This window comes from Megascapheus bottae, chromosome 22 (assembly GCF_031878675.1).
Source record: "Megascapheus bottae isolate mThoBot1 chromosome 22, mThoBot2.hap1, whole genome shotgun sequence".
Taxonomy (NCBI): Eukaryota; Metazoa; Chordata; class Mammalia; order Rodentia; family Geomyidae; genus Megascapheus; species Megascapheus bottae.
Window position 1 is genome coordinate 12896347 of NC_143530.1, and position 69994 is coordinate 12966340.

Sequence of the window (69994 nt, forward strand, 5' to 3'; positions counted from 1 at the left end):
CCCCACACCTCAGTATCCTTGTCCCGTTCTAGAAAAGGAATCAGAAAACCAAGGCAGGGAGTTTTCTAGAAGCTTTGTTTCCATTTGCCTGGCACTGCATATGATGCTAGGTACATAGAGGAAGAAGACCCCAGCTGCCCTCCACAAGCTCGTGGACAGCAGGGCAGAGGACAGGATGAGGAGAAAACATACACAAAGTGGACCGTTACCAGAGTGTCTGTAGCCAGCACTGGGGAGCACAGCAGTCCCTCTGAGAGGGAGGGAAGGAGCAGCTTGGGGATAACCAGAAGAGTCCTGTCATAGAGTCCCACTCACTGCTCTATGGGCAAGTAGTCCAAGGCCTAGAGAGGACATGTGACTGTCTGAAGACCACACAGTGCTTTATGGTCAGGACCAAAATTAGAATTAGGCCTAGAACTTTGAAAAAAAAAAAAAGAGTTTTCCTACCAGATTCTGGTGGTTTCGGACTGTAATCTTAGATCCTCAGGAGACTGAAACCTGAGGATCACAGTTCAAAGCCAGCCAGGCATCAAAGTCTATGAGACTCTTTGCCCACTAGAAAACCAGAAGTGACACTGTGGCTCAAAGTGGTAGAGCACTAGCATTGAGCAAAAGAGCTCAGAAATAACACCCAGGCCCCGAGTTTAAGCTCCATCACCAAAATTTTTAAAAAGTATGCCTTCCTAAACCAGGCATGGTGGCACACGTCTACAATCCCAGAACTGGAGAAGCTGAAATAGAATGACATAGAGTTCAAGGTAAGCCTAGGCTATACATCCAAACTTTGCCTTGAAGAGAAAAAGAAAACGTGCCTCCCAGCTGAGCCACCAGTGGCTCACGCCTGTACTCCTGCCTACTCAGGAGGCTGAGATCTGAGGATTACAGTTCAAAGCCAGCCTGGGCATAACAGTTCATGGGACTCTTAGCTCCAATAAACCACTCAGAAAAAGTCAGAAGTGGCCCTCTAGCTCAAGTTGTAGATTGCTAACCTTGAGCACAAAGAGGTTCAAGGACAGTGTCCAGGCCCTGAGTTCAAGGCCCAGGAAGGGCAAACAACAACAACAAAACGTGGCTCCCAGGCTGAAAAAGACAAAAGCCCAGACGATGGGTAAAGCTCTCCTGGTGTCTAGACCTGCGCAGAGAACTGGTTCTTCCAGCGGTCATTTCCCATGGTGAGGTTGGCCTAGAATTCACCCAGTCTGTTTTCTTCCCCAGCCTTCCTTAGGTACACAGCCTGCTCCTGCCTCCACCAGCCTGCTCCTTCTACCTTATCATCTCGGGCTCTGGATCCTCCACCATTCCTCCCATACCAAGAATGGCCAAATTATGAGGCTCCTAGCATCCACTAGGGTTGTATACCGCCCACAGGAAACGAGTCTAAGCGCCTGTTCCAATGCAGACCCAGATCCCAGTCACAAGGCCTAACAAATCACCAGCTCCTTGAGTGGCCACAGGAGTCTGCACTGTTAAATAAGCTCTCTGAGGTTTTTGCAGAATCACAGTAGCAGGTATACAGATGCAGAAAAGCACAGAAGTCAGTACTTCTGTACTGACAAAAATGCATTGAGTTTTTGCAAATAATACATCTGTTTACATCTGGTCCAGAAATAGAATATAACAGGCCCTCACAACCCCCTCCACTTCCCAGCCTGCTTGCATCACAGGCTGTGCTGAGCTCAGGTTCAATAGATACCTCCAGACAATCTCCCCTGGCTGCTGTGCCAGCATGGAGCCCACAGACACTGTGCGCTTCATCATAGCTGTTCTGGTGGGAGTGGGGTACCATCCTGTGATGCTTCCAGGAGCATTTCCCTCGCAGCTAATGCTGTACAGCACTTTCCCCATTCAGTGCTTTTGCCAATTGTTAAATCATGCTGGATGTCTTTCCCTTATTGATTTATAGGTGTTCTTTATATATTCTGAATGCTATATTGCTCACATCTTCTTTAGCTTAGTGCCTTACCTTTTACGTGTATGTGAGTGTGAGTGTGTGTGTGTGTGTGTGTGTGTGTGTGTGTGTGTGTGTGTGTGTGTATGCATGGTATGCCTGTGCATGTAGGCCAGTACCGGGTCTTAAACTCAGGATCAGGGCACTGTTCTTTAACTTTTTCACTCAAGGCTAGTGCTCTGCCACTTGACCCACCTCCACAACTGCCTGGTTTTTTTTTTTTTCATGGTTAATTAGCAATAAGAGTTGCATGGTCTTTCTTGCCTGGGATGGCTTCAAACTAAGATCCTCATGTTTCAGCTTCCATAGATAGGATTACAGGTACAAGCCACCAGCTGTCAGCTCCTTTTTCATCTGAATGATAAACAGAAGTTTTAAATTTTAAAAAAATTCCTCCCTTTGGAGAGAATTTTTGTGCCCCATGTCCAAATGGCTTAGGCATATAGGAGTTTGAGGGACTTGAGGTATCTTAGTAAGGGGTAACAGTCCTCATTATTGTCAACTTCCTATTGTGTTTGTAGAGACAGACACAGACTTCTCTTAATTACATGGCTATACTTTCCTGTGTGGTTCACTTTAGGCACTTGATTATTTTAGGTCCCAACTGAGAATATTCCTGGAGTGGCTAGGAAGTGGTCCAAATTGGGTTGGCCACAGTTGATTGGAAAAGAGCAGATCCTTATCAGGCTGAGCTAATCAGGTACTCTCTCCTAGGCGCCCAGAATGTAAGTCTGGTGGAACAGAACTCACTCTGGAAAGAGGAAGCGTGAGCAAGTGCAGCTGTCATGTTCCATGTACATACGTGAAGATGCAATTAGGAAACTTGATGAGACAGGTGGGAATAGATAGTGGGGGAGGGGAGAATGGTAAAAGGGGTGACGGATCAAGATGTGCACATAAATGTCTTATAAAATTACTTGAAGATAATAAATAATAAGTGTTTGGTTCCTTAACCATCTTTAGGGACACTAATTCAAATGTAGATAGAAGTAGACATTACTATTGAGCTTCTCATGGCCTTTGATAGAACAGTACCCATCAGGAATCTGCAGAATGCTTGTATTTCCCTCACTCATTTGATCACTGAAGTCATTTACTTATTTGACTGTGATCAAAATGATTTTGGCCAAGACCCCATCTGTTGGGTTTTTTTTAAGAGAACGTGGATTTTTGGTGGTACTGAAGTTTGAATCCAAGACTTTGAGTTGCTAGGCATTTACTCTATCACCTGAGCCATGCTCCCAGACTTCTTTTGCTTTTATTTTTTATATACAGCCTTACATTTTTTTTACATCAGACTGAGATCCTCTACCTATGCATACCAAGTAACTGGCATCATGTGTCTTCATGTTTTCTTTTTTAATTTGTTGTTGAGATGGTGTCATTTTTGTTGTTGATGATGCTGGCTTCAAATCATTATCTTCCTGATATCTATCATCTGCATAGCTGCAATTACTAAGAGCCACCATGCCCAGCCTACAGAACCCATTTTGTGGAAAGCACTGGGTGAGAAGATGTTTTGTGACAAATACTATAAGCAATCATTTCTCCTTGCACCCGTGGGGGCATCTCCCTGAAAGGGAGATGGTCTTGAGACTGTGGAGAAAGGATCTGTTTCATAACCTTCTTTCCTGGGGATCTGACTGAGCTGAAGCAGTTCCCTGGGCCTGGGTACCCTGGATGAATCAACTCTAAGTGGATGGAAATGAACTGCCTGGGATTTTCTGTCCTGCCAGGTATCCATCAACTTAGGGCCTCCTGCCTAAGTCTCCACCAAGCCCACCTAGCAGGAGGAAGACCAGGAACAGGGAGAAGAGGAGGAAGGAACCTGGGAAGAAAAGGTAAAAGAGATAGAAAAGGACTGAGGAAGGAAGAGCAGAGGGGTGCCCTGGAACTGGGACAGAAGTCTAAAACAAGAAGCCATAGGGTGAGTGAATGATGGTGACTTAAAGAGTGCTCAAGATTCTAGAAAGGCAGCAAAGGTGCCCCCCCTGCCCCATGCCTGGGAGCCAGAAGCACTGAGAGTCCTGCCCACTGCAAGCCGGGGAGGAATGGGCCCAGCAGGCAGCCAGGCAGAGGCTGCCAAGACCTTTAATGACATCTCAGCAAGTCCAAATTCAAGAACAACCACCCACCAGGGTGTCCTTATGAGCCGGCCTCAATCAGAGCCCACAGAGTGGGGGCTGGAGAGGCAGGTATGGGGGGCAAGGAGGAATTAGGAGAAGCCTGTGAGAAGTGAGGGGAGGGAAGAAGCATCCTGACCAAGAGGGAGGACCTTGAAAGAAGTCTGAGGAGTGGGGAGCACACCCGAGGGTGGGGGAGCAGCTTTTCAGCCCATCTAGATGCAGGAGGGTTGATAGCACAGCCCCAGCCCCCAGATCTCTTAAGTCTTAGAACAGTCCATCCTGGGAAGCAAATATAGAGCCACAGAGAGCAGAGCTGGCTTTTCCCCAGCCACTATCTGCTCTCAGGGTCTGGCAGGCAGCGGCGCTCTGCTGAGATCAGCTAAGCCGCCCCTCTGATCGTTCCTTTACACAGCCTCAGCGCTGGAAGGTGGCAGCATAAATCAACACCAAGCAGAGGCAGCCTTGTTGAAATGCACCCGGAGAGCTCATGGCCGTGGGTCCTGGCGCCAGTACCTACTGAAGACAGCAGTTGTCCTGACTTGGTTCTGTAGACGTTGGCCCAGTAGAGTCCGCTCCCCCCGAGGAGTGGGCCAGTGGTCTGTAAGGTTTCATCACAGGGATGCTGGGCCTCCCGGAGAAGTGAGAAGCCCACTGTGACTCCAGGTTCCCTGTGGGCACTTCCCCAACCTACCCACAGCCCTCACTGGAGGGAGAGAAGTGCCTCAGCCTATCCCACAAATAGCCAATGGACACACGGACTCATGGAGACCACACAGCAACCCTCCCTTGGGAGTGCTCTGCCCTGTCAGTAAGGCCTGATGAGCCTCTTGTCACCAGCTCCTTCCCAGAGACTGGCTTGATGGGACAGTCCTCTTTTTTATTTCTAGCAGGAGCTGCTCTTCCGGCCAGATGAACCCAGGGACGTGGTAGAAGCCCTGGAAAAGTGATGTCTGAGGCCCGGACATCCCTCATGGCAGGAGCAGCGGATGTAGATCAAAGCCTGCTCTCCCTGCCTCTACATCATCATTAGCAGAGGGCAGGGGAGGGGAGGGTGGGCAGAACTGCAGGAGAGCGCCTTGCATCCCTAGAGTAAAGCTAGATAGGTGTTGCAGAGGCAGCCAGTGGAGGCAGGCTGGGGGCTGCTCTAATGCCCTCTGAGCCCAGGTGTGGTGGGGGCCCACAGGAGGCCTCAGGTTCAAGCCACATGCCAGGCCTGGCATCTTAGAGGAAGAGATACCACGACAGTACCTAAGTTATGCGTGAGTAAGCAAATTTCTGATTTCTAAACTGAATCTTCATTTGTGGGATACTTCAGAGAAGGCCAGCACACTTCCAGAAATCTAGAAATTCATTCACATGAATGAGTGAAACAATGAAAGGGTTTTCTGGAAGCAGTGAGCTTAAGCCCAGTTTTAAAGGAAGGAACAAGAAGGGTCGAGGCCCCAGCAGACCTCGGGTCTGGATTGGTCCTCTTCCAGCCGCTGTGTCAGTGTAAGGCTGTCTTCTCTAACTGTTCCACTGCTGTCTACTCACTCACTGTACATTGTATGCCATGGATTGAGCAAGCCATGTTTTGGGAATGAGTGGACATATAAATGAATGAATGAATGAATGATTGCTCTAGTCAGAACTCTCCCACCTTTGAGGTAGAGTGGTCAGTCACACCCTACTAGGGTATGGCCTAAAGACTTCTGAGCTCAGTGGAGCTGCAACAGCTGTGCCAGGCAGACAGGGCCTTGTGGCACTTGTTTCGGGGACGAAGCATACCTCAGCGGGGACTGGGATGGGGTGCGGGTTTGGCCTAGACATGAGTCATCTGGAATCAGCCAGAAGGTTGGGTGGGAAAGTGGGCGTAGGATGGAGCTGAACCTCTTTAATCTATGACCCAGGCCCACAGCCTCTCTCCCCAGCCTGGGGTCCTCCAGAAGCCCCTGGACTCCTGCCTCCTGTCTCTCCACAGCCACCTTGGTCTGAAGGTGCACAGTGATTTGTGGCCCTGACAAGGTGAATTGTGGGTAAAGCAGCAGTCCAAATTGAGAGCAAATTGGAACAACGGCTCTGGCTGGTACCATCCATCACAACTGGAAAGGCCATCAGTACCCAAAGCCCCGAACCGCCTGGTAGGTAAAGGAGCCTCCTCCCTCCTCCACCTGGGGTGCAGGGGATGGCAGGATAAGGAGGACTAAGAGGAGCCTGGCACTGGTGACTCACACCTATAATTCTAGCTACCCAGGAGGCTAAGACCTAAGGATCATAGTTCAAAGCCAGCTCAAGCCAAAAAGTCTGTGAGCCTCTTATCTCAAATATAAGCAAAAAGCTAGATGTAGAGGCATGGTTCAGGTGTTAGAGCAGCAACCTTGAGTAAAAAGGTCAAGCAAGAGTATAAGATCTTGAATCAAGCCCCGGTACCAGCACACACACACACACATACACACACACACACACACACACACACACACACACACACACACACACACACGGGAAGAAATGATAAGATAATATCTGTTTAAGGACAGATACTATCATGAGGGGAGAAAAAAATAGAAGCACTAGACACACCTCCATGAATCACAGCTCATCTAGATGGGAAGACACTGTGTTATCATTACAAACCACGTCTTCACACAATAAGGCAAGACATTAAAAATACATACAAATGCACATACACACACATTTGTAGCTTTATAGAGAGACCGATGATCCCCAATTACAAATAAATTTGCCTTAGACAGTTTTTTTAAAAAGCATCACACATACAGTTGAAATGTTTTGTATCGCCCCCCCCCCCCCAGCACACACACAATCCCTTAGGCAGGCCTCTCTCTCCCCAACAGTAACCACTCAGTATTATTCCCCTGTGTGCTTTTAAATATTTACTACCTGTGTCGGTCTCCATAAGTAATCCATAAGGTTATTTGTACATTTTTCCATTTTAATAAATAGTTGGAGGTTTTCTGCAATGAGCTTTTCTCAGCCAACAATGTTTGTGCATTTAATCCATCTTGATAACTCGTAACTCTAGTTCATTAATTTTAACTGCTGTCAAGAATTCCATTTCTGAATGGCCCACACTTTATCCTTCCTCTGGTTTATAAATGCTGAGATTATTGAGGCTGCAGCCCTTATGATCCCTTTTATACTCTGGGTTTGAACCCAGAGTTTTAAAAACCCAAGGCCTAACAGCAGGGTACCTCCTTATCACAGCCCTTAACTCCCACTAAGTAGAGATTGCTCTCCCACATCCATTGAGCAGAAAACTGTCTTGCAGTGAATTGCTATCCTTACTCCCTTGAGCTTAGCCTACTTGCTTCTTCTCTGTGAACCGCCTTTGCTATCCTCGATTGAGGAGTGTACCTTCTAAACGGAAACTAAAAGGGCGTGAACCACACCCACACGTCAACAGCGTTTCAACGCTCTATTTCCTCTTCTGAGTAGAACACTTCCTTTGGGGCAGTGGCCTTGTTTGACTGTCTGGGAATGCCCCTCTGGAAAACGCCACTGCCCAGATGCTCCCCATCCTCTACAGCGACAGTAGTTGGTCCAGGGTTAAGTATGTGACTCAAGTTAGGCCAATCAAAGCCCTTCCCTGGTGCTGTGGTTTGACGAGGGTGTGTCCCCTCTGAAACTCACATTAGATTGTCACCACCGTTGTGAGACCTTGAGAGGGTGGAAATTTGATGACGATGGCATTTGGAGGTGATTAACATAGGAGTGGGACCCCTGTGATTGAATCCTAGTGGCTTTATTAGGAAGAGTGAGAGTCAGGGCCCACACCCCCAATTCTGTCTTTTTCCCACATGGTGTCCTGCACATCCTCAGGCCTCTGCCAGCAAGAAAGCCATCCTCAGATGTGGCCCTTCAACTTTGGATCAAATTATGAACCCAAATAAACTTGTCTTCACAACTCTCCTGTTACTAGCAACAGAAAACGTTTAAGACACCTGGGGATTTTAAAACTCGATCTAGAAAAGGCTGTCCCTTTCCTCCTTCATGATGAAGGCCTGGGGACAAGGGGCCAAATTTCCATCTGGAAGCCTAGAAGCCTAAGACCATCTGGAAGCCGAAGACCAAGCAGCAATGATATGGGAGGTGGAGAAAAGGTAGAGAGAGACAGCAGACCTCAAGACTGACGGGTGCAGCTCTGACCTCTACTGCACTGCATGAACTTGAGGGGGGCAGGGAGCCCATCCAGAAATGGCTCCTAACATCGAGGGTAGGCAGCTTCCTGGGGCCTTAACCCTTAGGGCCAGGCCTAACTAGGGTCTGAGACCTTAACTTGATGTTTTAGATCCGGGGCCATTTGGTGATCCCAGAGCAGCAATACTCACAGGCCTGTACCTGCTAGCCTGCAGGGGGCAGGTAGTACTGCCTGGGGAGAGAGTGGCGTGGGGGGGCTGGAGAGAGGGAAGCAGCCTCCTCCCTCCCCCACGGTGTTTGTGACACCTCCCCTTCTCACTAAAACTCCGGGGAAACTTAAAATGAGAAGTGTGTTCCACGAGATGTAGCTTATAAGAAAACTTCAGCCAAATCAATTAATGATAAAGCCCTTGAGCAAACATAGCTCCTTTTATTATTTTAGAATGTTCTGATTTGAACAGCAAAAGAAATTAAATTAAAAACAAAGAGACTTGGGGTCAGAACCCTGGCTGCTCTTGTTGGTTTTTAATCTCCTATTAAGCGATATATCTTCTGATGGCTTTTGTCAGCTTGTTCAATGTAATGACCCAGAACATGTGGCCTGCTGACCTGCTCATTCCCTCCACGTGGCTGAGGAAAAGGTGCCTTGCCTCGAGCCGCCAGGCCATTCCACCAACTTAGGATAAGGATGGTCAGAGGAAGTGACCAGGGGCTCAAAGAGCCCCTACAGAGTAGACAGCAGTGACACTGCACGAAGGAAGTGTCCCAGGGTCAGCTGCTTAATTCTTGAATTAGAGATGAGCCACCTAAGGCTTGGAAAGTAAACATTTTTCAGTTCAGAACCAGGGACCCAGGTTTCAGATACCCATTTTAGGAAGAAGTCTGGTACTAGTGCCAGAAAGAAGTTCTGAAAGAGTTTAAGTTTGAGGCTTGCCTGAGCAAAAGAAGCAACACCATGTCTCTCCCCTCTTTGCCCCTGCCTCAAAAAAAAAAAAAAAAACAAACATTAAAAAAAGAACTAGGAGCCAGCCAGGAGCCAATGGCTCACTCTTGTGATCCTAGCTTCCCAGCAGGCTGAGATCTGAGGATCAGGGTTTGAAGCCAATCCAGACAAGAAAATCTGTTGAGATGCTAATCTCTAACTAACCATCAAAAAGCTGAAAGTGGAGGTGTGACTCAAGCTACAGAGAGATAGCTTTGAGTGAAAAAAAAAGAGGGACAATTTAAAAAACAAAACACTAAGGGACAGTACTCAGGTCCTAACTTCAAGCCCCCGTACTGAGTAATTAGAATAAAGTAGGGGTTATCATCTCTTTTGCTGTCCCTTGGTTATCTCATATTGTTACAGTATCTCACTTTGTTACCTGATTTATCGGATATATTTGTATTTGGTTATTTCAAATTGGATAGGGAAGGGGGGAAAACAAGATGGGGTTGGGGGGAGGGTAATGGGGACCAAGACATGTGAAAGGGTATCAATGTATGTGAATTAATGCATCTTCTATCTGGCAAATATCATGTAACCCTTCTATTAATTACAATAAAAAAAATTAAGAATAAAGTAGGGGTGTGATTCAAGTCATAGAGGGCATGCTTGAGGCCCTGGGCTTAATCTCCAAAGCTGAAACACACACACACACACACCTGGAAATATGTCTCAGTGGTACAGTGCCTATCTAATAAGCTCAAGGCTCTGAGTTCAAAACCCAGTACCTCCAAAAAAGACCAAAACCCACATGCCAGACCTGTACACACATTTACATGCATTGACTCACATTTGCCTGCTCTGTAAACACTGAGCTTTTCCGTGTGTGTGTGTGTGTGTGCGCGCGCACGCGCATACATCTGTTTCCATAAAGAACTCTGAGCTGGAGTTTCATGTCCAGGTCCCTAGGCAAAGCTTCTGAGAACACACTCAGGAGTAAGGGAGTCCAGGAGGCTGTCCTGGGCAGAGGGAGATCTGGGTAGTACAAGGGCCACCTCAGGGATGAGAGACTCAGCTTGACCCTCAATATGCCACAGCCAGAGAGCAGCACCTTGGGGTCCACTGAGATTCCGCTGCGTCCTACATAGGTCTCCCTGAGGCTTTCCTGCTGCAGCTGGGTGATCCTCTCTAGAGCTGTTAGTCCCTTGCCTTCTCCTTGCCCTTCTGTATCAGATCACTCCACCCTCCGGGCCTGACTTTTCCAGCTCTGGGTACAAGCTTCCGCTTCCCCCATTTTGCTCTGAGCTGAGAGGATAGACATGTGGCTTTGTTCATCATCAGTGGGCTCTGTGCGAAGCAGGTTGCCGCAGGATCCCTTCCCTGCTCACCTCCAGCCTCTGTGGACATCCCTGCAAACCATCCTCCCCTCATTCAGCCTGAGGAGAGCAGGGAGCCTGCTGCAGCATCCAGATTCCCAGCAAACCTCCACCTCCTGCTCCTCCAGGGAAGGCAGACCTCCCAGGGTGTGGGGAGGAAGGAGCTGCCCCCTGCACTGTGACCTTCCTGTCTTTCCAGAGACGTCATTTGTTTCCAAACCTAAATGTCCCTGGAATTGGGATCTGTCCAACAATGGACAGCATATCCTAGTTTAATTAGAAACATGTTCTCCTTCATGGTAACTGAAATAATGGATCCATTTGAAATCAATGCTATCTTAGATTAAATGCCATGGGCTCTTTGTGTCCCCATGGACGGTTCTGTTTTCTCTCCCCACTCCCCTCACCATCACTCCCACCCAAGCCAGCTACTCTGTCATCTCCTGCATCAGATTTGCCCTCTGTAGCTTTGGCTTCTAGAGTCAAACCAAAAATTACTTTCGGAGGCTCAGAGTACAGGTTTACCTCCAGAGTCCGAAGGCTTCTGCCTTTGCTTTGGAGACACATTAAACAAAATAATCATGTGGAATGACAATGGCATACTCTAGGTTCTTGCTGAGATTAGGTGTCCAATGACAGTGATGCTAAGTGCTATGGAGAAACAAACAACAGAATACAGTATTTGGTAGAATTAGCAAGGAAATGTTCCTGGGAGGATTTGATCAGACCTAAATAAAATGAGGTGCTGAGCCACAATGGTGTCTAAAGGTAGCATATTTCAGGCTCAGCGTGAAGCAGGCACAGAGGCCCCGGGACAACAGTGAACTTGGTCTGCTCCACAACTGATAAGAAGAGCAGCAGCTGAAGGGGGAGTGCAGGGAAAGGGGTGCTGGGAGAACAGCAAGGCTTCCGATGAAGCCATCTATCTCTCCACTTCCTCCTGTCAAAGGAGAGCCATTCCACAGGGAGGGGCTGACCCCCGCACCCCTTCAGCAGGAGAATTTATGGCTAAGCTGCCACGGGGTTTGATCAAAAAAGCTGTGGAGAGTGGCTCTGGGACTCTGGGCAGGGCCACCCCCAGCCTTAGCCTCCTCAGCCAGCTGTGTGCCCGCCCACACCCTTCCCCTTGCTGGGAAAGGCTGGCACCAGGAGACAGCTGTCCCTTCTAGCCCTGATGCACTAGTCTGGTGGCGGGGGCGGGCTTTCCTGGGGGTCCTCTCTCTTCCCAGGGGCTGATTTCATTGCCCCAGCAGAAGCACCCCAGGGAAAGCTCAGCTCTGGCCTTTCCCCTCTTCCCTGCCTCTGCCTCAGGCTAAGCTCAGCTGTGACCTTCTCCTGCCACAGCAGGCCTGGCAAGAGGCCAGAGCCACCCATGGTGGCCTACAATCAGGAAAGGGGTGGCCAGGCCCAGCCCACTAATGCCAGGTTGCAGTTTCCGGATGGCTCAGAGACTGTATTTATCAGAGCATAATTGCACATCAGCAGCCCAGAAGCAACAATCCAGTTCTTGCCCCTGCCACTCCAGTGTGCCAGCCAGTCTGGGTGGGGACTCGGGGCTCTCTTTCCACATGCGAAAGAAAAGAGAATGAGGTGGGATGGGTAGGGGCTGCCTGCGCTGCTTGTGGCTGTGAACACTCAGCTCGAGCCTGGCCTAGACCATGACGGGGCAGACACATCCCTGGAGACAAGACCAGCAGAATGTAAATCCCCACCCCAGAAACACAGCCTGGCACAAACATTCCTGGGAGATATAGGCAAAAGATGAAATCTGATTGAACAGTGTGTGGGGGGACCAGGTCTCTGCCTTCTAACCAGTTTCCAGGTCAAGATGCTGCTGGTCTAAAGCAGACCTGGGTCTTCTCAGGCCAACCCCCTGGTTGAGGGACCCATGAGCCCCTCACAGCACAGAGCACCATGAACCCCGTACCCCAAACACCTGGATTGCCACTGCCCAGAGCCAGGCTCCAGAGTCAGACTGCTCAGGTGTAATTGCTAAGTATCTGTGGAAAAGGTGTTTGTCTGGATCTCTGCTTGCTCATCTGCAAAATGAGGAGAGGCCTGGGAAGCAAAGAGAAGGAAGGCTTAGAGGAGAGTTTAAGGTGATGCTGTGCAGAAAACAGGGAGGATTGAATAGCAGAGAGGAGCTGAGAACCAGTGGCTCATGCGTGTAGTATTATATAACCCTAGACTTCTCATAAGGCTCAGATCAGAGGACTGCGGTTTGAACTGTGAGACTCTTATTTCCAATCAACTACCAAAAAGTTGGATGTGGAGCAGTGGCTCAAGTGGTAGAGCATCAACCTTGGGTAAAAAAAAAAAAAAAAAAAAGCTAAGGGATAGCACCCAGGCTCTGAGTTCAAGCCATAGGACTGGCACAAAAGACAGACAGACACATAGACAGACAGACGGACAGACAGACAGACACACACACACACACACACACACACACACACACACACACACACACACAAAGACAGATACACACACAGACAGGAAGAGAGAGAGAGAGAGAGGAGAAAAAGAGAAAGAGGAGGAAGGAAGGAAGGAAGGAAGGAAGGAAGGAAGGAAGGAAGGAAGGAAGGAAGGAAGGAAGGAAAATGAAAAGCAGAGAGGAGGCGGCAAGGGGGAGGGCAGAAGGGAGGAAGGTGGCAGTCAAGGAACCTGCAGGACAAAGGATCTAGCAAGAGTTGCAGTGGAAAGGTGGCACTGAGAGAAAGGAGCTGACAAAGGGTGAGATCTGAGGGCCTAGAGGGAGCTGGGTGTAAGAGGGAGGACGTGAGCAGGGGAGAGGGTATGGGGAGATGGACAAAGGGAGCCCAGCATCTTGCATCTCTTCTCTAGCTCCAAGGCCCTGAAGAGGAATGATATTCTGGCTGCAGCCCTCTGAGCCATGTCCTGCCTTTCCATTATAAGGAGTAAGTAGAAAAATGACTGTAGGAGGCACTGCTATTGTTTTTGTTTGTTTGTTTAAGCAATTGCAGCAAAAAAAAAATGTCACCACAGGAAGGTAAAGGGCCATCAGAGTGGGTAAGTAATGGCCTGGCTGCTGTCATCAGGCTCAGCCACCCACAAGCCTCCTGTTCCTGGTTTCTGGCTGTATTTTACCCAGGCTTGTGGCCAGACTTGCGTCTATAATCTCTAATGAGCTGCACAGATATGAAGCCCTGCAGTACTCATCTCTCTGGCAAGACTTTGATCACCCTGAGTAGTTACTCAGGAGATTGAGATCTGAGGATCAAGGTTCAAAGCCAGTGCAAGCAGAAAAGTCCATCAGACTCTTATCTCCAATTGACCATCAAGAAGCTGAAAGAACCAGACTCTTATCTCCAATTAACCATCAAGAAGCTTTGGCTCAAGTGATAAAGTGCCAGCCTTGAGCAAAACAGCTAAAGGACAGCACCCAGGCTCTGAGTTCAAACCCCAGCACTGGAAAAAAAAAAATAGCAGGAAGGAAGAAAGGGAGGGGGGAGAGAGGGAGGGAGGGAAGAAGAAATACATAAAAGAAAGGAAGAAAGGACTTTAATCCCCAATCCCAATTCTACAACTTAGTCCCAAGCAGGGAAATAGGAACTGGAATTAATTAATTAATTATTAATTATGCCCTTTACCACACCACTAAACCTGTTCATCTTCCCTGGCTTTCCCTGCTCACTTAGGGGCTGGAGTTGTGCTTGGGTTCATAGAACTAATACCTCAAGGATCCTAGAAGAAGATACGCACCTATCTGTGCCTTCTGGTGGCCACCTTCTCAACAAAATCCCCCTCTTGATTTCTGTCCCTATAGTGCTTTGACCAATCAGACTCCGGGGTGGAGGTGGGATGGAGGTCTTGAAGGAAACAGGAAAAATGGCAATGCCCTGCCCAAGGTAGAGGCTGGCATCGCAGACCTTTCAAAACGATGATGCGGTTTTGGCATAGATACGGACTCTGCCAGTGCCTGCCATACTGGAAACTGAGTGGAAGGGGTGGAACCAGGTCTGCCCCAAGAAGAGCAGCGCTGCCACACTCTAGCTCCCCTGACCCTTGGCCTGGGTGCCCTCTCCCTTCCAGGCAGTTGAACTGGCTCATCCTTCAGGGTCCCCTGTAGAGAACCTCCTCTAAGATGCCCATTTACAGCCTCCTATCTACTGCCTCCTGCCTGCCCACATTGGCCTAATTTTTTCTGAACACTGAGAAGCCCCCTAAATGCCTGGCCCCCCTCACGCCACTTCTGAGGGCCTCGGGGGAACTGGCCCTTCCTACCTCAGCAGGCTCCCGCCATGCCTGCCTCCTGGCCCTGAGCTCTCGGTCACGGCTTCCTTCCTCTCCCTGCCCTTGTCACTATATATTTTAGTTCCAGCTTTTATTGCCCATTTTTTTCCTGCGCAGAGTGTAAACTCCACCAGGGCGGCTGTTTTTGCTTGTTTTCTTCAACTGCTATATCCCAGCATTTGGAAGAGTGCCCGGCACCAAGCAGGTGCCCAGTGGGTGTTCGTTGAAAATTGGATTCTATATGAAGGGCTGAGTTGATTCCATTGAGCTTTTCCATGCGGATTCAGCAAGAGAGAGGAAGGGTTTGGTTCTAGAAAGTTCAAGGGAGAAGTGAGGCCTTTGTTGTCATTTGGAGGTCTCACTCCTTTCCTTTGAAAACTAGTGGTATCTCCCCTAAGATTTTTATTGTTCAGAGTGTGAGCCCTCAGGGAGCACAACCCATGGTGTGTGTGTGTGTGTGCACGTGTGTGTGCGTGTGTGTGTGTGCGCGTGCATGTGTGCATATGTACGCACCAATACTGAAGCTTGAACTCAGGACCTGGGAGTTGTCCCTTAGCTTTTCACCCAAGGCTAGCACTCTACCAGGAGTCACACCACCATTTCTGTGGGTTGGTTGGTTGGTTGGTTGGTTGGTTGGTGGTTAACTGGAGATAGGAGTTTTATAGACTTGTCTGCTCAGGGTGTCTTTGAACTTCCATCTAGCCTTTTTGAGAACAGAGAAAGACAGTGACCTAACACACACTCACACAGCAAGTCAGTGACCTGCCAGCATTCCCACCCCTCACGCCAAGAGCCCTGTCTGAGCTGGGGGCTTTGCGGTGCAGGCCTGGGCCTGGAGCTACTGTGAGAGCACAGACTCATGGACCCTCAAGAATGCCAGATTCAGCAGTGAGGGGTGGGATTCAGAAACTGCCTTTCTAACTTAGAATGACCCTGACTACCGCTGGCTGGAAGGGATGCACTTTAAGAACCACTGGCTCGGGGCCGGGAGTTTGGCCTAGTGGTTAAAGTGCTTGCCTAGCATGCATGAAGACCCAGGTTCGATTCCTCGGTACCACATACATAGAAAAAAAAAAAAAAGCCGGAAGTGGTGCTGAGGCTCAAGTGGTAGAGCTCTAACCTTGAGAAAGTCCAAGGACAGTGCTCAGGCCCTGAGCTCAAGCCCGTGACTGGCAAAAAAAAAAAAAAAAAAAAAAAAAAAAAGAACCACTGGCTCAGAGAAAGAAAAATTAAAAAAAAAAAAAAACAAAAAAAAAAAAACCTGCTCTGGCTAGAGAGTCAGAGAGAGGGGGAATGTGGGTGGAGGGGGGGGCATTAGCGCCTCACTTACTCACCAGGCTTTGTTAAGAACCTTTAAACCTGGTAGAGATTATTTTCCCAGTGATTTTTAAGGTTGTTTTTCTTTTCTTTTCTTTTTAAGAAAGTGAGCAATTCATGCATGCTGTGACTAGCAATTATTCATTCAGCCCTAGCCAGAGCTAGAGTTATTGTGTACCTACTGTGTGCAGGGCAAAATTTTAAACGACTCAGACTCTTAATGTCTGCATACTGAAGAACTCTGATAGAGAACAAATAAAATTGACAATTTAAAAAGAACCGAATTGATAGAAAGGAGGGGGCGGCACTGGGAGGTGTTTACAGGTACAATGGGAACACAGGTGGCAATTAATTCCACCTGAGGTGTTGGGAAAGGCAGCCAGAAGCCAGGCCGCTTTTCACTCAGCCTTGAAGGACCCCAGCCAAGGCGAGCAGCAGGAACAGAGCCGCAGAGAGGCCATACCTGCATTTTTAAGGAATTGGACCAAAAACCTATGGTGCAGTGGCCTGGGGGACGGGATTCAGGGTGGGAAAGCCCTGGAGGCAGGCCAGGAAAAGCAGGTGGCAGAGGCAGGTGGCCAACGTCCCTAAGTGATTGTGACTTGCATCAAGAGCCCTCAAAGTCCTAAAGCGGAAAAGGAGCCAGCCCCTCCTTGCGCCTGTCAGAAAGGCAGCTTGGGCTGAGCACAGCCACGCACCACTAGAGTCTCAGCACTCAGAAGCAGGTGGGTGGTGAAGTTGAGGTCAGCCTGACCTAGCAAGACCTTGTCTCAGAAAACCTAAAACAACAACAACAAATTCAGCAGCTTAGAGACTGTCCTAGACTGAGGGCAGTGAGGAAGCAAGCCAAGAGAACCAGAGCCAGACTGACGGAAGCCTGCCTGGCCTGCAGGAGAGGCAGGGAAGGCCCACATGTCTGTGGTCCAAGATTTCTTTTTCATTTTTCTTTTCTTCTTTCTGTTTTTGGGGTGTGTGTGTGTGTGAGAGAGAGAGAGAGAGAAAGAGAGAGAGAGAGAGAGAGAGAGAGAGAGAGAGAGAGAGAGAGAGAGAGAGAGAGAGAGGGAGGGAGGGAGGGGAGGGAGAGAGAGAGAGAGAGAGAGAGAGAGAGAGAGAGAGAGAGAGAGAGAGAGAGAGAGAGAGAAACTGAAGCTTAGACTAAAACAATCATGTTCTTAAAATGATCATATTCTTCTTTCAAGGGTAGGATGGTAGCCTTGAGCTAAAGAGCTCCGGGACAGCACCCAGGCCGAGTTCAAGCCCTATGACCCATAAAAAAAAACCCAAAAGTTAAAGTTTGGATATTTTGCTCAGAGCTGGCACTCTACCACTTGAGCCATGCCTCCACTTTGCACTCTGTGTGTGTGTGTGTGTGTGTGTGTGTGTAAGAGCCTGAGCATTGTCCCTTCATTTTTTTTTTCTTTCTTAAGATTGAGGGTCGCAGCTACACTTCTTTTTTTTCTGCTCATTAATTAAAGATAAGAATCTCACAGACTTCCTTGCAGGGGCTGGCTTTAAGCCTGGATCTTCAGATCTCAGCCTCCTGTGATTATAGGTGTTAGCCACTGGTGTCCAGCTTCCACTTTTGGCTTTTTTTTTTAATTTTTTACTGGTTAGTTGGAGATATGAATCTCTTCCCGTAGATCTCAACCTCCTTGATGGAAAATGACTTAAAGCACTCACCTTTGCCCCTGACAACCACAAAACTTCCCTTGCTGCACATTTCCCTGAACCTAAACCATCTTCTACCCCCTTCCCTCTCCCAAACATACCCTTTGGTTGTAAGAGATAACCTGTAACCTGTGAATTGAAGGCCCTACCATTTATTGAAAGCTCTGCTAAAAACAGATGCTTCCTTATAAGTCAAGATAAGATTTGTAGGTCACTGATAGCTCACACCTGGAATCATAGCTACTGTGAATCAAGGTTCAAAGCCAGCTCAGGCAGGAAAGTCCATGAGACTCTTATCTCTAATTAATCACCAGAAAATCAAAAGTGGAACTGTGGTTCACAGTGGAAATTGCTCAGGGACAGAGCTTCAGCCCTGTATTTCAAGCCCCATGAATGACAAAAAAAAAAAAAAAAAGATAAGATTTAATCTCTGCACAAAGCACTCCTTTCCCTGCTCCCATCCTGCCCTCTCTGTGACAAATTACCCCAGAATCCTGCCCCCTGCCCTGCCCTGCCCAACTTTATTCTCTCTGCCTAGTAAAAGAAAACCTCAGCTGAAAGACACCTTCTATAACTGGCCCCAAATCTGGGTGGAAGAGACTGGCTTCTTTCTCAGGCTTTTACTCAAAATAAGTCTGTTGATCTGTTGAGTTCATTTTCTGCCCTTTCTTTATCCTGATACCCTCATCACCATTTCCTAACACTCCTGAGTAGCTACAATTATACACTTGAGCCACCTGTGCCCACCCCGTCCCCTGCCCCTCCCCAAGCTGGTGCTAAGATTTTTATCAGTTGATTCTACTCCATTTCTCTGGCCACAGTGCATTGGTCCACATCCAGACATGTGATCAAATCTGGTGGGACTACCAGATGCACGGATCTGCTCTGGAGGATCTTTGCAAAACATGCATGACTAAAGGTTACCCCTTGACATCCAGTCCTTTAGCTCCTGCACAGAACTGGACACTAAACCTGGTATTCTAAGAAAAAGATGATGGGAAAGGTGAGTGCAGTCCAGGGACTTCCTGGCGAAGAGATAGAAGCATGGCAAAGCACAGGATCCAGCAAGTCCTTAAGGCTGTCACCTGTCTCCAGCTCTCTCAGAAAGATGAGCCCCATTCTCTCTGGGAAGGTTCTCCAGCTCCCCGTGCCTTACTCTTCTGGCCTCTGATCCCTGAATCAGCTCTGGCAAACAGTGTAGTCTTCTAGAAGATGAGGGAAGAGCCCAGGGAGAGCAGCATCTCACACAGATCACACTCAAACACACTCACACATGCAAACATGAATATCTAAACGTATGTACTCTCACAGACTTAAGCACACAAACGTAAGTATGATAAAACACAAGTATGCACACTCAAACACATAAACACTCACACATACTCATGCAAACATACTAAAGCATGAGTATGCACACACAAACACACTCACACCCAAGCACACTTGTGCATATTCATGCACACAATCCCAAATATGCTAAAGCATACTCCAGTACAAAATATGTGCACTCATGTACATATTCAAACACATGTATACAACTGAAGATCAATCATGTACACAAGCACACTTGCATACACCTACACACATTCATACATACACAAATATAAATGTACTAACAAAGCCGGGCGTGGTGGCTCACGCTGTAATCCCAGCTAGATCTAAGGATCTCAGTTCAAAGCCAGCCCAGGCACTACAAAGCCTTCAGACTCTTTTCTCCAATTAATCACTAGAAAAATGGGAAGTGGAGCTGTGGATGAAGAGCTCAGGGACAGCGCCCAGGCTCAGAGTTCAAGCCCCATGACAAATAAATAAATAAACAAACAAACTTGCTCAAGGGTATCTGTGCACATTCAAACACATTCATGCACACCCAAATACACTCATATACCCATACATGCAAACTTAAGCACTCAAGTCCACTTAAACACACACACTTATGGACTCAAATATAAACTTACTAAGTAAACTCATTCAGACACACACATGCACACTCTCGCATCCTCATTCCTCAGCAGTCTGAGTTTTGAGGGTCGTAGTTCAAAGCCAACTGGGACAGGGAAGTCTGTGAAAGCTATGGGATAGTGCCAAGGCCCTGAGTTCAAGCTCTAGTATTAGCACACATGCATACACAGTGCCAACAAACTCCTTTTCTGACCCAGAGGGGACAATCTAGTGAGAAGCATTTGATTGCGTGAATTTGGAAGGAGTGTGGCCTCTGTTTTTCTCTCCCCCTGCCCTGGAGAACAGGACTTGCACACTTAAGTTGCCTTCATTAAAGATATGAATAGCTCCTAAAGCAGATCCAACTTAAAGCAGGGGCTGCCTGCAGGAAGACTGGGGACACTACAAAGGAGCAGGGCCAGCAGACCCCTGGTATCAGACATTGCTGACAAGTTTTCTCTGCCCTGGATAAGCCCCGAGCCAAGCTTGCTTAAACCCCACATCTTGGTCCAAGCTAGAGTTTGTAAATGAAAGGAATTAGGCCTTAGTCCCAGCATGGAGGAGAGGGGTTTGAGGAAGAATGAATTAGCCTAAAAATGGCCCCAGTGGGGAGTTGACAGCCAGAGCCTGGGACAGCTGCCAACTGGAGTGAGATGCTGGCTGAGCCACCACCGTGGATTTGGGAGCTGTACAAGAATTCATTGGGGACCCCAGAACTGCTTTGGATGGGGACTGTAAAAGACTAGACTTCCCACACAGAGTGGTAAAGAAACACAGACTCTGAGATGAAAAGCTGGAGATGCCTGTGCTGCCACAGCTGAGGAAACCAAGGCAAGGGATCCGAGGCTTCCCAGAGCCCCTGCCCTCTGGCTGAGCAACAACCCATCTCTCAGAGCTGGGTGTTATGGCTCACACCTATAATCATGCCTAGTAGCCAAGAGCTGAGATCTGAGAATTGAGGTTCAAAGTCAGAGACTTTTCAATGAACCCCCAAAAGCCTGGAAGTGTAGTCAAAAAAAGAAAAAAATCTCAGGGACAGCGCCACAACCTGAGTTCAAGCCCAGGTAATGGCACTAAAATAACACAGCTCTCAAGCACATCCCTGGGCCAGGGTTTCCAGTCGGCTCAGCCTTGAGAAACCAGGCTTCACAACAGGAGGCAGCCCTCTGAGTTTTTCTGACTGACTGTTGCTTCCCTGACTGTCCAAGCAATAATTAGGATCCCCTTTTCCATAGTAAGCAGCTGCTGTCATCACAGCTTCACACTCTCCTGATCACCTATCTCCTCTTCCTGGCTGTCCTGCAGGCAGGTTTCTGACAAGTCTACCATTCCATTTCCCAACCCTGCAAAAAGGCAGCAGGGGTTGGAGAGGAGCCTGGAGGGAGTAGGGGGAGGGTGGTGTGAGGGGAGGGTGGCTTCATAGATTACAAACAAGGCAGGCCCAGCCAAGATGGAAGAGGAGGTCACAGCCTACAGCGGGGCCAGGAGAAGCCTGTATGGCCTGCAGTCCCCAAACTTACCTGTTCCCTCCTTTATCAGAGATGTAGCTGTGTGAATAGAGCTTTGAAAATTGAAGTGTTCCTGGAGAAAGGCTTCTGTAAACTCCTGTGGTGTTTCTGGGGACATCTGTGCTGACCCTCTGGGTGCTGGCCTGTCCCCTGCTCCGCTCCCATCACAGTGAGCTGCCCAGTGATCTGTGCCTCGGAAGCTCCTTGCCTGCTGGCTTCCTGTTATGTCCGCCTGTGATAGATCCTGGCTAGAGACTGGAAGAGGAGGGATAGAGAAGTAAGGCACTTTCCCCTCTGGCTTATGATAGCTATACCAGTAGCTGTTTTACTGGCCATCAGTTCCCACAGTGTCCTTGATATTCCCTTGAATCCTTGATATCTACTCACTGTCACCTCTGCCTTGGCCTGTCACCCCCTCCCACTCCCCTACCCCCTCTCTCCCCCTGCCACTGCCCTGCTTCTCTTCATCCCAGCACACAGAACAATCTCTTAAGGACATAGCTCAAGCTGGGTGCAGTGGTTCACACCTGTAATCCTAGCTACTCAGGAGGCTGTGATTTGAGGACGATGGTTCAAAGCCAGCCCAGGCACTAAAGTCCGTGAGACTCTTATCTCTAATTAAGCACCAGAAAACTGGAAGTGGTGCTGTGGCTCAAGGGGTAGGGCAGTAGCCTTGAGCTGAACTGCTCAGGGACAGTGCCCAGGACCAGAGTTCAAGTCCCACAACCGACTAAAAAAAACAAACAAACCTAGCTCAGCTCAGGTCCCTGATCTAATGCCCACTCAGTGGCAGTCCACTCACAGTCCTAACCAGGGTACCAGGATGTGTTCGATTTTGCAGAATCCCATCTGTATAAGAAAACAGCACTATGGAAGCATGGTGGGGCCTTCAGAACTGATGACAGGATACTCTAGATTTGAAGAACAGGCAGAAAGCATCTTTTCGTGGTATAGCATAGAGAGAATACACCCAGAGGGAATCACCAGTGAGAGGGAATCTGTCCTCTCTCCTTATCTTTAGAAAATTGAGGCACAGGACCGGGAGTTTGGCCTAGTGGTAGAGTGCTTGCCTAGCATGTACGAAGACCTGGGTTCGATTCCTCCATACCACATACATAGAAAAAAAAGCCAGAAGTGGTGCTGAGGCTCAAGTGGTGGAGCTCTAGCCTTGAGAAAGTCCAAGGACAGGGCTCATGCCCTGAGCTCAAGCCCAGGACTGGCAAAAAAAATTTAAGAAAAAATTTGAGGCACAAAGATCAGGGTAAGAATGAGCAGTTGTTAAATCAAACCATGCACCAGATAGAGAGAGAGAGAGAGAGAGAGAGAGAGAGAGAGAGAGAGAGAGAGAGAGAGAGAGAGAGAGAGAGAGAGAGAGAGAGAAAGTTAACTTCTGATAAAGTATGGTAAATGTCCACATGTGGCCCTCAGTCCCCCAGCTTCTCCAAGACATGCTGACCTGTGAGTTTCTAGAACATTCCCAAACTCTTTCCTGTCTCTAAGCCTCCGACATCATTGTCCCTGGCAAATGATTGGGTACCTGACCCTGGCTTCTCTCGCTCTGTTTCTCCTGCTGTGGGGGTGGCAGAGGCAGATTCAGTGTCTGGTAGGGGTCAGGCCATGACCCAGCTGTGGAGAGAACTCTGATGCAGCCCAGGGCCATCACACATGTGGACCCCAGTGACATCAGGGCAGTTTGGGTCCCAGTTGCTCCTGTAATACAGCATCCTCTGGTGCCAGCTGTGCCCTCCCCAGTCCAGGATCTTCATGGGGCTTCTCCCAGAGGCAAAGGTGAATCTGTCCCTCTCTGTCCCAACTCCCAAACTCTCCTCTCCCCCTTCCTGCATCTCCTTTACCACCAACAGCTGTAAAATTTCAGCTGAGAGCATAAAAGACAGGTGCTTGTCTTTGGCTTTCTTCTTTTGAGAAGAAAAACAATGAGGAGACAAACCCCAGGAAATCAAGTAGTGGGAAGAAACCAGCCCTGTGTTCTGAGGAAATGTTAGATCAGCGAATTGAAATGTGGAGACGAAAGCAGGAAGGCCAGGTGGAGCTTAGCACACCCCCTCTTTGACAATAACAGTATGGGGTGGGGGAGACACAGCCCAGCAGGAAGGAGACCTCAGCAAGCTAGGGGGAAGGGGGAAGGGGGTGTGGACTTGCCACCCCTGGCCAGCTGACCCCTGATTCCTTTCCCCCAAGACTTCCCGGTGCCTCTCCTCTGGTCCTGGGCTCTGTTGTCTCCCTCTAACCTAGGCAGAGCAATCTTGTCTCAGCCCCTCCCACCACCAAAGTATACTGAAGTAGGAAAGCCCTAAAGAAGGGCCCCAAGCTCTCAAGAAATAGCCACTTGGGGCGAGGAAGGGGTTCGCTCATCCTTCTCACTCCCAGCTGAGCTGTCAAGGAGGTAGATCAAAGTCACACTGGATCCTGACCTTGGACTGGATGGGTACAGGGGGATTCCAGGTATCAAGCAATCAAGGGATGGAACAGGAGAGAAAGATGGGAGATAAAGGTGGGAACTGGGTCTGGTGTTGCTACTCACATCTACTGAGATGAAGGAGGAAAAAAAATAATAAAGGACAGAACCTCAGAGAGGCATCTGGAAGGTGCGGTGGGCCTGGGTAAGGAGGAAGGCGAGGTGCCCTTGCAGTCAGAGCTGCTCCAGGTCTCAGGTCAGCAGGCCCCAGGGCTGGCATCTATGAGAGGAGGAGACGGGGTTAAGGAAAACCCTGTGCCATGCCATGATTCACATGTCCTCTAAAGAACTGTCTTCTTCCTGCAGCAGCTCTCTGGATGGATCTGTGTGGGGTCCATTCCTGTGGAGACCTGGCCCCACAACTCAGCTGGAGGCTCGTGTAGGGCAGAGCAAGGGCCAGCACAGGTGACTGGGCTGGCTACCATGAGCTCAAAGGAAAAATACTGGTGAACAAACGGGATCCTTTTGAAGACCTGACAGGCCTGTGGCTGAGGGAAGGAGAGCTTGGATCATTTTTTCCAGAAAGGTTCCCTGGAGAGCCATGTAGCAAGCCCCACCCACAGTCAGACTTCCCTCCTCCACTTTCCCAATTTCTCTGGCTTTTTAAACTATGCTTGAATAAGGGGCAATTATTCCATAGACTCAGCAGGGAATGTTTTCTTGCCCTTAGGGAAAAGAGAGATGTGTCCCAGTCTGTTTGTTTGAATTATTCAGCCCTTGGAGCTCCGAAGCACCACAGACTGCCACCGGGGTGGGGTGCGGGGGGGGGGGGGGGGGGGGGGGCGCGCGCAGGGCCTGTCAGCACCACGGACAGAGACAGAGTAACAAGCTGCTTAGTAAGGTGGTAAGGGGGACCTCAAAAAATGCAGGACCCCAGGTAGCTGTAAGCGGGAAGCTGGGGTAAAGGTGATTCTGCCAAGAAAACCCCAGTCTTGAGAGTCATGTCTGTTTCACTGCCACTGGAAGGGGCATCAGATAAGGAATGTCACCACTGGGCCCAGTTGCCTGGTAATCAACCATCCTCAGTGCCCTGCATGAAAAGGCAATTAAGGCAAGAATTAAAAAGCCATCGCATCATTTAAAATCCAATAACATGGCTGGCCTGAAAATTGTCCTCAGTCCCTAGGGAAGAGGGAGGTGGATGTGGGGAGGGGCAGAGGGCAGAGGGATATAACAAGGAGGGAGGAGAGTGGCAGAAAAGGAGAAGAGGGTGGCATGGGGAAGTTTCCTGAGGCTTCCAGGTCTCCTTGCCACATAGCCAATCTGTCTGTGCAGCCTCTCTGGAAGCCTGCTTGATGGCCTTTGCCTTAGAGATGATCCCTTCCCCAGTGTCCTCGGGATCTTGCTGCCCACTCCCAGTGCTCTCTTGTGGAAGCCAACATTGATTCCTAGCAGTTCATTTTTCCTTGTCAGCCAGCTCAAGTGCTCCTGCAGGGATCGACTGTGCCACCCTCATTATTGCCAGGATTACCAACACCCACACCAGAGCCCAGCATAGAGCCGACCACTGGGTACAGTAACTATTCATCAATGAGTTCAGTGGCTATATCTTTTGCCCACCAGCTAGAATGAAATAGCGTCTGCTCTTGCCCTGTACCCACTTTCTCACTATCCAAAAAGAACAATACAGCACATATCCCTGAGATCCTGTCTATATTCCACACGAAGCCTGTGTGACCATTTGCCCTTGTATTTTCAGGGTCTAAAGAGGATTTGAGTACATTCCTTCATGTTCAAGCTCTGAGTTTGTTTCACACTCTTAAGTGAGCCAGAAAATGTCTAATCGACTAAGATGACGTTAACCCTTTTCACATCAAATGAAATCCTCCTGCAGGTAATCTTCCTGTCACAAGCTGACTGCCTTGATGTCACTTGGAAGTGAGAGGGGATACTCAGCTTTCTTTTATTTTCCATTCTCCTTAGCAAAATCCTAAACCAGTCGGATTCAAGTTTGATGGGAGCTGTTCTTGCAGTTTATGCCTCCTTGCCCCTTGGGAGGGACTTACACGTGTCTATTTTAAACAAATTCCCCCTTTTTTCTCTCCTTTTTTCCCCTTCCTTACAAAGAACTGCAAATCTTCTGTGAGGAGAGCTTTTCATTGGGATGGAATTCAGTTCTGACAGTCAAACTTTCAGGAGATGAGGCTCTGGTGGATAATGATTAAATGAATTATCTCTCTGTGATGGATCTTACCTGAGAGCTGGGGATGCACTTGCAAAGTCGTGCAGTGAATTGGGGGCAGTTTCCCTATAATTTGGTTGCTGTTTCAAGAAAGTCTTATTCTAAGAGGTGGGGAAAAGAAAGCAATGGATGCTGCTCATGGAGGGGAGGGTAAATGGTGAACTCCAGGGCCCCTGGCCTCTGCCCCCGGGTAGCTCTCTCTCGTTTCAGATCCAGGTGGAAGAAAAGCCATCCTGCCTGCATCCTGCCCTGCGTACACAGGGCCCCACCTCTGCTTCCCTTCTGTTCTCCCTGAGAGTTTGGGTCTCTCCTACACAAATTTAGTTGGCTATGACATGAATAACTACAGGATCTGGCACAGAAGAACCACTAGTTTATGGGAACAAAACAGATCTTGCTCAGCCTGAATCCTAGAAGGATTGGGACCTGGGCTCCCCCAAGAAACTGGAGCTGTAAATCGTGTCCCTACCCCACACTCCAGTGCCCCTAGCACCAGGCCTGACCAACAAACAATTCCCATTCCATCCCTGGATGAGGTTATCCTCTTCACCAGCTCATCTCCCAGATCTCAGCCAGCCACTCAGCCTGGCCCACACAGGAAACAGGATCCTCCCCCTTTCCCTGTCACTGGCTCTGTGTAACTGCCACCCGCCACCCTTGTCAACAGCAGAGGCTGCATGGGCCTGCTGTTTCCATTTGCAGCTGCTGGCAGCACCCTGGATCCTAAAACTATCAACCCAGCAGATGTGGAGAAGTCAACCACTGAGGTTTGCTGATGCAATGGAAGAGAAAAAGGTTGGATAGCTAGCGCTTTTACTAGAATGTTCCGTAGATTAGGCTGGCATTTGAAGCAATTTTGGCTCGCAGCCACATGGAGTAAAACCTCTACTAAGACTTCTTTCCTTCTTAAACATGAAAGTGCAAACTTTTCTCAACCTTGGACTTCCTTAATCATTTATGAAAAGTGTCAGCTGTCACTGCCTTCTTGTTCTAATGCCTGGTGCCCTAGATCCGGGAGGCAGGAGCGTCCTGTTCCAAAAGAGGCTGAAGAGAAAGGAGAGGCATTGGTTTAGGAGAAGCAACCTTTCCTTATAATTAATGCGTCACTTCCAGAGCCATCTGCTTTGTCTTCAAACACATCCATCATCTCCATAAAAACATAAATGCATAGATTGAAAAATAAATTTTCAAAAGATTGGGTAAAGCCTGGCACCAGTGTCTCATGCCTGTAATCCTAGCTACTCAGGAGGCTGAGATCTGAGGACCAAGATTCGAAGCCAGCCTAGGCAGAAATGACTGGAAAACTCTAATCTCTGGTTAACCAGCAAAAAGTTGAAAGAGGAGAAGTGGTTCAAGTGTTAACCTTGAGCTGAAAAAAAAAAAAAAAAAAAAGCAAGAGCATGGGGCCCCAAGTTCAAGCCCCTGTACAGACACACATACCAAAAAAAGCCGTCACAAACTCAATTCATGGAAAAAACAACAACAAAAAACCCCAAATCCTCCACAGACATTCAGACTACAGATGTTGCTGGAAGAACAGTTATGCCCTTTCTTTAAGTTTTATGGCATCATGATAAACCCCCATAAATAGAAAGGGAACCCAGAAGCAAGTTGGGGACTGAGACGCTTCTAGGAGTATTTTAACCACTCAGAGAAATATTGATCAGGAAGTCAGCAGGGATGCTATTGTAAAACTGGGCTGAGTCTTCAGGTTTGTGCACAGTGTCAATAGTCTGTGAGGCTGAACCAAAAAGGAATACATTTTATCGGATTGTTTGGGGCTTGGGCTGTCTGTTTGCATTGAGTGAACTCCACAGGAAATCGGAGATGCAGGAATGTTAATTCCAGCAGCAGATGTAACACACAAACAAGCAGCAATCCCAAATTGGAAATTAATGCTGGTGGACCCTCTCTGTGCCTGCATTTTTCTGTTTGCCCAAGGTCTAAATCATGGGGTTCTAGGGGTACAGTTTCCATGGTGTAGCATTTCCCAGCAAATCATTTATGAGTTCTTAAAAAAGACAAAAAGAAAAGACCCTGAGCCATGGAAGGAAAAGAATAAAAATATCCCACAGGTCACCAAAGCCTGTGTCCCCTGGGGCCCAGTCATTGCCCAAAATATATCTCTCAGTGTTGTTTGACCTAGTTTTAAATGTCGTCCTCACCATCATCAACTCCTGTTTTTGCTCATGAGTGGCTCACACACTTTCAGGTCTAGGAAAAGCATCAAGGGCTTTAAGCACACAAACTTAGCGTCGACTCTCTCCTCCCTCTACCCTCCTCCACCCGCTGGGATCTTTGGCTCTCCTTGGCCTTTGCTTAACATGAGCATGCACATTTAATCCTTACCAATGTTCTGAGCAAGCCAACCTTTTGAAACCTCTCATTTTTCATTTTTATACCTTCAGCTTTGGCACTCCCAGCAATCCCTGGGCTATTTTGGCTCTTCTGAACTCTGCCTTCCCTTAACCACCATCCTCCACCTCTCTGACAGAATTATCTGGAAAATAGGGCACTGTCTTAGCTGTCTCCTTCTCTACCCCCTGAGACCCTGGGGGGTGATTTCATTCTTTGCGGGTACCCCCACCCACCATCCCAACCCTTTGTCCCTGGTGCCTTGGTGACATATGTCCTACAGCTACCTGGCATTTCCAGCTCATAGTTCTAATCTCCTGATGTCTCCTTGTAATAGGCTTCTGATGCTTTTTACCCCCCCCCCAATTTAGTATCATCTGAAAATTCAATTAACATACTGTTGCCTCCTCGTTCCAGGCCATTAATGAAGATGCTACGGCAGTGCCCGGCAAACAATATTTCCAAGGTCATGAGGAAAGGAGCACTGAGCTGCTAATCCATCCACCCAGTGTGGGGGAAGAGGCCATCAAGTGCCCACATGTGGTTTGAGCCATTTCCTCTGAGTTTTGTGAACTTCCCTTTCCCAGGTTGGGTTTTTACACCTCCCCTCCCTCCGCTTCAGCCACTGTGGATCAGTGGCAGTTCCCATTTGGAAAATGAAGAACATAGTTGATGCCTTCTTTTTATTTTCGTCCAGTTTCTTGCAGGGGAAACAGTCACTAATTGCGCATTTGTACAGAGAGCCCATGTACATGGTAAAGACAAAGTAGCCATTATTAAGCTTGTTATCCTGACTTCTCTCCATTTCGAAGGCAGAAACCATGACGGTAAAAAATATCCAGGTGATGAGGCCCAAGGCTCTAGGTAAGGGGAAGGGAGCGGCGCAAAAGCCAGATTCCCCCATTAGCCAGTTCCTGGATGGCTGAGCCATGAGATGCCAGCCCTGCAGGGCAGGAGAGCAGGCTGCCTCACCCCAGCAGCTATGCTGCTGGCATAGGGTCCTAGAAGGTGGCCCAGGTCTCCCACTGACAGGCGGCCTTGCCTTCTTCCCAATGACAAGCTCCTCCTGAACCCCAGGTTTCCTTCCTTCCCTCCACCCCAAACTGTAGGTATCATACTATAGTAGATTACCTGGATCAGAAATACTGAATAGCCAGGTGCTGGTGCTTATAACCCTAGCTCCTTGGGAGGCTAAGAGCTGAGGATTCAGGTTCCAAACTAACCCCAGGCAGGAAAGTCTTATCTCCAATCAACACCAAAGGGCTGGAGGTTCAAGTGGTAGAATGCTAGGTTTGAGCAAAATAAAACACACACACACTAAGGGAGAGCATCCATAAGATTGACCCTGTTTTATTTTTTCCAATTTGTCCCACTCCCCTGTCCTCCCCCTCCCCAGGGCCTGCCTTCAGCCCCTGGTCATTTCTTAAAATACCCAGAAGGTTCAGCCCCTGGTCATTTCTTAAAATACCCAGAAGGCTTCTCTGGACTGGCCTAGCAGAGGCAAAGCCCTGATGTAGAGACTCAAAGACAGTCCCAGCTTCCCCTGGGCTCCATAGACAGGCCTGGCTGACCAAATTTATTTGTTTGGCATTGGGTTTAACGACCCATATCACTTGAGGCACCCACCCAGCATTTTTTGCTTTAACTTATTTTTCAGATAAAGTCTTGCACTTTTCCCTAGGGCCAGCCTCAGACAGAGCTCTTCCTCTGTCTCCCAAGCAGCTGGGATTATAAATGTGCACCAGCATGCCACACCCCCTTGATTACTTTCTTTTCTGAGTGACTTTGTGGGGGAGACTGAACAGAAGGTATCTTTCTAATGTAGTGCTCTGACAGACCGTCAGAGAATGCCATCACAGGAAAAGTTGGCCTGGAGATACTCAGCAACATCATATATTAAAGAACTGAGAAAGAAAAGACCATCATTAAAATGATTCTTGGAGCAGCACTAAGTTTCCGGAGAGGTTCAGGACGTATTCGGAAGAGGGCCATCTGAGCGGGGCTGGCTTTCCCCAAGAGCTATCTGTCACTCACAGAAGAGACCCTCCAGGATAGGCTGGGAAGCTATGGCATTACTGCCCTGCCCACGGTTTCCACGTGCCTTAAGAATCCAGGCTCCCCACCCACAGTCCCCCAAAGGTGTGACCAAAAGTTAACAAGCCACAAGAAGGAAGGGAAGTATATAAGGGCCATGGGAGGACAATCAGACAGCATCCTGTTGGCCCACTACTCACACTGAAGGGCAGGGGACAGATGGAGTGCTCACTGTGTGTTCTAAGGGCAGTGCAGGGTTCCAGCTGAAATTAGCCCTGTCCAGAACTCTCTGGGGATGCCAGCCATCCCTGCCATTCTGCAGCTGAACCTCAGACCACGAGCCCTGAGAAGATTCCCAGGGGGCTGAGTTAGTTATATGTGAGCAGCAAGAGAGAAGCCAGTGGGTGCTGTTCCTGGCAGTTTGGAGTGGTCAGCATATCTCCAGAAGGCCAGGAGGCCTGCTTGGCATGGGGGCTTAGCTCTAGAGTCATGCATCAGGGAAGGGAGTTACTTACCCCCAAGCCTGGCACCTCTGCCAGGTGCCCCTATCCGGAGCTGAGCATTCCAGTCCCTGGTGGTAGGTTGCCGGCACCTCATTGTGCTAAGCTCCCACTCCTACCTTTGCCAGAACACAGTGAAATAGTGACATGCCGACTGCCAGGTGGATCAAGAAAATGAGCAGCAATTGGATTTTGCCTTTTTTTTATTTAAAGTTTTTATTGATTCTTATGGAGTGAATTAAATTTGAACACTGGAATGGAAAGGGATCTAAGCCATCTCTGTGAAGGAAATGGGATGCCATAAATGTGACACATTTGTCAGAGCTAGAAGGGAGAGCGCGGCCCAGGGACTATACAGGGGAGGAGGAAAACAGCAAGAGAGAAACAGGACGGGGCCTCTGTAACCCACCCTCTGCACAGCTCGTATTCCTGGGGCTCTGATCTCACTCCCGTCTCTTCTGGTGACCTTTGAGTGGCTGGTGGCCCTTCCAGTCACTTGGGCATTGCATGCAGCTGGAATGAAGATTGGCTGTACCTAGTCTCATGATCTGGATTATGGAATTTGAGCAGAATAGAGGAAGTAAACAGAGAGGAGGGAAGAGAGAGAAGCAGAGCAAGAAGAGCAGGGAATCCAGCTTGGATGCTGAATTTTCCATAACCGAGGAGAGAGAGGTGGTGGCAGAGAGGCAGAATGCAAGGCAGACTCCTCAAAAGGAGTCTAAGGTGGAATTAGACAAGTTGGAGGCCAGCCAGCCATTCCACACATGCCCACTTCCCGGCATAGGAGAGACCCACCAGGACTCACAGTGTCCTGGGATGTTGCGGAGTCTTGCAGCCTGCAGGGAGAAGGCCCCTGCTCTGTTGATCTGGATGAGAGCCAACAGCCAGTCAGACACATTGGAGCTGAGAAGGTGTCAGTGCCATGCTGGGGGTGGATGTTCATGCGTCTATCCCTTTTATCATCCAAGTCAGCAACATCTAGAAAAGAAGGGCTGCCTGGGTTCTGCTGATACTCTAGGGGTTCTTTCTTCGGGCAGTTAAGTCCTTCCTGCTTCCTGGGGGTCCTTGCTAGCTCCAGGAGACCACATATAATGAAGAGCAGGGCCATCAGGCAGAATGACTCTTCTGTGCTGTGGCAGGGGCTGGTATTCTTTCACGGGAGCTTGGTCAGCTACCATTGCTCTGGGGCAGACCAAGTGTTTGGAGCTCATCAGAGAACCCTGATGCAAAACCAGGCACCAGGGGCTCACACCTGGAATCCTAGCTACTTTGAGGTTGAGATTCAAGGATCCAAGTTCAAAGCCAGCCTGAGGAGGATAGTCTCAGAGGCTTATATCTCCAATTAACCACCAAAAATCAGATGTGAGGCTGTGGCTCAAGTGATAGAGCACTAGTCTTGAGCATAAAAGCTAAGGGGCAATGCCCAGACCTTGCATTCAAACCCCAGGACTGGCACAAAAGGAAACCCTGGGACAAATCCCCAGTCCATGGAAGCCAACCTATTGGTTAAGATCACGGGTTGCAAGTGGGGGTGGGGACCACAACTGGGCACCTACCTTCCTTGCAGGAATCTGCCACAGTGTCTTTAGCTTGGTGACAGAAGCCCCTCATCATTCTCCAGTTCCAGGATGCTGTCCTGCAGGACCATGGGCATTCTGTTAGTGGTACATGCAGCCACCATACTGGCTTCTCAGACAGACGCCTTCATTCCCATCCTCACCTACAGCAAATTCCAGAAAATGCAGGTAAGAAACCCTGCTGCCTACCTGGTTACATTGCTGAAGGAGGCCCTGCTACCTAGCCTGAAGATGGCTGGCCTCTTTGAAGTGTGTGTGTGTGTGTGTGTGTGTGTGTGTGTGTGTGTGTGTGTGTGTACTGGGGCTTAAGCTCAGGGCTTGGGCACTGTCCTGTCCTTGAGCTTTCTCAAGGTAAGTGCTCTACCACTTGAGTCATAGTACCACTTCTGGCTTTTTCTGTTTATGTGGTACCAAGGAACTGAACCCAAGGCTTTGTGCATGCTAGACAAGCACTCTTGCCATTAGGCCACAATCCCAGCCCTCTCCTTAACTTTTCACGCACGACTGACACTATACTACTGGAACCATACCTCTTACATTTGGCTTTCTACTGTGCTTTCCCTCCCTGGCTGGTTTTGAACTCGTATTCTCAGTTTTCAGCCTGTATCTGTAGTTAAGGCATGAGCCACTGCCACAGGCACCTAGCTAGAACCCTCTCTTTGGTAAACTCCTGTTTGATGACTATGCCAGAGACACCTGTAGTACCAGAACCAAGAGAGTGCCAGATGTCCCTCTGTCACTATCCTCTCTATTGCTGCCAGTATCACCAAGAGATGACAGTGGCTCACAGGAGTGACATACCTCCCCCCCCCCCCCCGCTCATCTTTCTGGGGAAGTTTTCAATCAATAAGCTGATAAATATTTACTGGGCTTCTCTGTGGTGCCAACCTCCTGTCTTTTAGGAGCTGACTGGAGCTCCAGCACCAACATATGAAAAATTAACTAACAATCAAAGACAAAAAAGAGATGTCACAAGGCAGTACATGATTAATTGTCCCATAAGGGATGCTAGTGCTAAGTGCTGGGGTTCAGAGGAGGGAGAAATCCCTATAGCTGCCAGAGAAGGTGAGATGAGAGCCAGAGCAGGGCCATAGTAGCTAAGGATGGGCATAAGCCACTGTCCAGAGGGCAGAGACAAAAACTGCTAGCCATGTGGGGATATAGCCACTTCCCTATGGACCCTAGAGAAAACAGACAGTCCCAAATGGAACTCGAGCAGCAGGGACTAAGGAAAACTGCCTCTTAGCCAAGTAGCAATGGCTTACTCCTGTAATCTTAGCTACTAAAAGATATCTGAGGATTGCTGTTCAAAGTCAGCCCAAGCAGAAAAGCAGTCTAAGTGGGAGTCAGTGTCAGTGGCTCACATCTATAATCCTAGCTACTCAGGAGGCTGAGATCAGGGAATCACATGATTCAAAGCCAGTCTAGGCAGGAAAGTCCATGAGATTCTGAGACTCTTATCTCCAGTTAATCACCAAAAAGCCAAAAGCAGAGTGGTAAGCACCAGCCTTGAGTAATAAAGCTAAAAGACAGCACCCAGGGCTGGGAATGTGGCTTAATGGTAGAATGCTTGCCTAGCATCCATGAAGCCCTGGGTTCAATTCCTCAGTACTACAAAAACAGAAAAAGCTGGAAGTGGCGCGCCCTATTACTGGTCAAAAAAAAAAGGACAGCACCCACGTGCTGAGTTCAAGCCCCAGTACCAGGACAAAAGAAAAAGAAAAATGTTCCTCAGTATCTTGGACTTCTGAGGATTACATTGGCTGTGCAGACTTTTGGGCCCTTTAAGTACGGAGAGGATAGAGAACTTTCATGTATCACCCAGTCCAAGACTCAACAGGAAGGCACGTGAGTTAACTGTCCTGGTTCTCTATGGCACAGCTCGTTCTTGTCTTGATCACCCAGCATGGGATGTATCTCCACACTCGTTGCTGAGTGCTGCTGGCCCTTCAGGACACAAGCATGCGTGCATGCACACACATGGATGGGCACACACATACTTTTCCAGCCATTGTTCTAAATTACAGCATCACATCTCGGGAGTCCCACAGCAGAATCCCAGGCATGCCATTAGAGACACTAACACAGGAGGGTACGCCTGAGTGCAGGGCTGGCAAGCCAGTACACAGCATGCCAGGCAAGATTTGGAGCTGGACAGAAATGGTCAAACTCGGGTTGAGCACAAGCCAGCAAAAACAACCCACAGACACGTTGCATTACTCTGTGCTGTGGTTTTCTTCCTGGTAATTGCCAGGAGCTAAGATTTTTATGAAGCTCCAAGCTCCTTCCTCCATAACTCATCTCCCTGTCTCTCCTCTTATAAATCACCTTCCAGGAACTCTGAGTTGCAGGCCACCCTGTGGCGCCCTCTCGGGTAGGGCTGTCTCATGATACCTTTTTTATAGGCTCTCTGCAAAGAGAGCTACATTTTCACACTTAATATGCATGAAGGACGACCATTATTCTCCATGTTTTAACTTAATTAACGGTAACAATCTGGGTGCAAATTTTTAAGCACAAAGAAATGAGCTCTTCTTCATAATGGCCTGTTGGAGGGTGACTCCAAGTTCATCCTCAGGCCACTGGGCATCTGAGTTGGGGGTGGGGAGAGGTACCTGGGAAAGAGAGGTTTCTTGGTCTTGGGGGCCAGGGAGCACCCAGACAGCTCAAGAAAGGAGAGAGGCCTCTGAGCTGGTTGAAGACAGCAGTGTGTGTGTGTGTGTGTGTGTGTGTTGTGTGTCTGTGTACTGAGGCTTGAACTCAGGGCTTGGGTGCTGTCCTTGAGCTTTTGGGCTTAAGGCTAGCACTCTACCACTTGAGCCACAGCTCCACGTCCTACTTTTTGGCGGTCAATTGAAATTAAGAGTCGCATGGACTTTCCTGCCCAAGCTGGCTTAGAACTGTGATCCTGATCTCAGCTTCCGGAGTAGCTAGGATTATAGGCGTGAACCACTGATGCCTGGTGAGGTGGCAGTTTTGTGCAATGCAGTGCTCTGCCTCCAGGAAAGGGAACGGAGCAAAGGGCAAAAGAAACTCCTGCACCTCCAGCAGAGGTCTGAAGAAGAGGAGACCAGTGAGGAAGAAGAAAACTTCACAGTCCAGGTGAGTTGGGAGGATAGAGAGAAACTTAGCATGGACATGTTTCCCTAACCCGAGGAGAAGGCAGGGCTCACATACCACCAACAGGTGTGGAATGTTCTAGAATATAGCAGTGAGCAAGGCATACAGCAAGAGGGCCAACTTGGCAGGGGATGGAGTCCAGCAGTGAGACCAAGCAATCTTTTTAGGCACCAAAGGAGCAAATAAGGTAGAGACTGACTAGAGAGGTCTGGGGACGGCTTGTCCAGGGAAGCCAGGGAAGGCTTCCTAGAGGAGGCAGCATCCGAACGAAGTGAAGCCTAGGAACCACCAGGCAATGCTATTGCTCCCCCAGAGAAAAGCTAATGCAAAATCCCTGCTCAGGTGCCCCAGGAGCAGGCCTGGTGGGGATGCTGAGAGAGGACCAGAGGCCAGCAGGGCCAGGTGTGCCCGGCCTGATGTCTGGGAAGACCCAGGCTTCAGAGCGAGCGAGTCACCTGACGTGACATGGAAAGATCTAGGGCAGCACAGGCAGAGACAGGAGACAGTCGGGAAGCAGCCGTGTCCTGAGGAGGAGAGGGAAGGCCAGCACACTAGACCCCCCTCTCCTGAGCAGGAGCCTGTGTGGCTCTGGCTCCTAGATGACCTACCTGGAGAGCGCTTGGAGACTGTCCGGCCTGGGCAGTATCTAGCTTCACTGATTGCTCTGCTCCTGCACTGAATGGCCCAGTCTCTGGGGATAGAGTGGTAAACAAAATAGTCAAAAACCCAGACTCACATCCTTGAGGAGAGGCAGAAACGAGATACAGGAAGGCTCTGGAACAGACAAGGAAGGTGATTAAAACTCTACAGATAGGGGTGGGTACCATGGAGGAAAATTTAGCTGGGCAACACAAAACAGGTTTGATTTAAAACAGTGGAAGCATGGCAGGTTTCATGAGTAGATGGCATGAAGCACAAAGAACTGAAAGAGCAATGGAGTGAATCATATGATGTCTAGAAGGAGGGGTCCAAGCAGAAGTAATAGCCCATGCAAAGGCCCCAAGGCAGCCCCGGAATGTTCTCCCTACTCGTACCTTTTACCTTTCAGTCAGTTCTTGACCTAGCAAAGTGTATCCTCTGGAGAGTGGAGAGAGATTGGAGGTGTGGGGGAAAGACAGAGGCTGTATGCAGTTCAAGGCTAGGACATGAGTGGAGAGCTGAGGCTAGGACTGGGTGAGCTCCCAGCGGCAGGCTGGGCAGAGGAGAGGAGAGGAGAGGACTTGGGTGTGAGCTGGGCATTCCACATAAAGGTGCCTAGGACAGCAAAGGCCTTGCCAAAGCATCTCAGCAGTCAGGGCAGAAACAAGTCTGACTTCTCACCTCCTACATCCTGCTGGACTGATGTCTCTTCAGTTCTGTCAAGTGTAGCCCCAAGAGTGGAACAGGCTTCTTTCCCTCCCCACCTTGTCTGGGAGAGAGCTGGGGGGTAAGTCTGCTCCTCAGACCAGCCTTAACCTTCACCTGGACAACACTGGCAGTCAGGGGAGGCCTGCGGGGGCTGGGGGGGAGTGGCTCATGTCCTTTTATACCTCCTTGTTATGATAGCATAGGGCTGGGAGATCCTCCCTGGACTAATCTCCAGCCCCGGTTTTAGAGTGGGGACACTGAGGCCTAGAGAGAGGCAGAGCCATAGCTGTGGGGAGGATTTAAAGCACAGGCAGGATTTAAAGGAGCCCCATAGAGATGTGCTTTAGGGACCTCAGGCCACCACGAGGGTAGACAGTATGTCCAGCCATTCCCACATGCAGCAGTAGGTGGCAAGTGGTGGGGGCAGGCTCTGGAGAGAGGCAGGGAATCTCCTCCCCCACCAGAACAGGTTCATGCAGTGAGGCCTTTGACCCAGGACAAGCTGGCTGTGAGGGTAAGATGGGTGCGCAACCTTAAAGACCACATCCATTCTGGTGTACAGCCACCAATTCCTTATCCATCTCCTGTGTCCCCACATATGAGAGTGATTGGTCCTGGGCCCCCATATATGAAAAGAGAGGGGTGTATTGGGCCCAGAACTGAGCCAGACCTCTGTATGTACCTCTTCTTCCTGAGTTGTTTACTGCTGGTCAACAGCTTCCTTGTGCTCAATTTCCTCCTCTGCAAAATGGGGACACGAAGCCCTTGGTTTAATATAGTCCAGACACTAAGAACATGTGCATGGGTGGTGGGGATTCAGCAGGTGAGCTCTGATCACTGGAGGGGTGAGTTCCTGCCCCCCATGAGAAGTCAGCTGGGCTCCTGGGCTTCCTCTTGGTGTCAGAACTCCCGGAGGAGCCCCAGAGGCCCATTGGAGGAGGGAGGGGGAGAGCAAAGAACGAGGGAGGGAAGGGGACAGGGCAGAGCAGGAAGGGGCAGGGGCAGGGGCAGGGTGGGGCTGTGTCTCCCAGACTCCCACATCCACCTGTAGGGTATCCAGGGGTTAAGGCACTCTCTGCGCCTCTCCCTTCGGTTAACTCTGCCTTATTTCACAGCTGACTGCTCCTGTGGAAATTGGAATGAAGATGAACTCCAGGCAGCTGGAAAAGTACCCGGCCGCCCTGGAAGGGCTGCTGAGGGAGGCACTGCCGCCCACTCAGCCTGGTAAGCTCAGCACCCACCCTCACTGCTCGGGGAGGGCCTCTCCATGTCTCAGGTCTCTGTCCATCCTGATGTTAATATTCTAAGAAGCATCTGAGCAGGATTTGAGTCTGGTGATTTTTATTTATTTATTTTAGGCTTTGTACTTCAAACCTTCAGCCTCTGCTGCAGGCCCCGGCTCAGAGGGGAGGCAGCACAGAGAGGGCAGGGCTGGGGCTCTAAAGTCTACCAGGGTGTCGTAAACCCCTCTCCTTCCAGTTTAGCATCCCCTAGAAGCCCCTGCTTTCTCCCAGGTACCACAGAAGCTGGGGAAGAAAACCCCCTGCTTCAGCTTTTTTTCTTTTTCATTGTGTAATTCTGCAGCCTATTTCTCGGCTTGCTCTGTTCAAGGTCTGCCTGAGTTACTTGAGCAAAGCTAGATCTTGTCTGACAAACAGCCACTAATTATCTCTCCTAGTCCCTCCACGAGCAGCCAGCGGAGATGGAGGAGGTGGTGTTAGAGTTGGAGAAACTAGGAGGTTAAATGACTTGCCCCAGGCTATGGAGAGCTCCCAGGCTCTGGCAAAACTGCAGCCTCCTGCCAGGCAGTGCCCTCCACCCCTGAACAGCAAGCAGGTTTAGAAGGCCATTTCCTAAGCAGATGTGCCAGCACCGTTGAAGGGCAAACCTGTGGGTTTTTTCCTCCAGAAGCTGAGTGAAAAATCCTCCAAAGACAAGGTGGACTCCCCTGGACAAGCTGCCCACCAGCCAAGCCTTCCAATCCCCTGCAACCATGAGGCACACTGGGGCACAGACCCCCTCCAGAGCAGATCCCTTCTCCAGCAAATAAAGCATGACATGTACAGCGACTCCTCTTTTATTTAATATTCTAATTTCTAAAAGGCCAGCTCAGATCATGAGGAATCAGAGAGGAAGCTCAGAGGGATGGAGCCACACATTCGCAAAATGCTGCATCCTTAGGAAGTGCCCAGTGCAAAGTGCAAGTATCAGCTTAGGCTTGGGCAGGAGAGGAAGCACCTTTCCATTTCAGAAGAGGAAACTGAGGCACAGAGAAACAACATTTTGGGGAAAGAAGACTGGAATCCTAAGTCCGAATCCTACTCCATTTTTCTATTTACTGATGAGCTGGAGTTCTAATGGACTGAGGATTTTAAGGCCTCTGCACTCAGCCCCTTGCTGAGTAACTTCTAACCAGCCCTTTAGCCTCAATGAGTCTTTGCAAAAGCAAGGTGGTAATATCTGCCTTGAGAGCGGAGGGCAGAAGCACCAGCAAAGAGCAAGTGACTATTATTATTATCATCACCTTGTGGCTGCAGGCTCCAGCATCCACAGCAAAATTGCATAGCCAACCCACTTATTTCTGCCTTCTAAACAAAACTAGATGGGAAGTTTCTCTCTAATTTAATTTCACATTAATGAATATTCATTTATTTATAAGCTGGGGCCATATAGAAACTGCTACTCCCTCCATCCATAGGTTACCAGGAATTGGACACCACGTCCCCTCGGTATTGCTACATGCCCACCTGGTGCGAGAGAGGGCTTAGACACCAAGCATAGTCACAAGCATAGACTCCACCTACCAAACAGCACCCTTGTTTGGAGTGCTCTGAATTCCCCAAAGGCCACCATAGGACCAGCCACTGTCCTGATACATTTCCATACACGAGTCACGTTCTGATCAACCCCAGAGTTGTAGCACATTCCTAAGCAATGCCACCAACTCATGGGCACAAGTGAGGAGGCAGAGGGGCAGGCAGGGTGAAAGGAAGAAGCTAGCACTGTAGATATACAGGGAAGAGCTGTATCCAGACACCTGCTCATCCTTCTCAGCTCCTTCAGGCCAATTCACCCATTACCTGGCACATATTCTGAGAAGCAGAGAAACAAGAGGGAAACCATTTTTATTTTTGTGTTTCCCTAACTTTTATCTTTAAGTGCTTGTACAAAAAGCTGTTTCAGTCCAACATGTCAGTTTATGGGTGCATCTTGATCATTGTCACCCAAGGGGGATACCATTTCTGATTTCCCTCATCCTCTATGTGATCATCTTCCCCAGTCACCAGCAGAGGGTAACCATTTTTGGGGTGTAGGGCTGGTATACTTTAGGGAATTTTTCTTAAGCTCCTGGGGGTTGAAGAGCAGGGTTGGAATGGGTGATAATAACAGGAATGGGACCTCTGAGTGACTTCACCCTAGCTGGTCTACATCTATCCATCCATCCATCCATCCATCCATCCATCCATCTTGTTGGTCAGTCTGTCCAGCCAGCCAGCCAGCTATCCAGCCAGCCAACTAGTACTGGGGTTTGAATTCAGGTCCTCCAGCTTGCTAGATAGATATTCTACTACTTGAGCCATTTTCCCTTTATATTTTTCAAGTAGAATCTTGAGGCTTTGTCCAGGCTAGTCTTGGATAGCAATACTTTTCCCCATGTAAGCCACCATACCTAGCTGGTTTGTATTTTAACTAGGAGTAGGTTTTTCAAGCACAACCCTTGGGAAGAGTGTAATGCTGTCTTTCCTGCAGAAAAAAAACACTGTTCAGTGCTCAGTGCTGCAGCCCAGTTGTCCCAACCCTCACCCTATGACCTCCAATATGCTTCTGTGTAATGAGCTGCAACAGGGACCCAGCTACCACATCTGTATTCACAGTGCCCACCACCGGCTTAGAAGTGTCGGCTCCTTTCTTCTCTGGTTTTCCTTTCCTGCCACTGTTCGATTGCTACTATCAGCTCAAATAATTCTGTTTTGCCAAGGAGTGCCTCTAGTTTCCAGGACAGCGGACTTGATTGCTTACAGGACATGCTCGGCGCTAGAAGAAATTAAAATGAGGGGGGAGATGGGAGAGGAGTAGGATTCTGTGAGCTGAGCCAAGAAAAAATGACCATGTTTTCACAAAACAAGAAAGATTATCTTGATTAAAGATACAGGATGTATGAGCCACAAATCAGCCAGGCTCAGAGACTGGGGAATACCCAGGTCAACCAGGAAACCAGGGCACCACCTTCTTGCCCCCATCCATCTTTCAGAGGTTTACCCAGCAGAATCCACTAGAACATCTGATTAGTGGAGGGGTACAGATGGGCCCTAGAATGGTCTGGAAGGTGCTTTTCATTTAACAGGATCACAGGGCAACCTGGCGAGATGGAGACGAGGAGGTATTTTCTCAGTAACCACATCGGTGTGATTCCATAATTACTGAGCTACATGGATTTGCCATGAAATTGAATAGTTAAAAGCAAAGAGTAATTGCCTGATATCTGTACTCTATAATTTAGTATAATCTAATCATGGACAAAGCCCAAAAGAAAATGTTCTGAAAGCATTGCATTTTTCTTCATACACAATTTGTTATTGACATCGGGTAATGTATTCCAGGCCTCTAAAGGAACTCTTACCCAAAGTGCAAGCTTGGCCAAAAGAGCATTTCCTTTCATGTTCAGCAGGCTGGTAGGAGATGGCAGAACTGCCCATCAAGCCTGATCTAGCACTTTTTGGTGACTCTATTTCCCCCTTTATCACCCACTCCTAGGATAGCAAAACCAGATGAGAAGACAAAAATCTGAGCCTTAAATAACACCCACTTTTCAACCCAGTATCCTCCACGTTCCCCCAGTATGATGCCACTACAATGCGGTTGGAAGTGAGCCCAGGACAGCTGAGGATCAAGGACAAATCCGTAGTCCCCAAGTATCTTGGAGCCCTGATAAATGTGTGCAGGGCTTTCTGGAGGAGGAAGGAGAATGATATCCACTAAAAGATTTATTGTCATTATTATTTTGGGGCTCTGCTAGGACACAGAGAGGTCAGCAGGAGGGGAGGTGGTGTGGTGGCCCTCAGGGAATTCAGAGGGTGCTCCCTGCAGCTCCTGCCTCTGCTAAATGTGTGGATGTGGTTACTAAGTACATATAGACATTGTGGCTTGTCTTTCCTGGTTGCCTTTAATAAATCAGGAAGACCAACCACAGCCTGAGCTTGGTACCTTGAACAAACCCACACAAAGTAATGGGAAGAAGGCCACTCAGTACAGTTGACAGCTTTGCAGTATTTCCCTTTTCTTAAAAAGATACCTTCCATTCCTGACAGGCCCTGAAGCAGAGCCACTGGGAGACACAGAGGCAGATTACCATTGTGTAGCCCAGCCAGCCCAGGGGGCAGCGCCTGACAAGACAGGGGCCAGTGGCAAGGAAGCAGTGCTAATGGCTGCCACAGCCTCACCACACTAAACTTGGCAAAAGGGCTTTGAGGGCAGAGAATATCATGGGCTAAATCCAGAGGGCCAGGTGCCTATCTCATACCTGTAATCCTATCTACTCAAGAGACCGACCTATAAGTAAGTATTGAAGTTCAAAGCCCACCCAGGCAGGAAGGTCTGTGAGACTCTTAGCTCCAATTAACAATCTAAAAGCCAGAAATCAAGCTGTGGCTCAAATGGCAGCATACTAGTCTTCCTTAGCTGAAAAGCTAAGGAACAGCATTCAGACCCTGAGTTCAAATCCCAGTATCAGCCAAAAGTAAACAAACAAACCCAGAGAAGGGGCAGGAAGGAGACCAGTAATTTAGGGAAGAAAGCGGGAAAACAGAGAGGGAAAGACTATAGGGATCCTGAGGGGAGCTGATGGGCAGACCAAGTGTGAGTGGGTGGTTGGGAACTTGGTATTCACAGATGCACACCAAGGCTGTTAGACCCAGAAGACAGCAAGGCCACTGGCTGCTAGAAGTCCACATAAAAGGGAAGAGTGGCCCTGTGCTGCAAATAGTCACTACCACCAACACACTGGGTCTTAGGCTAGACATGGTCAAGAGGGTTCAGGGAAGGTCCAAGGGCTAACTGGACCTGGTTATACAGATAGCAGCAATAGTGTCCTTCCACACTGGAAGGCTGATAGAGCTCCCACTGAGTACCAGTGCTAGGGGTGGCTCCAATTCCCTCCATATTTTTCAAGTGCTCTGAGATCCATTGTGATGAAATAGACCATCAGTCTGCAGAACGTTGCACCGTTCACTTTGTTTAAGCATCAGTTTCAAGCACTCTTAGAATATACCGGGCTGGTATTGATGCCGAAAGGCTCATTCTTTATATATTGAACTGCACAGCTGCAAGGAGTTGCACAAATGTTACCAACTCATTTGTCATGCAAACAGTGCTTCAGAAAGAAATAAAATACTATTATGTGGTATATGTGTTAAGCAATCACTATATCAAATCCATGGCATTCCGTGCAAACACAGGCAGAGAAAAGGAAAACAACACTTGGTGAGAGAAATCACACCACATGGGCGCAACTAAGTCGGGAGAATGTGAGGCTAACAATGGAAGCCTGATGGAGCAGAGGCTGTCATTTTCCCAGCAATGAGACCAGCATTGGATATCCCTGAGGTACAGCAAGCAGCAGGAATGCAAATCCCTGACAGAGGAATATGGCTCAGGGTCCCAGAGAGGGGAGAGACAGATGTGGAGGCCAGCAAGCGGACCACTGGGTAAAGCGACTCTGGGGAGGAGGGGATTCTGGGAGGAGAACTGAAGGAGTGTGAGAAAGAAACACTAGACTGGCAATAAATGTTTCGAAAAGGGAGTTGATGAAGGATGTGAAAGGAACAGAAGAGACAGAAGAAAGCAATAATCTACAGCTCTGTTTCCATTTGCTACAGCTCCCCTTGCCTCCCTTAGGGGGTTCCTACCAAGAGCCTTCATGTAACCAAATCACCTGCCCAACGGGAGGCTCTGCACCAGCACGGGTTGAGTATAAACAGAGATGAACATGTGCCAGGCATTATCCTAAACACGTCACACATGTTGGCTGTTCTAATCCTCCCAGCAGCCCAGCCAGGAATTTCGGCCAGCAGACCGGGGATGTCACTTGGGAATGCTCACACGTTGTGGTCACGCCTCTGCTGTGGAACTGGACCCCATATCCTAGACCACGGTGCGAGCGTCTAGACGGGGGGTCGGGTGCGCCCCTCCCCATCTCTTTAAATGTAATGCGCATGGCCCCGGCGAAGCAGGCTCCTCTGAACCACCTCCTCTGTGCACTTGGCACAAGACTCGGGGCTCTTCTGCCTCTACCGTGGGCGCCGCGTGGGCCTGGGGCGGGCGCCGGCGGAGGGCAGAGTCTCCCGGGCCCGGGCGGCGCATGGTCAGGGCCCAGGGTTGGCCAGTTGTGTGCACGGCTGGCCTGCAGGTGGCCCAGCGTCAGGACAGGGTCCTCCCGCCACCCACCCAAACCCCAGACTCGCCCAGCCCTCGACAGGGCCTCGTCCTTAACCATCCAGCACACCTCCATTAGATCGACGGCTTTCTGGACGCCTGTCTCGTGGCACTGGCCTCGTTAGGGGCAGAGGACAAAGTGTAGACATGGGTAGAGATAAAAGACACGCGAGAGGAAGTGAAACAAGTACTGAAGCCAGATAAATAAAGCACAAACGTATGCCAGACCTTCTCAACATGGCGGCGCAGCTATGCAGACCTCCTCGGTATGGCCGACCCATCGGTCAGAGGCGACCTTCCCAGCATGGCGCCCGAGTCCGACCTTCCCAGCATGGCGCGGGCCCCGCCCGCTCCGCCGCGGCTGCCGGCGGGAGCAGTTCCGGGTGCGGTGCGCGCCAGGGGCGGGCGGGGGGCGGCGTCCTGGCCATGGCCGGCCTGTCGGACCTGGAGCTGCGGCGTGAGCTGCAGGCCCTGGGCTTCCAGCCAGGACCCATCACCGACACCACCCGGGACGTCTACCGCAACAAGCTGCGCCGCCTGCGGGGCGAGGCCCGGCTGCGCGACGAGGAGCGGCTGCGGGACGAGGCCCGGCCGCGGATCCCGGAGCGGCTGCGGGACGAGGCCCGGCTACGCGAGGAGGCGCCGCTGCGCGCCCGGCCCGCCGCGGCCCCCGTGCGGGCGGAGCCCTGGCTCTCCCCGCCGGCCCCGGGCCCGGCCTACCGGACCCCCGGGGCCTATGGCGACTTCGGGGCCTATGGCGACTTCGGGGCCTCCGCCGCTTCCTGGGCCGGGAGCCGCGGCCTCGCCCATCCCGCCCGCCCTGCGCCGCTCCGGCGTCGCCCCTCGGTCCGAGGCAGCTCTGAGGAGGACGAGGACGCCCGGACGCCCGACAAAGCCGCCCTGGGCCCGGTCCGCCGCTGGTGGGGCGCGTCCCCGCCGTCCTCGGCGCGGCCGCCCTCCGCCCTTCTCGGTCCGGACCCGCGTCCCGGCCTGCGGGCCACGCGAGCCGGCTCTGCGGGCGCGGCGCGGGCCCGACCGGAGGTGGGGCGGCGGCTGGAGCGCTGCCTGTCCCGGCTGCTGCTCTGGGCCAGCCTGGGGCTGCTGTTCGTCTTCCTGGGCATCCTCTGGGTGAAGATGGGCAAGCCCTCGGCGCCGCAGGAGGCGGAGGACAACAGTACGTCCCGGGCCGGCGCAGGGGAGGGCCCCGGGGGCGCGGGTGGCCTCCCAGCCCGGGCCGCACAGCCCTGCCGCCTGCCAGCGGCTCCCAGCTGCCGGCCTGCCCACTCGCAGGCCCTCGCTTTCCGTCTTCCCAGCATCTGCAGTACTTTCTGCCTTCGCTGTCTCCTTTCCTGCCCTGGCCCTCCATTCTGATGTCTCCCTGCTTCACCACGTGCTGGGAACGAATTCTACCCCAACCTCGGATTTTCTTTTGAGAGAGACAGGCCATTCCCCACCTGGCTTTGGTTCTTCCCTCTTGATCCTCCCAATTCAGTACCTTCTTGAAGACCCCCTACCCCAATGCAACTGGACCACAGGATTTGGCTGTGGTCCTACCTTTCAAAACAACAACAACAAAAAAAGGGTCCTTCACTTCAAACCAAGGGGCTGAAAGGACTCCAAACCCCAACTGTGGATCCGGTGTAGGAGAACCTTTAGGAAAGTTAAAGCGCTTTAAGTGGGGGTGTTTGTCATTGCAGCACTCTGTGGAGTGAGCTAGGACAGCGTCTGTGATTCGAGACACTGTCATTGCCCCTCTGTCCACACTTAATTACACAACTAGACACACCAGTAAAAAAGTGTGTGGCATGCACTGTCTCCTTAATAGCTGAGGATTGGTGTTTCCTCAAAAGGAAAAGTTATCTCTTTAACTGTAGGTTCTAGTAAGAAATCACATGGAGATCATTTCATTATAAATTCAAAAATAATACTTCAGTTTGCAAACTTTTTTTTTTTTTTTTTTTTTGGCCAGTCTTGGGGCTCAGTCAGGGCCTGAGCACTGTTCTTGGGCTTTCTTAAGGCTAGAGCTCTAACACTCAAGCCACAGCACCACTTCTGGCCTTTTCTATGTATGTGGTATTGAGGAATCAAACCTGGTTTTCGTGCATGCAAGGCAAGCACTCTACCACCAGGCCAAACTCCTGGCCAGTTTGCAAATTTTTAATACACTTCTCAAAGCTTGAGTGTCAATACTGTTCCCAGCCTGGAGTCAAGGCCACATTTTTTCACTCTAGCCAGAACAACTGAAATCCAAGACAAGTCTGAATTATGTCTCAGCTGTGGTGGGATTGGGATCACAGACTTAGGTGGATACTCAAATGATTCTTCACTATGAGAGCAGTCAGTGAACTCTCGGAGTCCTTTGTGAACCTTCTAGAGAAATGAAGCAGCCTTCAATGTCATGGCACCACGCTGAGGATGTCATAGTTTCGCATTTATACTCATTGCTGAGCTACTTTGAATCTTGGGGATACGTACTGGACTTTACCTGGGGTTCCTTCCCCATGATGGTGTTAATCCCTGCTTAACATTGTTTATACTTCAGAAAGCTTCTGGATATTGTTTGGGCCTAACTCCCAGTGTTAAGGGAGGTCCATATGACCCCACCTCCCCCCATTTTACAGACGAGGAAATAGGTTCCAAGTGGTTAAACTGCCCAAGAAGCAGTGGCTGTTCATTTCAGCTGGAAAAGGAGCCAACTATCTAACTTCCTAGTCCTAGAAGGGGAAGTTCTTAATATCTTGTGTGCACCCTTCAAAAGTGCCACCTTTAGATGCCATCTCTCTAGTCCCCTCCCTTGTATCAGTAATATTCTGCTTCCCCTGCAATTTGAAAGAAGTCTTTTCCTTAACCCACATTTTTAACACTGTTTCTTTTCTTGGTCTCAGTGAAGTTATTACCAGAGGACTGCGAGAGAAAAACCGATGAGGTGAGTTTGCGTTTTGCTTTTACTGTTCCTCCTGAGGATGCTATCCTCCATCAGGAGGTAAACATCCCCAGAAGAAGATCCTAATAGGATCATTTTCAGGGAGCATTTCCTGTAATGTACCAGAATCACATCGTGTTCTGTGATGGTTGTGTCACACTCAATTGTGGCTGTGAAGCAGTACTTGAAATATAGACTGATCTCCCGGATCCACCGCTGGGCTTGTGGCAGAAGCGCTCCCGTCAATTGCAGCATCGGAGACTTTGATCTTCTGCCTAAGTTGATCCTGGGAGATAGATACAGTGGGTTGCTGAAGGACCTCTCAAGCTCGCTGGTGCAGGGAGGAAAGGCTGGCAGTTCCTAAGCCTCAGTTCTCAATTGCACAGCCTCCTCGCTGGTGGACATCTGTGACTCTAAAAATGTGCTTCCGATTTGACACCTTGGAGGGGTTAGCTTGAAGTGAGTGGTCAGTGGAGTTAGCCCTGTTGGACTATGTTTCCATTTGTTTGATGAAGCCCTAATGCTCCCTTGGAATAACATTTGGGAAAGGGAGCGGCCCCCTGCATTTGTGAATCATGCAGGCAGCTGATTCTGGCGGTAGTCTGGGAAAGATACAAAGCAGTAAATTTTCAGCTCATAAATCTTACCCGGAAAAGTTGTGTGTGGCCAGAGGGCATGACTTAGTAGTCTAATTATTAAGTGTGCAATGCTGGGCCTGCACAGCCCTCGGGCCAGGGAAGAAATGATGTGTGGTCATGCAGACGCCCCTGTACTGACGCTTGCCCATGTTAATGAAGGGCATCCAGGTTTCATTTGTCCTTGGTTTCTGATGTGTCATATTTGGGGGTGTTTTATGACACTCATTTATTGTACTCATCCACCAAAGGTCTTTGCTTTCCCAATTGTTTTGCCCAAACAGATTAGTAATAAGTTTAACTTGCCTCCCACTGTAAAAACTGCAATTGATGATGAAAGGAAACAGCCTAGAAATAGAAACGTAGGTGGCCAGAGGGAAAGTTTCACTTCTAAAGACTGAAAGGAAATCCAGGAAAAAGTAGCTGTTCTAGAAGACACATCTTGTCTCCTGATGGTAGTTTTGTTTGCCTTTTGCACTGGGAAACGGTTTGCTGGTTTTGCTTTGTATACCCTAAATCTGACATCTTTCTTAAATGTGCCAGACCCCAAGCAAATGGCACATTTGCTCCCTGGCCCTCTTCTGAGCTGGACAGACTCATGCTGTACTTGAATGAGCCCAGACAGGTCCCTTTAGGTCCATGCCAGACATGCTCGGTGAGCAGATGGCTTCTGGCCCCTGTCAGACAGGGCTTCAGACTCCAAATATTCCGTTTATAAGCCAGCCTGCCTCTGAGCACACAGCTAAGCCTGGGCAATAGCCACACTGGTTTATCGGGCTACCTTCATGAGGTCCCCTTGTTCTTTATGGAATGTGGACCCTGGAATAGGCAAGTGGGGACAGAGTTCTTGGGTTTGGTGGGGTCCTCGCTGAAAGTGTCCTTGGGATTGCCTCACCCAGAGCCAAGATGGGCATTTGAGTATTTGCTATTCTTTCCTTTTCCGAGACTGAGAACTGTTGTGGTTTTTCTTTCTGACTTTGTGCTTCCAAGAGTCAAGAGTATGGGAACAGGCTGAGATGAGTTGTCTTTTTTTTTTTTTTTTTTTGCCAGTCCTGACGCTTTAACTCAGGGCCTGAGCACTGTCCTTGGGTTTTCTCAAGGCTAGAGCACTTGAGCCACAGCATCATTTCCAGCTTTATCTAAGTATGTGGTACCAAGGAATTGAACCAGGGTCTTCATGTCTGCTAGGCAAGCACTCTACCACTAGGTCAAACTCCTGGCCCAGGGGGTTGGTTGTCTTAATCAGTACATTTTATCATCTGGTACCTTCAGTTCAGTGTCCTTGAGGTAATGTCAGCAGGTGCAGAGAAATTTGTATAGAAATTCATCAGATCCTGACCACTGTCCTTCCTCAGATGGGCTCTATCTCCCTTCTCCACCCAGGTTCCCCATAAATGCACAGGAGTGGCCTAACAAGCCTGCAGTCCCTAACATTCTGCCCTGACCAATGAGCTGTGCACGGCCCAGCCACTATGGCTCTTTCCTCTGAGGAAGCTGGGAGCCTGTGCTCATTGGCCCCTCCTACTCGTCTCTAGGCAAGTGGTACTGGGCAGTAGAGGCCCAGATCCTCCAAGTGGGTCTCCTTTGTCACTATGTCTGCTTGTGACCGCCTCCACCATCGCGGTGCCCTTCTCAGTCACTTAGCCTGATATTTATCACCTCTCTCCCTGGGCCCGAGCTCTGCAGAATTTGCTTCTTTTAGAATCAGATGTTTCTGGCTGTCACAATGGAGGGGGAAAAGCTGACTGCTTGTCTTATGCCTTTTCAGTTCTGCCAGGCCAAGCAGAAGGCGGCCTTGCTGGAGCTGCTGCACGAACTCTACAACTTCCTGGCTATCCAAGCCGGTGAGTAGCGCCAAGCCCCTGATGAGTCATGCTGTGACCACCATGACTGTCCCCAGAAGACATTCAGAAGCTAAGTCGCACTCCTACTTCCACTGTCATCTTTTTTGAGCCTCCTGTTGAGATAATACATGTTTGGCCTTGCTTCTCTTTAAGGGACCCAGGGGCCTGCAGGGGCACATGATAAACTCCCTTCCGTGGGATGTCAGCAATTGGTGGTGGTGGTGGTTTCTGCCCAGGCCCTGAGTCTTCTTAGAGCCTGTGTTCTCCTGTGGACAGCAGGGGTGAATGTCCACACTTAACCAACGTTACCAGTCACAACCCAGACAGATCAGTTTAGTCTAAAGAATGTTCCAAGGTACCTGTCACAGGAGATGTCTGAGAAGATGCTGAAGCTAGGATCTTATTGGGCAGCCAAGGTTGAGTGACTTGAACTAACTCCTCCTAAGAGTCCTCATCCTCAAGGTCAGTCTTATGGGCCCTCCTCTGCCAGCTTCTCTTTCCTGATGCTAGGAGGCTGGAGATGGATGGAGAGGAAAGGACTTGAGGCTCCTGCCCCTCATCACAGTCATCCTGACATGCATCCACAAGGGATTATGTGACCCCTCTCTATGCCAGGTGCAGAGGAGGATACAAAAGTCCAGGTGAGGGGCCGGGAGTTTGGCCTAGTGGTAGAGTGCTTGCCTAGCTTGCACGAAGACCCGGATTCAATTCCTTGGTACCACATACATAGAAAAAAGCCAGAGGTGGTGCTGAGGCCCAGGTGGTAGAGCTCTAGCCTTGAGAAAGTCCAAGGACAGTGCTCAGGCCCTCAGCTCAAGCCCAAGACTGACAAAAAAAAAAAAAGTGCAGGTGACATCTCTGGCCTCAAGGCCCATACCTCTTATTGGGGTTGACTGAGCATCTTAACTTTTGTGTCTTGGCTATGGTCCAAACATCACCATCACAGTTTTCTGGAAATGCAGCTTCATTCATGTCCTGTTCTAGTCCATGGAGTCGGGAAAGTCCCAGGGGGTCTGTGTGCATCCTGAGATCAAGAAGCTCTGCTTCATGAAGGATCAGCAGTAGCAGTTTCTCATCTCACCCTCCATATGTGGTCCTAGCCTGTGCCAGTAAGAGCCTTGGTACCTGCTGCCTTCTGGTCAGGGGCAGCTGGGAAGACACAGGTTTCATAGATGGAAGGGAATGTGGGCTCTGCCCTCTCCTCCTGTTGGACAGCTGTGTCCTGGGCACTATGCTGGCCATGTAGGGTCTGAGGTGAGTCACCCAGAGCTCTTCTTGTGTTGCAGGCAAGAGAAAGGCGCCTACTGCCCTGGCCACTGGGTGACAAAAGATTTGATTGGACAAGAACTAAGAGGCCACACATTGCAAGGAGACACAATGCCTTTTATCTAAAACAGTCAGGAAGAGATGTCACATGGAGATGACCTCTGTGCCAGCTCCATGGCACTACTTATGTGGGTGTAGGTAGGGACAGGCCAGAGAGTCCGGAACATACTGAAGGGGGCAGGTATAGAAAGTCTGGCTAACTACAGGGGAAGAGAAAAAAGAGATGAAGTTCACCAGTGCTGGTTGGGCCCCACTGAGGGTAGCCATGGGTGCCAGGCCCTTGGACCTTGATCTGATGGGCAAAGACCCGGGCATCTTAGGGCAGGTGTCAGGAAGGCAAGCACAGCAGGAGCTTGAATGGCACAGTGTCATTTAAGCAGACTCATTTTAAAGCTTTCTTGACAAAGCCTATGTATCGGGAGAGGACAGGAAGAAGCCAAACCAGGGCCATCAAGGAGATCAGAGGCAGGGTCATCAGATAGGTGCAGAAGGATGTGAGAAGCCACCTTAGCCTAGGGAAAGGATGAAGAGACCCACACGGGGTCAAATCGACTTTGAAATGGAGGATATGACTGTACTGGGGGACAGGTCTGAGTTCATTCTCAGGGAAAAACTGTATAGTACCTTCCAGTTTACTCCCTCAACCCACAGATGTTTAAATTGGCCAGTTACCCCCATCCAAGTGGGCCAGGTGAAGGATAGGAAGGCCTTGTGTGAGTATCAGGGATCTTGTATATGCCTCATCATTTGCTCTCCCTGCTCTCAAGGAATCTGGTTGGCCCACAGGAAGCAGCACATGCAGTAAACCATAGCCATGTAAAGGAGAGCCAAAAGCTATGGCAAGGTACCCACTCTGTCCCAAGTTAGCTAATTGAGGGGCCTTCATGAGCTGAGGGCTTATGCTGGCCTGGAAGCCTGGGCAGGTCCAAGGAGAGGCTTCATGTTAGGTGGAAACTGGTCTTCCAGGATGCCTAGCAGGAGACCTAGAGCCTAGCCCTCTCCCCCCTCCCCGGGCCCCTGGAGACAATGGGCTTAGAGTTGCAGGTTGCCAATCTGTGTCAAGATCAGAGTCCCTGCATCAGAGTCCATGCGGTGCTAGTGGCCTCCCTGCTGTATTTTTTCCCAGGCTGTGTTTATTTATAGTGCCCGTTCCCATCCCTTCCTGAGCTGTCTGTCTGATCCTTTTAGGGACCAATTGCAAACAGACCTTGGTATTGGGCAGCTTTTTAGTCATTTAATGCAAATCGCTGCACTGCTTTGCAGGTCAGGTTTTAATGATCTGGAATCGATCCAAGCTAAGTGGCTTTTGATCTTGCTGTAGAGTGAAGATGCCCCACAGAAGCTGGGGAGCACTGGGCCACATGCTCCTGATTAGAGCTGATAGCTTGATTCTTGCTGCATTTTTAGTCCGTTTCTAAGTATTTTTTTTTAACCTCTTCTCTGTATTTGAGTGTATCTTTTTCTCTTCCAGGGAATTTTGAGTGTGGCAATCCAGAGAAGCTAAAAAGCAAATGCATTCCTGTTCTGGAGGCCCAGGAATACCTGGAAGTGAGTAGGCCTTCTGCATTCCTGGGAGGGTGGCTGCCTTCCTATTAATCCTTCCAGTCCTGGGTTTTGGGTTTTTGGTTTTTTTTTGTTTGTTTGTTTGTTTTGCCAGTCCTGGGCTTGGGCTCAGGGCCTGAGCACTGTCCTTGGACTTTTTCAAGGCTAGAACTCTACCACTTGAGCCTCAGCACCACTTCCGGCTTTTTTTCCACATCTGTGGTACCAAGGAATCGAACCCGGGTCTTCGTGCATGCTAGGCAAGCACTCTACCACTAGGCCAAACTCCCGGCCCCCCTGTGGGTTTTTTTCCTTTTTTGTTTTCTGTTTTGTGCCTGCCTACCTGCCTGCCTGTCTTCCTTCCCTGCTTACTTCTTTTCTTTTAAATTGAATGGAGCCATAGGAAAAGAAGTCAAACTATCCCTATTTGCAGATGCCATGATCTTATCTAAAGGACCTGAGAAACTATCCACAAGCTTCTAGAGCTGATCAATAAACTAAATGGAACCTTAGGTACTTTAAGGCAGCCACAGAGGAGACTGCCCCAGAGCCCTGCCTGCTGAATGGGAGCATATGGCAGTGACCTTCCTTCAGCTGCAGGGCCTTGCTGAGAGACCCACTTCCCTGCTTCCTTGGTTCATTGTTTTCTCTCCCAGCAGTGCTTTTGTTGTTGTTGTTATTTTGTTTTTTGTTTTTGTTTGTTTGCTTTTTGTTCGGTCCTGAGGCTTGAACTCAGGGCCTGGGCATGTCCCTAAGCTTTTCTGTTCAAGGCCAGTGCTATACCACCTGGAACCACAACTCCACTTGTTTTCTAGTGGTTAATCAGAGATAAGAGTCTTAAGGCCTTTTCTGCCTTGACTAGTTTTAAATGGTGATCCTCAGATCTTAGCATCCTCAGTAGCTAGGATTGCAGATAAAAATCACCAGTGCCTGGCCCCAGGAGCTTTTAGGAGATACATTTAACCTGTTCATCCTGCCCCGACCTCCTGTCACTGCCCTTATAACTTCCTTTGTATTCTCAGGACCTGTTTGATTTTCTGCATGGTCTCCAGTGGTAGAATTATGGCATTCTGAAGCTGGCAGGAACCTCGGGGATGATGTAGTTTAATTTTCTTTTTAGAGATAAGAAAAACCAGACCTATAGAGGGTCAGGGGCATTCTGCAGCCACACAGCTGGAACTGGCTATCATCCCCACCCCATCATGGTGCTCTTTTGCATTTTACGTGAAGATGAGCTGCAGCTCTCTGGTCTCCTCCTTCAGATTCGGAGACAATGCTATTCAGGCCACCTAGACCTGCACTGTTTTTCTGGGAATGTTTCCTCATCACTTCCTCTTGCCCAACTTCTTCCTGCCTCTCCTCATCCAGATTCTCTTCTTGCCAGTCTGTTATGTATCTAGTGGAATGAGGCCTAGGGCTTGTGGAGGCTGCTGAGGGAGGGCTTCTTTAATCTAGCACCAAATGCTGTTCTGGCTAGACTGCCAGAGGCAGAACTAATGTCCTCTCCTACCCCTAGAATGTGACCAGCAGCTCTTCCGCCAAGTTTGAAGCTGCACTGACCTGGATACTGAGCAGCAACAAGGACGTGGGCATCTGGTGAGTGTGGACGGGCATCACAGGGTGACATGGGTGCAGCAGCGTCAGGCCTGCATTGTTGTACTCCCCACATCAGCTGCCTCCGGTGCACAGGGTCTTGGGCATGAGCTTCGGGCCTCACTGAGCCAGTCCATGGGCTAGGTTGAGAGTCTGGAGCAATGGGATGCTATAGCCTGGTAGCCCAGCTAATTCTGCCTCAAGTAACTCTGGCTGCCCACTTGGTTTGTCATCAGCAGTTTGCTATCGGAGGAGCTTTTCTGTACTTCCTCTCCTGGGGTTCAAGTTTTCATTTGCAGATGAAATGATTCTGCAGGTTGGTTTTACTCAGTATGGAAATTGCTTGGGAAATACTGGATTTTATTCTGACCAGGCAGCTTTTGCCCTACTTTTTTTTTTCCATCTTTGGCCAGCACTGTTGGTAGAGATAACAGCCCTTTCCAGAGACTGAAAGGCCTTGCGTGTGCTCAGTGGGGGAGGGGCATCCCAGCCCACAACCAGGCAACCCTGGGGCCCCTGCCCTAGCAGAGCCCCCACCACTTGCCTTTGCCCAGCTCTACTACTATAGAACACATGCTCTAGGGTTTTGTTTGCTTCTACTTAATCCACCCAAATTACTAATTCCATCAGCTGTGCATCCAGTGGAACCCCTCAGGCATCTCGGCCTAAAGCATGGTAACTGGATGCAAGGCACGGTTAAGATTCAGAGGCTTAAAATACAGCTGCCCAGAGTGCTGAGCCATTTCCCTGTGTTGGTAAAGCAGAAGGGATACAGACGTTCCCGTCTGTAGTGCGCCAGGGCTAACCAAGAACCATAACACTCACCTCCTGCTGCAGAAGGCCACAGGGAGGTGGCTGGGCCACTAAGAGGGCCAGCGTGGAAAGTGGATCTTGAGAAATCAGGCCACCAGACTGCAGCCATTCCAGAGCCTGGTATTGTGCCCCAGGGTCAACTAGGCTGGAAGAGGCCTCTGGCGTGAGTGCTAGCCAGGTCTTGATGCCTCTTCTCCCAGCATGGCACAGGTGTCATGGCAGGGGCCTGGCCTTCGACAGTCTGGTGGGTCCCATTCACCGTGAACCTCACTCGCCCCATGATCTTAACACCACACAGCTCACATGCCTGCTCATCACCTCCCAGACCCTGTCTTTCAGTTCTAGCCTTGCTACTGCAAAACGAGAGATTCAGTAAACATTTCCATTGCACTACGCTGGGAGGTGGGAATCCAATTTACAGTTTAATCTTCTGCACGCTGAGAGAGGCTGTCAAAGACCAGACAGAGGGGGATGTCACTTTAACGGTAGGGGTTCAAGCTTGCTGCCGTCTTTAAAGCTTTATTCTTTCTAAGTAGCCAATGTGGGAAATTTCTGGAAAGAGCACAACTGGGATACCAAGCCTGTGCTGTAATGTGGCTTGGTTCCTCCTTCCTTTGCCTTTCCCCCCTCCTGATTGGTGTGGGGCATACACCACAGTTCCTCTGGGATACACTGGGACCCCGTGACCCGTTTCAGGTTGAAAGGAGAAGACCCATCCGAGTTGGTGACAACTGTGGACAAGGTGGTCTGCCTGGAGTCGGCCCGGCCCCGGATGGGCGTCGGCTGCCGCCTGAGCCGCGCCCTGCTCACCGCCGTCACCCATGTGCTCATCTTCTTCTGGTGTAAGTCCTGGCCACCATCCTGTGCCCCGAGTCCAGGGCCCAGCACAGTGCCCACCTGGTGACTTATTCCGAGCCAAAGGGTTCATTTCTGTCTGCTGAACCTGAAGTCTGTCTAATAAAACAGAGCAAACAATCAAGTCAGCCTCTGCCCCGGGCTGTCCTTACCTTTGGAGACTGGCAGTGGGAGCATTAGGATAACTAGAAATGCCCTTGATGTGGTACAGGGGAGACTGCCCACTTCTGTGAGGGGGAGTGGGCTGGGCAGGTGCACAGCAGGACCATGGCCTAATTCTCCTCAGTTCCTAGAGAGCTCCAGATGCCTTCAGAAAGCAGAGAGAACACGGGGTACTGGGCCAAGCAGGGGAGCAGGTCTTATCTCCCAGCATTGAAGCTGCCTTTGAACAGAGACTTCAGGGTATCTGAAGACAAAGGGCTGGGACAGAGCCCTGAGACCTCAGAGATAGCCTGTGCTGCACACCACAGGCCTCTGCACAGGCTGTGCTCTCCCACTCCACCAGGCGGGGAATCATTATCGGCAGCTGTCTCAGAACACAAAGGGCCCACTGTGCATACATGTATGACACACTGGTTCAGGTTCACAGGGGGAGGAGGGGGGGAGGATGGGAGGGGCCAGGGCCCCGATGGCTGAGGATCCCTCTGGTGACAGCAGTGGGAGGAAGGGAATTGCTTTATAGCCTAGGCTTTCTCTTGTCATGCCCTTCCCTGCATCTCATCCCATATCTGACACATAACAGATACTCAGGCACCCGCCCTCCCCACAGCACCCCCTGCAGGGCACTCACCACCTGAGCTCTGATTGGCCAGAGGAGAGGCCAGGAGTTGACAGTGTTCCGTTCCCTCACAGGCCTGGCCTTTCTGTGGGGACTCCTAATTCTCTTGAAGTACCGATGGCGGAAGTTGGAAGAGGAAGAGCAGGCCATGTATGAGATGGTGAAGAAGATTATAGGTGCGTGGGCCCCTGGGGAAAGGACTTCCCACATCACCGGGGCCTCACACTGAGCAGTGTGCTCTCTCCTGCAGACCTGGTCCAGGACCACTACGTGGACTGGGAGCAGGACATGGAGCGCTACCCATATGTGGGCATCCTGCACGTGCGTGACACCATCATCCCTCCTCAGAGCCGGTGAGTGTTCCCTCATTAGGCAGGGTCGGGTTCACCAGTCCCCACAGAAGGAAGCCAGAACCTGGCACCAATGGAGCTGAACTCCCAGTGTCCTGAGGACCCATGACCTCATCACCACCTGCCACTCCTGGAGTGGGCTCAGCCGTCTAGCAGAATGAGATATGTAGGAGTATCAGGGCCTCTCCACAGACACCCTCAGTGTTGATGCCAGCTGCCATGCTTTGGGTCTCCAGGGTCTTTTACTATGGAGGTTTCACTGGTCTCATAAATAGAAACCCAGAGCAAGGAGTAGGGGGGCTCTGGGCACAGAGCTGCCACATCCCCTGTGGATGTTGCCAGCAGGCTGGTTCCTTATGGTTACAGGATAGTAGCTGCCACAGTAACATGTGCCTTGTCACAGCTGGCAAAGGACAAATAGGCTTCCTGTGGCTTTCCTGTACACCAGAAAAACCTCAGTGGTCTCAATACCCCCTCCTTAGGGTGCCAGTCAGTTTCTTATCGTAAAGAGTCTGTCAGAGTCAGGAATCCCTGTTACCTACGGAGCTGGCTCCTGCACAGGCCTGCACATACGTGCAGTTGAAGGCAATCTCACAGAAGACCAGGGTGGACAGGTTATAATTTAGGGACAGTGCTTTCCTGACGTGCATGAGTCCCTAGTTTCACTCCCTACACCACCAAAAATAAAGTTTCCTAAACATAAGCTGCTTCACACCTGCCATACCCCCACCAAAAGTGATCAAGACCACTGCCAGCCAGTGCTTCCCTAGACAGTCGTGTGGCCTCCTGATCTCAGGGAGGCCACTGCGTGGACCTCAGCTCCTACCTGATGCCTGGCCCTGCCGGGAGTCTTTGTGGAGCCACAGGCAACTCTCAACCCTCCTGAACTGTGTTCTCCTTATTGCAAAATAGCCATTCCACTGCCTAGCAAGGACCACAGTGAGGTGAGGCTGCCTTTATCAGCACACAGTGGCCAGGGGGGAGCAGAATCTCTATCCCACTGTGTGTTCCACAGTAAGTCAGGTGATACGAGGCATAAGGAAAGGATGGTATTGGGCAGTAAGAAGTCCTAAGGGATAGGAGATGGTTGCTGAGGAGGTGGCCTGACCTGGCTCAGTCCGTGTCTGGCACAAGCGCAGTCTTCAAGCGCTGATCCCACACTTGTTCCCTTGAATAAGAAAACAGGATGGCACAGTGACCTGTGTAGCCAGAACCACCCGGCCCGGGCCCTGTGGTTCAGTGCAGGTGTTGAGAGCTGCTGGCAGGCGTATGGCTTGCCTGTGGTGGGAGACCATCCTGCATCCTAGGAGGCTTGCTCACCCCTGTTGGCTCTCAGCATCCCTATCCATCTCCCAGACGAAGGCCAAGTTCTCGACACAGAAGGATCGCTGGCAGGTAGTGGGCTCTGGCCAAGTGAGGGAGGCCTGCCTCTGAGAGTTGAGGGAGTTGGGAAGCTGGTCAATGAGGCAGGTGGGGGAGCCAGCAAGAGCAGCTAGCAGCCTGTTGGTTGCCTAGAAATGGGCCATGAGGTGTGGTACAGCCTGCTCTGTGATGATGGTCTCCTCCTGGACTCTTAGGAGGGTTGGGTATCATCCTCTCAGCTCAGTCTCGGGGCAGTGTGGCCTTGCCCAGGCCAGTCAGCTGCATAGCCTCCAGTGATAGGGCCTGACAGGAAAATAAGCCCCTGCACCCCAGCCTGCCTCCTGACTGTCCGCTCCAAGTGACCCTATTACTCCCTGCCACACACCCCTACATGTTCTCTTCACACCCGGGGCCTGCAGTGCCGAGGAAAAGCAGCACCCACTGGGATGCCAAGGCACGTGGAGGACATACTGTGAAGGCAGGCCTCTGCCAGGCCCCGAGCCTTCATCTAGGCTGCAGAAGCAGGGAGCTGTCCTAGGGGAGGCAGGACCCCAGAACAGTGGCAAGGCCCTCCCTGGAACTCTGCTGCCCTCTCCCCCCTCCTCCTCCATTACAGGAGGCGCATGAAGCGGGTCTGGGACCGTGCTGTGGAGTTCCTGGCCTCCAATGAATCCCGGATCCAGACAGAGTCCCACCGAGTGGCTGGGGAGGACATGCTGGTGTGGAGGTGGACCAAGCCCTCCTCCTTCTCTGACTCAGAGCGGTAGGCCCCACAGGGCCTGTGCCAGCCAGCCTGGCCTGCTGCCAGCCTGGGCGCAGGGAGGGCGCAGACCTCTGGTGCTGTGTTGTTCACACTTGCCTTGACTACTCACCCCCTGCCCCATCTGGAGACCTCTCAGAGGAAATGTGGGCTTTCTGTAGGAGTGGCAGGGAGAAACCAGGGAGGCCCAGCCCCTCTGCCTGTCTTGCCAGCAGAAAGGGGGAGACGGGTTGGTTTTCCAAGAACAGTAGTGCTGGGACTGCTGACCAAATGACCCACCAGCGGGTCCCTCAGCTTGGAAGGTGGGTTGGAAACAGGGCATAGGGGAGTGCTAGGTCCATGTGCCTTTGCGGGTGTTAGAGCGCCCAAGGGTGAGGGGAGAAAGCTGTCAACCAGTTGGATGGGCCACTTTTGTCCTAGAGGGAAGATGCTAGAAATGAGAACTTTGGACCACAGGGCCCCTTGGGTTGGAGGCTTTGCCTTCCTAGCCAGGATTACAAGAGTCGTGTGCAGGCTGAGAACAGGAGGGTCGGCCTGCCCCGCAGCCACCAGCTCCTTAGTGGTGCTTCTCACAGAAATGAATTCAGGCCAGACCTGCAGCCACATGTTGCACCAAGCCTAGAATGCCCGTTCCAGGGCCCTTAGAGCCCCAGCTCCCCACCTACATGGAGAGCCTTGTTTTACTGGGACAGCCTCCCTTCCTGGCCAGGGCTTTTTAAGAGGAACATGTAGCCCTGGCAACCTGTAGGCAGTAGCCACACATTGCCCCCTGCCGGCTACATGGAGCACTGCCGCCTGCCAGCTCCACCTGCTGGGGAGCCACTCCAGAACACCTGGTTGGGGGGCCTTATTAAGTGCGGAGGGTCTCGAATTCCTCTCATCCCACATGGCCTCCTCCAAGGCAGGCTGGAGAAGGGAGCAGCCAGAGGAAATGCACAGCTGCTTCCAGAAGACCTTGGACACCCCTTTCTGGACTTCCTGGCATTTTTGTTTCCTTAATAAAGCTCCAGTCTCCTCATTTGAGCAATACTCTTCATTTCCTCTGATGTCTGGACACTTGGCTGAGCTGGAGTCCGCTCTGCCTGTGGTGTGAGGCCCTGTTCTCATAATCAGGCTTCAGCCAGAAGGAGAAACAGCAACAGACTTCAAAATCAGGGTGGAAACTTGGATAAATAAACTATTTATTAAAAACAGCTGTTTTTTTCTTTAAATCCATTCCTTCCCCCCCCCCCAAAAAAATTGCTGAGCACTGTAGCTCATGCCTGTAATCCTAGCTACTCAGGAGGCTGAGATCTGAGGATCGAGGTTCAAAGCCAGCCCGGGCACTAAAGACCGAGAGACACTTATCTCCAATTAACCTCTAGAAAAATGGCAAGTAGTGCTTAGCTCAAGAGTAGGGTGGTAGCCTTGAGCTGAAGAGCTCAGGGTCAGCGCCCAGGCCAAGTTCAAGCCCCGTGAGCCATTAAAAAAAAAAAAAAAAATCACTGAACACTGGCCACAGATGAGCTGCAGAGCCTGGCTGGAATCAGCAGGCTGGACAGGTAAAGGATTCCAGCAGGAAGCAGTGTGACTACCACCCTGCAACGTTGCTGCAAGAAGCCTGTGGGTGGCCAGGGGTGAGAGCCCCATCCTTCAGCTCCACTTCTGTCCTCAACACCCTTGAGGTGCCTGGGGTGCTCAGCCCCAGTGGGGTGGGGGGAGGGTTCCTAGAAGTTGGTGATGTGCCCTAAGAACAGGCTTCTCTCCAGGCTCAGCCTGGAAGACCCCACATGACTGGTCTGGTGGGCACACCACGGGGGCCCTGGTGTATTGGAGAGGTGACCTACAGTCATTTGTATTCGGTACCAAGATGCAGATGACCCCAAAGTCAATCATCCCAGGAAGAGAAAGCAGTCCCTGAGCTGTGCCACAGGGCACTCTCCTGTCCACACCGGGCCTCCATGGGTGGGTGGCTCCTGATGCATGGGTACCTGCCTGCTAATGCAACATCAGTCCACTGGAAACCTGGTGGATAAGTGGATAAGAGCCCAGCACACAAGTAAAAACCCACCTTTCCCTCCTTTGTTTCTGAGTGGAAGATTTTCCCTAGCTATATTTTGTCTGGATCTGAGGGAGAGCTAATGCAGGACTATTGCTGGAAAGCTGTTAGCAGAGCCCGAGCCAGATCAAAATAAAATAACAAAGGCCTGCACCCTGCTCCCTTGTTAGTCTTTAGAGCCCTGGACATTACTGACGAGCTTCCCAGCCCCCCTCAGCTGAGGAGAGGCTTTCCTTGTCTTTAGGCAGCTCTCAGTGGACAGCATGAAGCAGTCTGTCCAGAAGATGGGGGCTGAGGGCATCTTAGGAGCAGCTCTGTGGCTGAGAAGTTTCCATAGCATTGTCCAAGGCTCTTGGATAATGTTCCAAACGTTTCCAGGGCTGCAGTCCTGTCTTTCTTTGGTGACAAATGGGCCCCCTGAAGAGACACCAGTACAGGGGCTTGTGGAAGAAGAGAGAGGCTGAACCCCACAAAGCTCAGTGTGGATATCCACCCAGGAGCTCAGACCACCTTCTTCAGGCTCTACCCAGGAAGATGGTAAAAGCGTGGTAGCAGCTATTCCCCTTAATTAATGCACCATTGACTTGGAGCCTCCAAAACTCCCATCACTGGAGCAGCCTTGTGGATTCAAATACATTATCCTGTTGGCCACCCCCAAAGGGAAGGCGCAGGGGGCCTTTAGGTGTCCCAAATGTCCCCAGTCTTCCCCAGAACAGCCTGACTCCTCCACCCTGTCTCCAAAGGAAGCAATAGAAGGGAGGAAACTCAGCACCGAGCGTCTCATAGTGCACCAGGGATACTGGAGGCTGGGGGCTCCATGTTTCTCCTGGGCCAACATTGAACCTTGAGGAAGGAACAGGGCTCAGCAGACTTAGGGTTCACTTTGCCAATCCTCTGCCTAGGGTAAATCTCTCCAGATCTACGAGAAGAGTTCCTAAGATAGAATGGCCCAGCACTGGTGGTTCATGCCTGTAACCCTAGCTACTGAGGTCTGAAGACCACTGTTCAAAGTCAGCCTGGGCAAGAAAGTCTGTGAGATTCCTATTTTCAATTAGCCACCAGAAAACCAGAAGTGGTGCTGTGGCTCAAAGTGGTAGAATGCTAGCCTTGAGCGAAAATGCTCAGGGACAGTGCCCAGGTCTTGAGTTCAAGCCCCACAACTGACAAAAATAACAAAAGAACTATGAGATTCTGCAACACGTGGCAGCATTATGGAAGTGAGTGAAAGCCCACTCAGCCCTCACAGCAGGCCACACAGTAGGTTCTGGGCAGGCCATCATGGAAAAGGCCACGAAGTCAGGAAGTGGAGTGGTCTGTGAAGTAGACAGCCTAGCTCCTCTTCACAGGAAGGAGGAGCCTCTTTCAGGTTCTTAGTTAGGTTTTTGCCAGAACCCAATAAAGCTTCCTTCTAGAAGAGGAGTCAGGATCTCCCAGTGGGTCCTTCAGGCTCAATGATCTGCTTCCCTGGCTTCCTTGGCCTTCACCCTCTGGCTCCAGCCCCAGGGCCTCTGTACTTGTTCTCCATCAGCTCTACATCCCTCCCTCCTCCCACTCCCCCATCTCCATTGGGCTCACCCCTTCTCGCCATCAATTCGTGCTCTTTTCTCACTTTTCCTGTCTAAGACTATACCTGTACCCACCCTCCTTTTTCTGTACCCTAATACCTGACTTGTTTTATTTGAGGCAACCTCCATCCCAGAAGAGAGTGAGACAGGCATTAAGTCTCTAAGGACTCTTGCTTTTATCTTTATTGTTTCCCTTTTACTCTTACTGAGTAAATCTCTTGTTCTGACCAAATGTGTTACCCATGTCATGTGCATTACCCCTAGACTGCCTCCAGGAGGGGCCCAGCCCCCCATAGAAAGTTTCCCATCCCAGTGACAGACAGCTAGGCTGCAGTAGATTGCAGGAGGAGGAGTGTGAGATCCTGACAGAGCAGCAGGGATCCTCTCTCTCAGTCTCTGGCACCGTGCATCTGTGGGGAGGGCCAAGCCCTGCGATCTGGGTAAACAGTCCAAGCAGCAGCCTCCAGAAGGTGATTTTTCACCAGCCCTGGTGAGCAAGAGCTTGGAATAGATTTTACTTGATTGCTAAGAAAAGGGACAACATTTCTCCTTGCCAAGTGTGAGGCCCACCCAGTCCCTGGTCAATGCCCCTGGCAGAGCATTCATCTCAACAGCATGGGGTGTCCAGCTGCTTTGGGAAAGAGTGCTACCCACCAAGGGGACAGTACTCGGGTGTCCTGATTTGGGTGAAATGACCAATAACAGCACTGCCAACCTGGCCCCGAGAAAGGGGGGAGAGTGGGATAGCAGACTCTGAGGAGCCAGAGGAGAGGAGGTAACACTGTGATTACGCAGCCAGGCTTCAGAGCTGCTTGTTTCCGAAGGAGACAGGGGAAAGTACAGTAATTTTCTTCAATGAAAACAGGCAACAGAATTCCCTTTGCCTCGTTCCCCTTGCAATTAAGCCCTTCTCTGCAAATGAAATGATTTGGTTTTCACGGGGACTAATTTAAGCACACTGGAAGGACCGCTGAACTTTTTGATTGCAAACACTAGCATATGCAAAACACAACCCGGCAGCCAGGCCACGCTGATGAACCAGCCCTGCCCATGGAGACAGGACTTTGGTGGGGAGCCCTGCTAGACCCCTCCATTAGTTCCTGTCTGGCTGACCCTCAGCCCTCATCCTGGTGGAGAGGGAGGGAGCAGCAGTGTGGGTAACTTCTGACACATCCGTGGTGGGTTAAACACATCACACATTCTTTGCTACTCTTTTCTAAGGTCTGATGGATTTCTTCTGTTTAGAGCCTGGCTGCCCCTTGATTGTTTCGATTGTGGACTATGGCCAGAAGGACACTGGCCGATCCCCATCTAAAACCTCAAGAGACCTTGGCCCTCTCACTTTTGCCCTCTTGGACCTAAGCCACCACGGAGAGTGGTCTGGTTGCCCGGTAGGACAAACCTTGTGGGGAGAGTTACCAACCAGCCTGCAGGTCAGCCGAAGTTGACCCAATTCTCTGTTTTCTTGCCTCAACCTCGCCAGCTCCCGGACTGCCAGCATGGACTACAGTGCCCATCTGACAACTTTTCCATGTGAAACAGTTTAGGACTGGAGAATATGCAGATCGCACAGTTGCTATCAAAAAACAAAAACAAAAACCTGGATTTAGGGGCATGGCTTACATTGCAGAATGCCCTGCAAGCCGAGTAATGGCATGTCCCTGAGATCAAATCTCAGTACTGCGGAAAAAAAAAAAAAAGATTAGACTTCCCAGTCTTTGAAATTAGACATAGCCTTAAGCCAATAAGATAGAATGGCATTTCAAGGCAGAAACATTATTCACTTGTACATGATCTGCTGATTCTTTTAAAAGCCATGATGGCATGTTACAGCCAGGACTAAGGCAGCCCCTTGACTTGATTCCCAAAGCAGTGACAACAGGGAACAGGATCCCCATCGGTCCCTTAAGGTAGTAATGTGAGCAAAAACCCAACCTGTTGCCAGTCACCTGGAATGCAGTCCTGTTTGTTACTACAGCACCCACTAGCCCATGCTTACTCTGCAGGTAACCAATGATTGTCAAAGTCTTCCCAACAGAAGGACAAATGTCTTGAGCTGAAATAGGGGTGGCACAGGAACTTACCTGAGTCTCTACACTCTATATCCAGTGCCTGGAGGCTGGACTAAAAGAACCCAGAGGTCTGTCAAGGCCCTGAGTTTTTTGCCTCTGCTAAGCTTTGGGACAGAGACCAGGCCAGTGTCTGGCAGGCACGATAGTGATGAGCTGCAGCTGGATCTCCCTGAGCCGGCGCCCCCTGCTGTGCCATTACCACCAACACAGGATCCCCTGAAGAGAAGCATCAGAGAAGCGGCGTCCAGCAGGAGGATGGACAGGAAGGGAGCCTCATCTCGTGCAGCTCTACGAGGAGCAGCCACAAGCTGTGCAAGGACCAAGTCTTACCTGCTTAGCAGTGAAGTGGGGATACCCTGCAGTCTCAGTGGAGCCAGGGCTCAAGTGTCCATTGTTCTTGCCCCAAACTTAGTTGGTGGAAGAAGCCAGCAGAGCCTGGCCAGGTCAAAGGTTATAGAAACAGCCATCCTCCCTCACCATGAGGTGATGAGGATGTTTCCAGAGCATCCCACTCCCCCACCCCTGCCCCAGGACTTATGTGGCAGACTCCTGCTGGAGCAAATACCAGGATCCCCACTGGGATCTTGAAGGGCACTGGCCAGGGGAGAAGTGCCAGGGCAGAGGGAGGGAGGGAGAGCATGTGTGCACGCATGCGCCTGCCTGTACACCCGTCTCTCCTAAGAAGAAAAGCTTCCTCTGAGATGAACACGCTCCATGTACTTTATCAAATTTTCAGATGCCACACAGCTGGGGGGAGCGATGGCAAATCTGCCAGATGACAGAGCTGGGATCTAAAGAGAAGTTGACAGGCTGAAGCGATGGGGTGAATCTAACAAGATGAAACTTAACAGGGACAAACGTGTTTATTTCGTCTTATTTATTTGTTCCTTGCCTCAGTGTGCAGGGGAAAGGGAGGGACCGACTACAGCTCAGGAGGAAGTGAAAGGTACTGGGCGGTCTGTCTCTCTCTCTGTCTCTCTCTCTCTCTGTCTCTCTCTCTGTCTCTCTGTCTGTCTGTCTGTCTGTCTGTCTGTTTCTCTCTCTCTCTCTCTCTCTCTCTCTCTCTCTCTCTCTCTCTCTCTCCCTCCCTCCTTCTCTCTCTCTCTCCCTCCCTCCCTCTCCCTCTCCCTCCCTCTCCCTCCCTCTCTCCGTCTTCCTCCCTCTCTCTCCCTCTCCCCCTCCTTCCCTCTCCCTCCCTCTCTCCCCCTCCCTCCCTCTCTCTCCCTCTCTCTCTCCCCCTCCCTCCCTCTCTCTCCCTCTCCCTCTCCCCCTCCCTCCCTCCCTCTCCCTCCGTCTCTCTCTCTCTCCCTCTCCTTCTCCCTCTCCCTCTCCCTCTCCCTCTGCCTCTCTCTCCTGTTGAGGTGCCTCCAGAATCCAGTACCCACTGGCAGGTTGAAGCCACTGTCAGCAGGAAAGCCTCATACTACTGCCCCAGGTAACTCCTACCCTGTCAGTGTCAACGTACGCCAGGCCAGGGAGACTGCCAGGTTCTGGCCAAGCCTGGTGTAAGGGCAAAGGGGGCAGAACCCTGTGGATCCAGAGAGAGAGAGACAGGCTCCCAGCCTAGGCTGTCCCTAACTACTTCCTGGAGAAGGGGCTGAATGAGTGCCAGGCATCTGTGGGGCTGCAGGGCCTGGTGGGGGAGGTAGAACTCACCTGCCATGGGACACCTGTCCTATGACCCCCTGTCTTCCCGGCTGGGTGACATTCAGCGACACACTTCTCTTAGCCTCACGCTTCCCATCTGCAGTATGCGACATGATAGGTGCCAACCTCACAATGGTTAGAAAGATCTGGTGATCCAGGGGTGGAGGCACAGGGCTGTAGTCCCAGAACCCTGGAGGCTGAGGCAGGAGAACAGAGGATTGGAAACCAGCCTAGGCCCTGCTGCCATCCTCACAGACACCCCAGAACACAGCCTGGGGAGTCAGCTGCCCAAGGAGGGATGAGGGGCTTCCTTCCAGTGACCCTGAGAGTCTACATTAAGATCCATTCCTTAACCGTTTTTTTTGTTTGTTTTTTGTTTTTTAAAGTGCAAGCCTATCAGTCTCACCTGCAAGAAGGTTATGACAAGACAGCAAGACACAGGGGGCCTGGGGAAAGAGGATTTCCTTTGAGGTCAGTTGGCTTTGACCACAGCTCAGCTACTTTAGGAAACCAAGTCTCAGGATCTCCCATTCATGTCCAGACTGGACAAGCCATCATCACACCCCTCCACCTCAAGGCCCCATCCACCCACGTGCATGACCCTGCATACATGCATGACCCTACATACGTGTAAACATGTATGTACACCTGTGTGAGAAGCCACAGGAAGGCCCTCACCCCCAGGTCACACAATTGGCATGGAGGCCAGGAATCTGGGCCTTGAGGCCCTGAAGGAAGGGAGGGGGCACAGTGCAGACCCCTCCCAACACCAGGGCCAGCACCTCTACTCTCTCCTGTTCCCTGCAACTGAGAGCTGCATCCCACTTTCTCACATTGTGCCTTGGGGCAGCAGCCTGCAGCCAGTGAGCATTCATGGTCTGCCAGAAGCTGCTGAAGAGCCCTTGTGATTGCAGAGGCAAGCCATTAACTCATTAGCAAGATCGGTTTCTCACTTTAACATCTGGGATGACCTCCTGCAGGCCTAGTTCTGGGTCCTCAGCAGGCACACCTGTCATCCACCTGCTCTCAAGCACGAGGTGTCCTCTGAGGAAAGCCTCAGGTAAGCTGGGTGGGGTGGAGGGGCAGGGAACTAATAAAACGAGAGGCCTCTGCCTCGCCTTGCCTTGCCTTTCCTCCTTTCCTCTCCCTCCCACTTTTCCTTCCTTTTTTTTTTTTTTTTTCTTCTTCTTCTTGTACTAGGGCTTGAATTTAGGGCCTGGGCACTCTCCCTTAGCATCTTTGCTCAAGGATAGGATTCTACCACTTGAACCACAGCTCTACTTCTGGCTTTTTGCTGCTTCACTGAAGATGAAAGTCTCCTGAACTTTTCTGCCCAGGCTGACTTTGAACTGCAATCCTCAGATCTCAGCCTCCTCTCTAGCTAGGATTACAGATGTGAGCCTGAGCACCCAGCTTCCCTGGAACTTTTATGGACAGGTTAATCTCCCAAACTCTCTTCACAGACCTTAAGCCTCCTCTCAGTGACCACAGCCTCCAGAGATCAGACCACTCAGACTCCCAGACCTGCCCACCCCTGAGGTCTTAGGACCCCCATCCACCACCCTCCAGGACCACCCACCACCATATATGGTCCCTCGTGATGGAGACCGTCCCCCTCTCTCTGCTCTCTGGCCTGGGAGTGCCATCTTCTGACACCTTCGTGATAAATTGTCAACAAACCCACTTTTCCTCCTAGAGGCTCTAGAAGTGGCTGCCCAGCTGGGGTAGATCTTCATCTTTTGTCCACAGAGGGGATAAGAACTGGTCCTGGGGTGTGTGTGGAAGTCATGGCTTCAGGCTTGGCTTTCGTGCTTGGCTGCCTCTTAAACTCCTCTTTCTCTTTTACCTCTGGGAGTCTAGATAAGGCTCCAGCATGCTTCAGGTCTAGAAAAAGGAGGTTGTAGCTGCCGGACCCTCTAGGGTGAGAGCTTTATCTTCCTACCTTCCAGAAGGATTTGAATTCAAGGCCTCCCACTTGTTAGCAGGCACTCTGCCACTTGAGTCATGCCTCCAGCCCTTGTGTTTTAGATCTTCAGGTAGGGTCTTTAGCCTTTGTGCTGGCCAATCTGGACCATAGTCATCCTACCGCTTCCTCCTGTGTAGCTGGGATTACAGGTGTGTACTAACATGTGCAGCCCTGGCCTTTCCAGGGCAGAAAAAAGCCAGAGTGTATAGCCAACACGCCTCTAGTCCTTTAATCTCTGAGATTAAGCACACCTGTTTAGTCTGGTTTTGTTTGTTTGTTTGTTTTCCATTGTGGGGGTTGAACTTGGGGCCTGGGCTCTGTTGCTGAGCGGCTTTGTGCTCAAGGCTGCTGTTCCACCACTTGAGCTACAGTGCCACTTCCAGAGGGGTTTACTGAAGATAAGTCTCACAGGACTTTTCTGCCCAGGCCAGCTTTGAACTGTGACGCTCAGATCTCAGCCTCCTCAGTGTGAGCCACTAGTGCCCTTGCTTTTATAGTTAGGTTTTTGGACAGTGTTTCACCCATCATGCGGGTTAGCTGCAAGCACATTTCTGCTTTAATAAATCTCAATGTCTAGAACAGTGTCCAGCAGTGTCTAGAACACAGATTCTGCATGAATGAAAGAATGAATGGCAGAGATGTGACCCAGATATGCAGGTCCCCTTCCTTGTTCCTACCCCTGGGCCTTCCTGTCAGCCTTTCTTCAATATTTACACATCAGCAATCTCATCTCTACTTCAAAGACACCTCAATAAAGCCTTCCCTGATCTTCCAAACTGAAGCCCCAGTCTACCCCACCCTGTCCCTGCTCTATTTTTGTCTCTCCCACTCACTACCATCTGCCCTCTACTTGTTTTACTTAATTTTGTCTGCTGTCTGCCTCCCAGACAACATCCAGGAGTCTTGTCAGTTTGGGTCCCACTCAGCGACCCCTCCCCCCCATCACCCAGATCTACACCTGGCACAGAGAGGGGGCTGGGTTGCCAGGTTAGTGAAGCATGACTGACTGACTGATTAAGTGGTACCCATCTCAGGGATCTTGGTGAATATTCTAAGATGACAGGTGCCGAGGACCTGGCCAGCTCATGATGTAAAGCAGATGGTCGCCACGGGGCAAGTGGTCAGCAATGCAGAAGGTACACAGAAAGCTGAGGTCTGAGGCCACATACACACTGTCCCCCTGGCCCTGCCCCCAGCTAAATTCCCTGGGATGTGCTTATACAAGAGTATTCACTGCTATCCGAAATGCAAATACAACAAGGATTTGGTATTTTGCTTTCTGGCCACTTTAACTACAGAAACTCTTCCTGAGGGCACCTGGCATTCTAGACCCAGACACCTCCCTGGCCCTCCCAGTCAGCAGCTAGTTGCCCTTGCTGGCATCTGCACTAGGGCAATAGCCCTGGCCCAGTCCAAGAAGGTGACCTGGCTTCCTGCATTCCAGGACTAATTTGATCCCTCCTTGCAAGGAGAAACGCAGCTAGCCTGAGCCTGAGAGCTGCCTCTGAACTCCAGGCTGGTGTTTTATGCCCTGACCTTGCCCCCAAACAGCTAGGCTGAAACCAGGCCACAGAGAGGAGAAAGCTGGAGAGAGGCCTTCTGGACTGAGTCTGTGGCCCCTCATGTCTCCCTCCCCACCCCCAGAATCTCAGAGCTTCGACCCTGGGTTTCCTGCCTGTGAACTGTGGGATAGCAGCTCTTCCCCC

The 69994-nt window shown here is 50.4% G+C and overlaps 2 protein-coding genes across 3 annotated transcripts; both read left to right on the top strand.

The window, feature by feature from the left end:
- Window positions 1-32372: 32372 nt before the first annotated feature.
- Window positions 32373-41577, top strand: Mln (motilin). The gene is made up of 5 exons (XM_090355226.1): window positions 32373-32489; window positions 35325-35423; window positions 37904-38012; window positions 39487-39538; window positions 41544-41577. Exons 1-5 carry the CDS (start codon window positions 32373-32375, stop codon window positions 41575-41577), a joined length of 411 nt encoding a protein of 136 aa, XP_090211352.1.
- Window positions 41578-44604: 3027 nt separating this feature from the next.
- Window positions 44605-60018, top strand: Lemd2 (LEM domain nuclear envelope protein 2). 2 transcript variants are annotated; one of them, XM_090355869.1, is made up of 10 exons: window positions 44605-45393; window positions 47105-47145; window positions 49546-49621; window positions 52419-52495; window positions 54006-54085; window positions 55592-55737; window positions 56603-56704; window positions 56779-56881; window positions 58057-58273; window positions 58857-59003. In XM_090355869.1, exons 1-10 carry the CDS (start codon window positions 44646-44648, stop codon window positions 58908-58910), a joined length of 1644 nt encoding a protein of 547 aa, XP_090211995.1. In that variant the 5' UTR covers window positions 44605-44645; the 3' UTR covers window positions 58911-59003. The 2 variants fall into 2 exon arrangements, with proteins under 2 accessions (XP_090211995.1, XP_090211996.1); XM_090355870.1 differs by lacking the exon at window positions 58057-58273 and having other exon boundaries at window positions 44607-45393; window positions 58857-60018.
- The last annotated feature ends 9976 nt before the right edge of the window (window positions 60019-69994 follow it).

Coding starts and splice junctions, on each gene's coding strand:
- Mln (XM_090355226.1), top strand. CDS start 32,373: ATGCTGTCCTGCAGGACCATGGGCATTCTGTTAGTGGTACATGCAGCC. Junction 32,490..35,324: donor GCAAATTCCAGAAAATGCAG/GTAAGAAACCCT, acceptor CTCTGCCTCCAG/GAAAGGGAACGGAGCAAAGG. Junction 38,013..39,486: donor ACTGCCGCCCACTCAGCCTG/GTAAGCTCAGCA, acceptor CTCCATCCATAG/GTTACCAGGAATTGGACACC.
- Lemd2 (XM_090355869.1), top strand. CDS start 44,646: ATGGCCGGCCTGTCGGACCTGGAGCTGCGGCGTGAGCTGCAGGCCCTG. Junction 47,146..49,545: donor GCGAGAGAAAAACCGATGAG/GTGAGTTTGCGT, acceptor ATGCCTTTTCAG/TTCTGCCAGGCCAAGCAGAA. Junction 55,738..56,602: donor TGTGCTCATCTTCTTCTGGT/GTAAGTCCTGGC, acceptor GTTCCCTCACAG/GCCTGGCCTTTCTGTGGGGA.